This window comes from Phalaenopsis equestris, unplaced genomic scaffold, assembly GCF_001263595.1.
Source record: "Phalaenopsis equestris unplaced genomic scaffold, ASM126359v1 Scaffold000411, whole genome shotgun sequence".
Classification (NCBI taxonomy): Eukaryota; Viridiplantae; Streptophyta; class Magnoliopsida; order Asparagales; family Orchidaceae; genus Phalaenopsis; species Phalaenopsis equestris.
Window position 1 is genome coordinate 689,576 of NW_018164852.1, and position 68,325 is coordinate 757,900.

The window sequence follows — 68,325 nt, forward strand, 5'->3', positions numbered from 1 at the left end:
TGTAAATTCAAGACATACATCCGTAATAAATATGATTTGAGAACATTCACATCTTAAAACCCAAAATAAAGAAAATGAAAAAAACCACTCGGTAAGTATCCTCATTAATTAAACTCTCATCATAATGAAAAAATAATACATATAAAAATAATAGAAGAAAATAAATATAAATTTAAAAATATTTAATAATATTGTGATGATATTTGATGCATAATATCCTTAAATACCACTAAATATCACTACTCCATATTTGTGGATTGCACGCTTAATATTTGCACTTTTCTAACCCTTCCAAAGCCTACGGATCATGTCAAGCCGAAGGGGCAGTGGTGTAACGGTAAATTCGCAGCGATCGTGATAATATGGCGCAATATCTCTCGTGTCTCCAGTGGTCCGCTCGCCTCTTATCCCCTATTAATTACCTAAATACCCCTAAAAAGCGAAAAAGTGAATGCCCCTGGGATACTTTTTGCCAGCCCCCCGTGGCTCCCACCATTTCACTTCATCTCTCCCTTCCCTTCATCCACTGCCATCTCGCTATCTCACCCCATTTTCTTCTTCCCCGGAACCCTGCAGGATGAGTCGAACCTCCCTGAGTCTCTCTTATCTGTTTCCCATCTTCTGCTAACCTTTCTTCACTTCTTTCCCGTTACTGTAAGTTGTAATCAAAGTGGCTTGGTGGGGAGTGGTGGAGATGCGCCTCCCGGTGGTTCTTATCAATCGGTAACTGTTCTTTGATCTGTTGTTGGATGTTGATGTTTCTTCTGTGTTATTTATTTATTAATTGAAGTTATCCGACGATCAGTTTCCCTGTTTATTGGATTTTTCCAAGGGAATGTTACGAGAGGTGTTGAATCGGACGTGGTTATGCTGCGAAATTTGAGGGTTGTGTTTGGATGATGCAGGAGTGGTATTTTCCTTTTTGTGTTAAGAAGAATTCGCTAGTGTTTTCTTTTTCCCTTATTCTTCTATTTGGTTTTGTTGCCATTATGCATGTCTGGTGGTGAGTTGATTATTTTTTGAGTTTTTTCTTTCTTCTCTGAAAATTGTTGGAGATATGATGGACGTTTGTGAGAATTAACTTCTGGTGGTAGCTGTCGGAAGGTGAGAAAGTTTCGGTATTCTTTTGTCTGCGTTGGTTTGTTTCATCCTCCTTGTTCAAACTGGAAGTGTTTGCTAGGTTTTATCATCAAATTAGCTCATACAAGTTCAAGCTGGAGATCGAAATGATCAATGAAAACTGCACTTCTTCTACCTTCCTCATCATTAGAATCGATCAGGCAAGCGTATTCGCTTCGCTTCCCTTTTCCTTGCGACCGCTAGTTTGAGAAAAAATATGCAGAAAGTACGTTCTATATAGTCCTTGTGGTGCCCCACAATTTCTTCATTGGAAGCTTTTATATATTTGCATTAACTTTTATCAAGTAATTTCACTTTAAGAGTGTCTGTATGGATATAGAATAGTCCATCAAATTTAGTTTTGAACTGCAAAATGGCGATATACGTATTGTACCCTTTACTATCAAATATAACTCACAAAAAAAAAAGTTATAATTATCCTCTATGCTTGCTTCTTTTACGATCTGGCTAGCTGAGAAGCAATTATGATTTTGGTGGGCGGGTATACAGTGGTTGTTTGTAAAGATTTGATGCTTTGGATATTTCTGGGGGGAAAAATAGCCTCTGCTAAGTTTCCTCTTTATTTAGATAATTATTTTTTCAGTAAATACTGGCATATCTGTATTATTTTGAAGGTGTTATTCTCCATGCTGCAGATATTTTGCAAAGTTTTTTAAAGTTTTCATCAAGAACTGTTCTGCAAGTTAAGGGGATAGTGGATTTTGTCCTGATTTCTGTCTGATTTTCCTCAAGAACCATGGGCTCTTATTGTGACTTTTGTGGAGATCAAAGATCAATGGTGTACTGTAGATCAGATTCTGCATCCTTATGCTTGTCTTGTGATCGAAATGTTCATTCTGCTAATGCGCTTTCAAGGCGTCACTCTCGAACTCTTTTATGTGATAGATGTTATTTGCAGCCGGCAACAGTTAGATGTATTGAAGAGAGCATTTCACTTTGTCATAATTGTGATTGGAATGGACACAGTTCTTTCACTTCAGCTTCAGGACATAAAAAGCAGACAATTACTTGCTACTCGGGCTGTCCATCAGCTGCAGAGCTTGCCAATTTATGGTCCTTTGTTTCGGAATTTCCTCCAATGGCAGATTCTAGCTGTGAGCAGGGAATGGGTTTAATGAGCATCAATGAGAACAGCGCCAGTACTTATTGGGGACCCCTTCCAAACAGTTGTAATGCAGATATTGACAATATAAGCAAAATTAACAATCTTGAGAATCAGAATAAACAGAATTTTCATATTGGTTCTGCTACATCTTCTCCAACTCCTATGATATGCAGCGCTGATCAAGAAGCTGGTTCGGTCGATTCGACACCACCTGAGGTGCATGAAATCTCTGCACATTTAAAGTTCAATGCATTAACTTCTACCATTGAGCATCAGATGCCCCTGCGCTTTCATATTAAATCTTGTGGCGTTTTATTTAATCTCTGCAATTCATGGTCTATAAGAAAAAATTGTACAAGAAAATTCATACAGATTATTATCATTTTTTAACAGAAAAAAACTAGCTACCGAATCATGAGGTGATGTACATACCAGGCATTAGGCATAATTAGATTGAATAGTTTCTTTGGGTATGAAAACACTGCATGTTTGCAACTACCCTGTAATATTTGTGGCCCTGAGTTGATGATCTAGAATAATCTTAAGAATGGACATTTTTACAGTGCATTTTATCATAGAACTTAAACTGTTTCTAGAGTATATCAATAGTTTTTAATAGTAATATACCTGTGCTAAATAGAATTTTGTGTGCAAATATATATGTATATTTGTATATTTATGCATGTATGTATGTATGTATATATATACATGTCTTCGTCTGCTAAGGTTTAGGGTCACGGCGAACCTCTGCCACAGTAATTTCACGCTCGAAGAGTTTGCTCTTTGTTTCGGCTTCCGTCATCTTCGATCGTTTCGTTGATCTGTGCCTTTGTTTTCGCTGCTCTCCGAAGGACGGGCTGTAGGGCCGATCGCGGCTCGTCTTCTACGATTCTGTCTTGTCGTCTGTTTCGTCCTGACGTTTACTTCTCGACACTCTCAGCTGGAGGCGCCGACTGGTACGAGATTCAGCAGGAGATGCTGACAACTACGGGATTTGCTATGGCCTCGACGATGCGTTCCTATGCCAATGCACTTACCGACGACTTTCCTATTTCTACTCATGCTTCTCTTTCAGGTTCAGAGCCTGGTTTTTATATTGACAAGTCCTGCAATATTCCTTAATCTTTCCACGATGCTCTTGAAGGTGGTGGTGATCACACTTTCATTAAAAAGCTTGGCAAAAAAAAATGAGAAGTCTGCAAGTCTGCTTTTATTCTCATTGAGGTTGAAACCAGAACTCTCGCGTCCTCTTAGTGTTTTGCTCTAGTGGGGAAATTCCTTTATGGTCACCCAAAATTGGAGATCATTCGTAAATAATTTGATATTATTAAGCTATTGGGCAGTTGAAATATTGGCTTATTTGGCGGTCGACATATACTTATTCAGTTATCTCACGATGCCGATCATACTCCCATTTTTTTTTTCAAAAACTTATCAAGATCGACAACCGTTTATGAAAATTCTGAAGTGGACTGTCGATTTTGATCCAAAAGCGGAGTCCTCTATCATTTATGTCTGGATAAAATTTACGGGGTTAAAATTACATTTGTTTAATATAGAAATTGTTTACTCTTTAGCAACTGCTTACAGTACGCCTCTCAAGGTTGATAGTCTTACGCTTGCTGTCACCAGACTCACTGTGGTTTATGTATTAATTGAGAGAGATATCACTCAACTAGCTCTGGATGAAGTATGAATTGACACTACTATTAACGGGTTTTGGTGAAAAGTTGAAATAGAACCACACTCTCCTTATTACTCTCATTGTAATATTGTTGGTCATAGTTCTACTATTTGCTATCGCTTGGATCTTCATCTAAGGTCGAATATCGCTAAAGATCAGCCACTTACCATCCCTGCTGAGAAGGTGTAACCCGATTCTCTTTCCAGTACCGCAGTTCCAGATGAAGAACACCATACTACAGGTATAGATCCAAATGTGTTGATATCATTTACTGTTATTGAAGAAGACTCACTTATATGTCAAGACACACGAGAGTGCTCATTCGATCCGATAAAAGATCAGCTGGTACAAATTGTTGCTTCTAATGTTCAACAATCTACACATGTCCGACACACTTTAGACAATTCCATTGATCAGGTGAGTCTATCTTCGGATGAGGAATGACATGTCTATTTCAGGAGGAAGACGAAGAACAGAGGCAGACTCGAGCTCGTGAATTTATTGGATGATACATTAGTTTACTAGCAATGACACTCATCTTACCAATTTATTAGCTGACTCCTATAGAACTAGAGGCAGAGACAAGACAAAATTGGGTTGCTCTCTAGTTACTTGATACTCCATATTTTGACAATTTTTAGTTTTTTCTTTTGGTCTCTCATGTATTTTGCTGTATTTTCTTTTTTTTTTAAACCATTTGATGTGAAGGTTATCGTGTGGGCAGGGTACCATGTTTGGGCCCTCCCACACAATCTATATGTATCGTACTTTCTATTTAATATATTAGCCTCTGGGCTCTCTCTCTCTCTCTCTCTCTCTCTCTCTATATATATATATATATATATATATATCTTTGTGTGTGTGTGTGTGTGTGTGTGTGTGTGTGTGTAAAACTAAATTTATATCACTTAATTATATTTTTCAAGACAAACACTAGTTGAATAAGACAATTTATCTAGCTTTTGTTCATTTTTGACATTTTAAGGATGCTTAATGATGACTCCTTACACAAATGGTTATGGAGCTGAAGGCCGGGAGTTCACAGACATCATGCTTCTTCGTCTCTTCTAGTGTCAGCTCCATGGCTGCATGCCATTCATGTAGATTTACTAACTTGGATCCTAGGTTGTGAATTTTGAAAACACAGATTCTTAGAATTCACCAATATCATTTAATTGAGGAAAAGCTCTATCATTTCTTTTGGGTTTAGTGGAGATCTTACTATTTTTAATATATTTAATTTCTTGATATATTCAATTTTCTTTCCTTATAATTATTCGTGTACACAATTTATGCATTAATTTTTTTCTTGAACTCACAACATACTGAGAATTGTTGTTTTATTTTGAAGCATTTTTCTGGTAATTAATTTTTCTAATTTGAGCTATTATCAAACGGAGAGTGTAAAGATTACAAAGGAAAGTGTAAACAAAAGACAAGGTGACAATAGAAGCATGTGAAATGAAATTAAAAAGTAATGGAAATAGTTTGCATTTGCATTTGAGACAGCCTGATAGAGGAAAACATTGTGGTAGGCCTTATGGATTAATGCTATGGCTTGATGTGAAAATAAAATGAATACAAGTATAACTAAATGATAAATAAAAGATGGAAATGAATTACTGTATGGATTAAAGCAAAAAGAAAGAATGATTAAGAATAAAAAATTCTTTTCTTCTTATCTAGTAAGAATGTAAGGCATTGCACTTCTTGAATGCTAACTAGTGTATCCTATGAAAAGGGAATAAATAAATAAATTTTTAATTTTCTCCCATGCTTGATTTTTCCCTAAATGAATTCTAGCATGTTATTTACATAATGGGTTGGCTGTTGTTGATCCCTAGATGGTATTCTTGCTTGCGTGACTCACATATGGGTATGTGCTGATTGCGGGATATTCCTGGATACAAGTCCTGTAATAAATAAATCAAGCTTGACAGCTTGTAGATTTTTCCGGAAAGGATGGCGGCTGACTTTGGGCTATAGGATGGCTGATTCCTAGAAATTCTATCAATTATATTTAGGAGTTTCTCTAAGTAAAATCAGCTATAAATTTTAGATTTTCATTCTTCCAAGGATGTGTTAATTTCTTTAATTTTTTTCTTCTATTTAAACCATTACTTAAGGAACCAGGTTTCGGCCAACTGGAGCAAGGAAATTTTCCTTTTTTTGCTTATATCTGTTTTCCTCGTCCACTTTATTTTTAACCGCATGTGATCATAGACATCGCATTACTTCTAAAGAGAATTTTCTTCAAGAGCTAGTTCAGTATAACGAAAAGTAGACTTGTATATTGCTACTAAAATTTGGCTATCGTAAGAAACTTTTTTTATCAACAAATAATTAAGTTAACCTTCTAAGGATCTTGAAAATGGCAGCCTAATAAGTTGGCTTTGGAGTTTACTTACTAATTATATTACTTGCACATGTTCCATCGTTAGAACTACTTCTCAGCCTCATTTTTTTTTTTTTGGTTTGTTTCAGAGGCATTCATGCTTCATTAAAAGCAATGAGGGAAAATCATAAGAAAGTAGGATTATCACCAGTTATGGTTGTGTATGTTTTGCAATTTCCAACGTAATCTGCTTATAGTGATTATTTTATCGATGACTTGTAGCCTTCCAATGCTGGAATGAAGGATACTGAAAATGACAAAGATGGTTTCTACAATGGTTTTTCTGGAAATGTTGACTTGAGTTTTGAGAACTATGAAGAATATTTCGGCACATCTCATACACATGCAGAGAAGCTTTTTGATGATGTAGGGATTGACAGCTTTTTTGAAATGGAAAGTTCTGCTGCCAATTCCAACTGTCAGGGTGAATTTGCTGCTGAGGTAAATTCTAAAATTGCAGTGTCTCTAATGTAAATAGCTTCTCTTCATGCTATAGATTGGATGGCTGGTAGAAGTAATCTATATCCTATTTATCCATTTTTTAACTATTTAATTCTGTTGGATCCTCTACGAGTGCAAAGGGCTTTATTATAATCTTTACATTTGTCACTTCAGGTTGGAGTAGATGAAAAGCCAAATCATGCCAGCTCAGTGCTTGGGCATTTATACGCCATTTAACAAATGGATTCATGTTGAACATGGCTTGGGTTATATTATTAGATAAGGTATCGTAATTATACAAAACATATTCTTCGTAGTTATAAACCAAACACAGAGATTTCTTTCAAGTAGAACATAATCAGTGATCCGCACGTCGTCGCTACCGCTGAATGAAGCAAGCAGATGGAGAAGAACGCTGATGATGGAGGCGATTGCGCCCAGGATGGTGGTGCCATGAACGATTGAGCTGAAATTCTACGGCAGGGTGAGCGGAGCCGTAACCCAAACCCTGTCGGCGAGCCCAGACACGAGAGAGAGAGGACGTAGAAGGAAGACGACGCAGCTCGGTAGAAGACGAATCGAAGGCGGACAAGTAGTTCCTCTCTTCCCGCGAGAACTCTTTCAACGATTATTGGTGGTTAGGACAAAACTTGGCTCTGATATCATATCATGTCAAAGTTTTGAGAAAAATAGACTAAATTTTGAATAGACTCGATGTCTTTTCCCTTTGCTTTCATTTCATTAAATAATAATCTTACAATCTATTTTAGGTACTAAATAAAGTGCATAATCTATTTTAGGTAACATAATAATACATATTCCTAATCTAAATATTCAGCTAAAAGGGAAATAAATCAGAATAAAGATATTGAAAATAAGGAAGCTTCTAATTATAAAAAGCTTCTAATTTAGCTGTCTGATTTTCGTCTTTCCTGATTGATATTGACTAGACTTATTAGCTTGTGAGCCGGTTCATTTAAAAATTATTGATATAAAAACCTAGGAGGCATGGACACGGATATGGGTATACGAACACAACACGACACAATACCAAGACACGATATAATTGAAAAAAAATAAAATACGACACGTCTTGAACACGTTTTAATATTTTATTAATTATTAGCATACTATATATATTTTTTTATTTTTTCGTTATTAAAGACACGAGACATCACAAAACGAAATACATAAGAATAAAATTTAACTTGTATTATGAAATCTCATGCTTATAAAAATTAATTTTCAAAATTAGATATATAATATGTTTCAAGAAAATTCCTCTTAACTTATCTAATAAATTTTAAAATATCTTATGATTACATGTTTAATTAATTAAGCTAAAATATAGCCATTAGAATTAAACTAAATATAGATTTATAACTATTAACTTATTAAAGACTAAATAATATATATAAATTATCACTTACAATACTAGTGATTTCACTTGACTTTAACGAATAAAAGCTTCAGTAGAATCGTCGCAAATTTGTGGGTATTTGGATCGGCTTCAATGAACAGGTTGGACTCTTGCTTAGGTTGTGACAAAGAAGCTTACGGCTTTCATATTAGCTTGTGTAGGTTTTGCCTCGATGAACAAAAGCGAACTACAACGCTCGGCTTCGATGAATGCAGGATGGACATTTGAAGCTAGGCTTTGACAAACAAAAGAGGGAACTATTGCTGCTCGACTTTGACATATATTGGATGCACTTTCGATGCTCGATTATGACGAATGTTAGAGGGAGCTTTGGCATGACGACAAAGGAGGTGGCCTCGATTATGAGATGTAATTTGGGTTATATATATTTATAGTTTTCTGCTTCTTGTGCCCCATTTGTCCCTATATCATTTTGAGTTCATATCTAATACGATGTCGAGGCGTATCTCAAAACATGTTTAGGCCCGAAAAAAATTCAAATATATATATTTTGTAGTTTTGAACAAATGTCGGATAAGTGTCGGGACTTGTCGGCCCGATACGGATATGACACATTTTTAGAAATGACGGTGCTACGTAAATAAAATATTTAAAAGAACTTACAATTCAATTGTTTAAGTACAAAGTTGTTAAAAATATTTTAAAGTTTTATCTCACTTATATTAAGTGATTTATTATTTTTTCCAATCTAATTTCTCATTCTTTTTATTATTTTGTTACAATCATTTTTTCTCTTAATGAATAAGCAAGCTTATTGGCTAACTCAAATTCATAGAACTATGCTCAAGCTCAAGCTTTGAATCAATTGATCAGGCTCAAGTTAGGTGTGACTCGAGCTAGGCTCGGCTCGGTTACACCCCAGGTTATATTAGGGCTTCCTACCTCATTGGTTCAGCAACCTGCCCTAGCTACATATTATATTGATTAGCAGATAGACAAAGGAAGAACTTATGCAATTGGCTATTGATAAAAGCTTCTCTGCATTTAGAAAGATAATTTTTTCTAGTACAACTATGGGTCCGTTTGTAGTGATTGTAGTTAAAGGTTGGTTTAAAGCTGCTACGAGGAAATCAATTTTTTAGAAAACTTATGTGGATATTATAAATATTTACATTTTGAAAAAAAAAATCTAACAGTAGAATTATTAAAGCTACTACATTTTAGAAGATCTGGTTGTAAAGCTTCCTATCAGAAAAATTTATAGAAAACAGCAAAAGAAATAATAACTCAATAGAACTGTGTTGATGATCTGAAAAAAAAAAAAAAGCAGCTGTCCGAATCAAGATCTAAATGACGTATTTTGCTATGTGCAGTAACATGTGTCGTACTCTATTTACATAGAGCCAGCACCTATTTAAAGGATGTCAAAAACATCCAGAAAGTGAAAATTGAGACTTTCCCAATTGGTTTTTGCTCATAGAACTTTTATCCGAATAGAATATTTTTTAGTTGTAATATGCTAGTCGGGTCTTTCAACATATCTAAAAGTCTAAATAGCCTTCTGTTTGTCTTGCTTATTCTTTTTATTTATTGGCGAGTACATAGAAAGCTCATAATTCTTTGTATTTAAACGCATAGCACCTAAATCTTTATTTTTAGTTCGATAATGCTCTAATATCTAAATCACATCGCATCATATGCTTGACAAGGATTATTTCTCGTTGGATAAGTTACTTTAGTCGTATTAGTAATGTGATTTAGAATAGGGTGCTATATAGGTAAATGTAAATCTATGGATGTTAGATATGCCAATACATAAGAGTATTTTGGTATATATGCAAATTCTCCTTTCTTTTCCTATGCATTTGTGCCTGTGTTTTGTGTTTGTAGGGGGATGTTGCAAGTATCTTTGTTATTAATATACTGATTTTTTTTTCCTGTTTTAAATTTCAAATTTCTCTTGGATGGAAAGATCATGTACATTTAGCATTTACTAAGATCAATATGCCTACATTTTAGAATCCTTATGTATTGAAACTGCTTGCTGAATTATCTCGATTCATCTTATGTATTTCATAAAGTGGATCTTTCCACAGTCTAAACTATATATATATATGTATATATATATATATATATATATATATTATTCTGTGGGAATTGTTTATTATTCTTGTAGTTATATCCTTTACCATGTATCATCTGCTGCTCAGGCCAAATCCCTGCACACAACCTGCAGTAATGCTGTATCTGCTGATTCAGTGATGTCAACCCCGGTGGCGAAAGCAAACTCTAGCGTGTTGGTTCCGGCAAGACAAGCTCATTCCATTCCTGCTTATCCGTTTCTTTTTCTGGTTTGACCGGTGAGAGCAGTGTTGGAGATTATCAAGAATGTGGGGTGTCTCCAATGCTTCTTGTGGGTGAAACTCAATGGTATGCGCCTGGTCCTGAGAGCTCAATAAAGGCAGCAAACAGGGGTAATGCTGTCATGCGTTACAAAGAGAAGAAGAAAGCGCGGAAGTAAGTGCATGCCTTTTCATAATTTATTGGAATGTTCAGGGTAAATATATTTTTCTTTATACTGTTCTTATTTGTTTCATTTTCAATTTGTTTCCTTTGAAAATGTTTGCAAATCTTAATCTCTTATGATCCCCATGTCCTCTCAAGGGTATTGGTGTAGCGCTGCACTGAGATGCTGATACTGTATGATTGAAGATTAAATGACATTTATACATTTGTGCTTGGATATGGATTTAAGTCTATTGTAAATTGAAATTAACTCATTAAAAAATAGGATATATTGAAGAATTAACTTCATGTATGTCAGAAATGCCTCAGCATAAATCCTGAGGAAATTCAACCAACTATGAGACAAAAGTGCGGTCAAGGATGGCCCACGAAAGAAAGATCAAAAGTCACACTAGCAAAAAGTAAAAGACCTGATTAACCAACCACAACTTCCTTGGAGCAGGATCTGAAATTGTCGGAACGAAGGTCGTCCAAGTCAAAGATCAAGAACATTGAACCAAAAAAGGTATCAAGCAACTCTAATGTTGGCATTGCCATTCGCTTCACAAGAGCCCTTAGACTCTTCAAGAGTCCTAAGTTTCTCATCATAACACGCTCTACAAACACTCCAGGTGAAACTTCTGTCGAGGGGGAAGGCTACTTGTTAGATTATAATGATCCACTATTTGTCTGACAACCTAGTCTCATCCTGGTGACATGAGTTTCTCATCTAGGGTTCGACAGTAGATCACCAGGCCAAAGTAGCGAACCAGCTAACCTAATCAGCCAACTGAATGATTAGAGCAGCCGATTGAGCGAAGATCCGAACAACCGAAAGACAACTAAAGTCGACCAACTGCCCAAATTTAGTAGAGTTAACCGAAAGGGCCTTGCCATTTAAGGACTACCAAGCTTAGTCGGCTGAATAATAGGTTAGCCGATCTATAAGCTCATTTATTTTTAATACCTAAAATATCCTATAATGGCACTGTAAAAGCAGTGGAAAACATATAATCGCACACTTTATACCTTATTGCGTATAAATAGAGGGTCATCTCGATAGTAAGGGGTTAATCAGTCACCAGTAAAAGAACTAGTTTTACTGCCCACTCCTTTTACTCTCTCTCATTCTCTCTCATGTTCTACTCTCTATTCCTTGAGTGTGATTCGCAGGATAGATTCAGATATAACACTTCACAAACATTCTTGAATGAAAGATCATTAAAGTGAATTTAAGATGGCAAGAAGGGCTTGGACGTGTGGGGACCACCCAAGTCCTTACACTTTGTGACATTGTCGTTCTCTATAGGCCTTGTGGGGATCACCTAAGTCCTTTGAAGCTCCTAAATGGTTGAATAGTTCAAGTCTGTCTTGCTGAGTACCGATGCCTTCCTCAAAAAGAGCATTTGTCTCAATATGGCAGGCTAATCCATATTACATCATATTGCTTGATTTATGTGTCAGATAATCCTTTATAGAGGCTTTTCTCTTATCTGAGACCAGAAAAATACACAATTACAATAGGGTGAGGTTGTATGAAATATACAAGAGAACTCAATAGGTAAGAAAAGAGACTATGAATGAGAGTTGAACCATGCCAGTTTAAGACTGTGGGAGCATTGAAGATGAGCTCTAGTTTATTGGTGAATCTAGTACCATGTTATAGATTAAGAAAGATCATGCACGTTGAGTTTTATGAAGGCATAGTTATTCAATTGGGGTTAGAAGCTTAGTTTGATGTCAGTGTACTTTGGACTAATAGAAAAGTAGTTCAGATAATGATATCACAATGAAAGCATGCATAGTCCATAGTATTTAGCTAGGGATTATGGTTAGACTCTAAGGGTTCGTTCGGGGCAGCTTATTTGGTGCGGTGGCGTTTTGAAAACGCACCTGGCCTGTTTGAGTAAACTGCTTTTTGGTAGCTTATGCATTTTCAAAACGCTGAAAACAACGTTTTCACACCGCACCAGTCTAGGTGCGGTGAAAGCTTTTTGGCTGCGGTCTTGCTTTTCCAAAAAATTAAAAATTTGTAATAGCTAACGCACCTAGCTTATCAGCATATTATTTTTAATCAGCGTATCAGTAGATTATTCAATAAGCTATAGCTTCCCCAAACATACCCTTAATTAGTATGCATTTAACTTTCATATGATTCACTCTGTGTAATGAAAACGCCGCCGTACCGTTTGGTTCGTGCGTTTCGCCAGCTTATCTGAAACTGTATTTAAGTGTTTACACTAAACGCAGGTTGTGGGCCGAACTCCGCGGCCCTCCTGCAGGCCGCATTTCAGGATAAACAGCTTATCTTGAAACACACAAGTTGCCTCAAACACACCCATAGTTAATTATAAGAATCTAGAATCTGAACTCCAATAGGAATATTATGCACTAATACATGCATACATCAAGAATAGAAGCATACTTGTAAGATGTCAATTTTCAACTACATACATGATATACTCTTTTTCGAACAATTATATGTTACAAGTAGTACAAATTAACATATATGGATCAAAGCAGCAAAAGTAATAGGATACTTGAAACCTGTCAATATATATATATATATATATATATATATATATATACACACACACACATATATAAGCTATATATCACAATTTTGTCCAGTGGTTTGGAATTATCAAGACAACAACATATGGTTGGATGGTGAAAAATCAATTTTTAATTTCTAACAGTATCGCTAAATAATAAATATAATTATCCAAATAATCTCAAAAAAGCTATGAACAATTAAATAAATCTAAAACTAAACTAGTTATTATTGTAATTATCTTCATCTAATTTGGCTTCTTATTTTATCAATATCTTTCCTTTTGTCACTCATCTTCTCGCCAAAAATTTAAAATATGAAAGTGTTTGATACTGTTCTAGGGCTCCTAGAAGATGTTTAGGAAGGGGACTTAGTAGAGAAGTGGTTGTGGAATAGTGACAAAACAAAAATATGCAAGGTCAATGGCTTTTGGAAGGGGATAGGCATCATTTGGCAGCTGTCTCGACAGAATAACAAAGAGAACTCCAAATATGTGACATTTAGGCGGTGAGGAGGTTTTACTAACTGTTCCCGAGCAAGATACAAACACTACTTATAAAAAGAATAAGATACAACACTCCTAAAGCAAAAATCAGAGATGACAATCTTCATATACTAAAAAAAAGCAAAAGTTCTAAAATAATAGAAAATACAAAGATATAAATAGTTCCCTCATAGAAAATAACTTAATTAGAAATTAAGAGGAAGGAAATCAAAAAGGTGGAAAAATGCTAAACTAGCCTTGAATTGGCACCCTATTCCAATTCTATTGATTGTGGGCTTCTAATGATCCCCCAAAACTTGCAAACCATGGATACCTATGGAAATGTGATCGTGAGATCCCTGACTTAATGCTCCGCATCATTCTCCCCTGGCAGGAGAGGATTCTTCCTCTTCTCTGGAAGCTTTTGGAATTGAACTACCACAATCATAACAAAGTCATCACCTTGCTCTATGTCAGAGGCGGTTCCGCTGCAAAATTCATGCTCACATCCATTTTATGTAACTCTAAAATACATACGCATTCTAAAGTCAATCCTAATAGAATAAGTATTCATCCTTTTTTGGCACAACCAAAACTAGAACTGCACATGATGGATATTTCTCATGAACCAAGTCACGAGTGCTTAAACAATTTTTTTGGAAGAACCAACCCTAGAATGCAAAATTGTAACCTAATTGTCTCACTCATACTCAGTTGAGTGCATCTAATAAACAAATTCTAACCAACTCTAGAATGCAATCCATGTCATGTTGAACCAGTTTTAGTGGGAACCACGCAGAAGGTAAAATGTCAATCAAGTTATCCGGCAACTCCTTCAACAGGAGCTGCCCCTTTCTTTATATCGACACTTTGAACTCATTATCATCCAAGACAACCAAAAATAATCCTGTTGATGGAGTCTCTTATGGGCTGATTTTGAATCATTAACATTTCTCTCAACATATCTCCCATGTTAGCTGAAAGTTGATACTCTTTGATGGAGTCTCTCATGGCTCTCTGCATGCTCCAGGCAAGGGTGCAGCGCCTAGGTGCCAGTATCGCGGTGCCTAGGCGCCAAGTGGGTGGCTTTCTTGGAGCAGTTTTGACAGTTCGGGAAGCCTGTCGTGGGGAGTTGTGAGGAGTTGCTTAGGAGGTCGTGGGGTGATGTTTATGTTAATTAAGAGAGTCTATATATATATGCTATGTATCTGAGACTTAGAGGATTGATGAAGGGGGGATGTTGGTAGGTCTAGCATTGATAAAGTTGTGAGGATTGAGTGGATTGGCTTCCTATAGAGCCTATCCTTCTTCTAATGCAGAGGATAGGGAGAGCCTTTAGGAGCAACAATCAGGAGTCAGGAGCATTTGTGGAGCATCTTCAGTTCCTTGTAAAGGAGAGGAAGATAGGTTTATTTTGTTTTTATTATTGTATTTCAATTTTAAACATTTGGATAGTAGAATTCTTTTGTTTCAATGACTTGGTGTGTTGTTTCTCTCATGCTTTTTGCGTAGATTTCTTTACTTTACCTTGTGATGATTAAATAGGATGTGTATGAATGTTATGTGCTGTGAAATTACTTTTAATTGTTGAATGTGATGATTAACCTTCAGATCTTCATTTACATTTCATTCTAGCTAAGTGAAATGTTAAAATTTAAAATGTGTTGTGTGAACCATAATGACTTGGGAGAGCTATGCTAGAATCAATTAGGTTAGTCACATTGAACTATGGGGTATAGGTTGATATACCTTGTTGGGAGATGTATTCTTTGTCGGTTAAAACGAGATTCAAGGAATTAAAGTTGTTTTAAATAATTTTCTTTATGCATTCGAGAGGGTAAAGAAAAGAGTTACTCCTATTTATCATTAGCCATATTTACAATTTACACTTTACATGTCATGTACTCCACTTACATCATTACGATGGAGAATATCCTTAGAACCTAATATTCATCAATCCAGTACCTAGTTAAGTATGATTTCAACTTTACAATTGCTTGTAATACTATAGGATTAGTTTGAATGACTTTAACCCAATCTAAGTTCCAGGCTAAGAAAGAAATCAGTAGGCTAGAACTTTTCCTGGGCACCACTTGCAAAATGTGTGGGATACATCACTCCTAAAGCAGAAATTAGATATTACAATCTCCATATACTCAAAACAAAGCAAAAGTTCTAAAAAAAGTTGGAAATAACAATATATAAAGTCTCCACTCATAGAAAATAACTTAATTAGAAATAGAGAAATAAGAAAAAAATCAAAAAGTATATGCATGCTAAATTGGAGTTAGTGTCGTATTCAAATTCCCGCGATTGCGGGCTTTTCAAATTCCCACAAAACTTGTGGTTCGTGGAATCTTGCAGAAACGAGATTGCGTCATTCTTGGTGACGCTCACACGTCAGTATTAGTTTATCATATAATCATCAATAAATTCAGTAAATACTCATATTCCTAAAGTGATAGTAATATAAAAGAATTAAATATGTAATATAAACGTTAGTTACGGTTTAGCAAGTTAGTATCAAACCATTTAACTGCCCAAGTTTGACTGTATAAAAAATTCAAATCATTTTTATTGTTATATCATATATTGTGTTTATCTTTATATGTAACATATGCATGTGTACCGTTTAAAATTATATCAATTAAGTTGCATTAATATCAATATTTTTTTGACAATTTATGTGCAAGGGTGCTATAGTGCTCCTAAAGTTATGAATTATGGGAGAGGATAATTGAACATAGATTAACATGAGATATAAAGGTTTCTTATAATCAGTTTGGATTCATGTCGGACAAGACAACTTTAGAAGTTATACATATATTGAGAGATTTGATGTAGAAGTACAGAGAATAAAGAGAATTTACATATGATTTTTGTTTATTTAGAAAAAGCTTACGATAGAGTTTCAAGAGAAGTCCATTGGAGAGTGTAGTAGAAGACAGGTGTTGATGTGACTTGCATTCAATTCATTAAGGAAATGTATACTAGATTTTTTACTTGTGTTCGAACAAAAGGTTTGACCAAGTATTTTCCTATTGTAGTTGGATTACATCAGGGATCAGCTTTAAGCACATATCTTTTTGCTTTAGTTATGGATGATCTTACTGGACATCTACAGGAGGATGTACCTTGGTGTATGCTTTTGGTTGATGATATCCTTCTTGTGGATAAAATGAGAGAAAAAACCTAGGAAAAACTTGAAATATGGAGGTCTACATTGGAGTTTAAAGGCTTTCATTTAAGTAGAACTAAAACTGAATACATGGAATGTAATTTGAGTAATAATAGCTCTAGTGATAGAAGTGTGACTTTGGGTGATCAAATTATTAGAAGGTGTGATTTAGATATATTGGGTCTGTTGTTCAAAGCGATGGTGATATAGATGGGGATGTTAATAGTAGAATTCAAGTTGGTTGGTTGAAGTGGAGGAATGCTTCTGGCCTTTTGTGTGATAGAAAAGTACCGCTTCGACTTAAAGGAAAATTTTAGAAGACGGTGATGAGACCTGCAATGCTCTATGGCGCTGAATGTTGGCCTTTAAAAGAGAAGCATAATAATAAGTTAAGTATTGATGAGATGAGAATGATTAGGTGGATGAGTGGCTTTACACTTAAAGACAAAATGCGAAATGAATATATCCGTGATAGGGTTGGTGTAGCTCCTGTGATGGACAAAATTAGAGAAAGTCTTCTTAGATGGTTTGTCGCATTAAAAGTCGACCATCTGATGATCCAATTAGGAGAGTAGATGTTTTAGATTCGACTTGTGTTAAGAAAGGTAGAGGTAGACCTAGGAAGACTTGGGCTTATTGTATAAAAAATTATCTTAATTTACTAGAACTAAATGAAAATATGACACTAAATAGGACGCAATGGAGAAAAAGGATTCATGTAGCCGACCCCACGTAGTGGGATTAAGGCTTTGTTGTTGTTGGTGGTGGTGGTGGTGTTATAGTGTTCCTAGCTGTATCATAAGATTGTGAACTAAATTAGCCAATCATACACATATAAGCTATATGATTCATTTTATTCATATAGTACATATCATTTAATATTCTGTTGTCAAAATCGGTATATAAGATAGATAAATATAAATATTCTTTGAGATATATGACATTTTTGATATGATGTATAAATTTAATAGTTCGATCAAATCAAAACTGCATTTACAATAGTAGTGTATACAAGCAATCCCCAAATGCATTTGGCTTTCAAAAAAATCAACATTATTGCTATAATTTAGAAATAAGATTGCATTTGGATGATCTATTATTTTTTCTTTAAAAGGTTGACCACTTTAACAATGTATCTAATCATTGTGCATATCAACATAAGGTTTCTATATTTCAACTATTTATTAATCAAATCATTTAATATTTAAAATAATTAGTTTATTGATGTTAATATTTGATTATCATCATTGTAAATTTTTTATTACAATTTCAAAATTATAAATTTTTTATTTTAATTAGAACTTTAAGATTTATAAATAAAATTTAGAACATTTTTTAAATTTGATTTAAATTCATTATAATGACTTTTATATCATAATTAAAGTTATAACCATTTTATTACATTAAATGTATGCACATTTATTAATATTTCTCTTTATTATCTTCTAATGATTTTTATGTTCCTTAGACATATTAATACATCATCATAATTTGATTAATTATCTTGTTATTTTCATTGAATATACACGATAGATTTTCTAATAATATTAATAGTTTAAATGCCAGTTTAACTTTAAGATTTTAAATTTTACTTATTTCATATTAAAAGGTATGCATTAAATTATTAACTACTTTAAACTATAAAATCAAAATACTATTCAAAAGTTGCTTTTGAAAATTGTTCAACGCTTGTATGATAGTTGACCACTTTCTTCTTCCTTCCTCTTAGTTTATCCTTTTTCTCATTTCTTTCTCATTTATTTTCTTACAATATCTAAACCTAATAATTTATAATATAATCATAAATGATTTCTATTCTTTGCTATTTAAATACCTTAAAATAGAAACTTTACGTTTATATGTTATAATTTCAAATAAATAAATAAATAAATAAATATTATTCGACTCAAGCGAAGCGATTGAACCCATCAACAATTTGAATTCGATCCTTATTCATCGCACACCCAATCTGATAGCAGCTCAAAATTTGCGAGCATGATTGGAGCTTTCAAGTCTCTATCTTGACTACTATGCCATGCCCACACCCTATGCTTGTATACTTCTTTGTCCACTTTCGCTGGCATGCAGTTTCCACATGGTAATTTGCCTCTCTCGCTCTCCCTCAGTTTGAGCTCTTCACTTGCAACAAATCCCGATTGTCCTTCCTCTCTCGCTTGCTCCGCTTTTCCTCAACTGGCTCTCTCCGTTTTACTTAACTCACATGGTCCATCTCCTCATCTTTGTCTTTTTTGTGCTCATTTCATCTCCCTCTCCATCTCCTCCTTCGCCTCTTCTTATATGCAAATATCATTAGATAGCTAATATCAGAACCAATGTAAGTCGGTTCCAAAATAATATAATATTAGCAAAATAACTTTTATGCAAATCTTAAACTTTTGATTATGATCAAACAAGCATGTCATGTGATGTAAATCAAAATCTACTTTAGTAAGTAATGAATGGTGTAGATATAGTTGTTAGAATATGTGATAATATATAAATGAATATTCATACATAATCCAAACATATCACGAGAAATAAATAGCACAAGTTGGAGAACATTGTGGTTTGTTAATGTTCTTTCAAACAAAATTCCTAACATATCACAAATAATTTTTGAAACAATGATCATATTTAAGATCTTTTAATGTCAAATTGATTACTTGTATGTATTTCAAAGTGTGTTATAAACAAATGTTTAAAAAGGTAAAATCGGGAATCAGGGCATTATGTTTTGGCAAGGTGAGGCTTTAGCCTCAAAACAGGAAAAAAAAACTCATAAAATTAAAATATATTCCTAAATATGATATAAATCATTGATATGTTAGTCTACTTTATCGTCATAAAGGCATGAAACAAAATCTTAATCCTAAATATTGATATAAAATAGAAATTTGAAATGTGATTCACTATAAACATTCACTTAAAATTTAAATATTTCATGAAGTTCAAGATAAATGGTGAACTTATCATCGCTTTCATTATCTTCAAAAGAATATTCATATTTATTATTATCTAGTTATTTCTCATTTGCATTTTTAAAATATTCTTCAATCGATATAATTTTTTTTCTTGCAACCAATTAATCTGAAAATCATTATGATTTAAAACAAAGAAATAAACTATTCACATAATCATTTAATCACACTTAAATTATCTTTTGACATTTTTGAGGCATTGTATCAGATATCTCAAATATACTATAATATAATATAATATACATTAATGATACAATATGATAACTTTTTCTTAGGCATAACTTCCTTGAGGCGTTGCCTGAAATGAAAAAGGTGCAAGTCTCACGGGCGATAGCGAGGCTCAAGCCTCGAGGCTTTTGGGTGTTCCTTAGCGAGAGGCTTTGTGAACAACGGACTTATAAATAAGCAATGAATGGTGCATTCATCATTGTCCAAAGTTTCTCATAAAAAAAAATTACACATCATATGTCAAAAGAATATTATAATGTATCTATTGGCTAGCTGATGATAAATTTTTTTGGATGGCATTAATTTCATAGTAAAAAAAAAATGAAACAATAGAAAGTAATGCAATGTTCTTTCTACTTTTTTTGAACAGGTTTGAGAAAAAAATAAGGTATGCCTCACGCAAAGCTAGAGCAGACATTAGAAGGCGGGTGAAGGGAAGATTCGTCAAAGCTGGTGAAGCTTATGATTATGATCCGCTATGCCAGACCTGAAGCTGTTGAATCTCCAACTTATATGTTAAATCTTCCCTCTTCTTTTCACCATGTCCTTCCTGCACTGGTGGCAACCGGTAATACTGCTACTTCTAACAGCTCATCTGGAATTGCAATTTTTGCTTGGTTTCTTTGTTTTGAGGGGCCATTGTTGAGGGAAGGTGCAAATATCAGAAGTATTTTTCTGCAAATATTGGCAGAATCCTGAAACGACCAACTGGTGGTTGTTCTCATCATTCTCTCTTTAAACCAGTATCTATTGTGCTTAGCTCTTAGCTCTTAGCTCGCTTTTTTACTGTAGTTGTATTGTGTAATTTTTGTTCGTCTTCAGCATAAAATTTGTAAAGCGCATACTGCTTATTGTGAAAAATTGTGTATTCAGCATGTGAGAGAAACACATCTATTGTATTAGAAGGCTTGAATAAGAACTTGTATAGTTGGGTTAACTGTATTTTTTTTGGCTGTAGAAAATCATTGTAATTTACACTCTGTCCGGTGCTATTCTATCTTGAAATAAAGCATTGATGTTAAAATGAAATATTGATCGTTTGATATGGACTTTGCAAATTTGTCCCCTCAAGTAGTATATATATATTATTTTTATTTTTTATTTTTTTATGTTCTTACAGAGGAGAAAAATTTGCGCACCTAAGATATTTGCAGAACTGTGTACATCGGAGATTATTCAGAGGATATTGGGGGATTATAGGTATGTTACAAAGATGTTATAGGGGTATAACACAGATATAACCCTCAAATATCATCTGAATAATATCCGATGTACGCAGCTCTACAAACATCTTATGTATGCAAAATTTTCTCCTTACAGAGGGATACTGCAGTGCCTATAGTACGATGCGGCCCAAAAGAAGATTTAAAGACTTTTGCTTAATTTAGGGTTTGCAAAAAATATGTTTTTCTATTGCGAATAATTCATGTTACTAACAATCGGGTTAGGGTCAGAAAATGATTTGTTTTATTTTATTTTATTTTATTATTGTTGCGTAATTTTTAGGTTTAGAGTATGAAAATAAATAATCTGCAGTGGGACGGTAGAATGGATCTGGATTGTCCTCCTTGGCCTACTTTTCAGTTAGCTTTTCTTTATCAGCCATCAAATGAAGAACTTGAGGATAAGTTGGGAGTAGTCTTATGTTTTGTAGGGACAATTTAGAGTGATGGTCAACAAATTAATCAAGCTGAATGAAATTGAAATTTAAGAAATCAAATCGGCTTAGTCTTTGCAAAAACTGATTCAAACATAACTGAAATTTAACTCGGTTTGATTCGCTTGATTTGGATTGAGCTGAAATTTAACATTTAACCCAACAATTAAAATTTGAGATTTTATCTTAAAATTAAAAATATTATTTCTCTTTCTTATCTTCACATCTTGTCTTTAAAAATAAAAACATTGAATCAACCTACTTAAACTTGTCACATGAACAAATTATTTCTTTTCAAATAAATTTAAGAAATCATAATTTGCTCATTTTAAGCATTTATTTTGAACCGCTTATATATATGCATACATATACATACATATACATATACATACATGTGCAACCGCTTATGTATGTATATGTATGTATGTATATGTATATGTATGTATATGTATATGTATGTGCTTGTGTAGGTGTGTATAGAAATGTATATATGCATGTGTGTGTGTGATATTTAAGTTTAGGTGTTAGATATGTAAATACATAGGAATTCAGTGGCATGTATGTAAATCTTCCTTAAAAAAATTAACATATGTTGCCTTGGGATGCTGCTTGCAAGTTCCGTAAGCTCGGCGTCTCGCTCCCTTCGGTCGAAGGAGTCCCTCTCAAATCCTAAGCGCTCTCGCCATCTGACTTTAATTGTCTAACCTGAGTCTTAAGTCAAAGGAAGACCGCAATGTTTGAAGCATTAGAAAATGCCTAGAGGCTGAAAGAAGAGAGTTGAGAGATCTTTTGAGGGATCTCTTTTGGGTTGTCTTCCTCCTCGAGTGGAAACATTTAACCTTAGTTTTAAGTCAAAGGAAGACCACAATGTTTGAAGCATTAGAAAACGCCTAGAGGCTGAAAGAAGAGAGTTGAGAGATCTTTTGAGGGATCTCTTTTGGGTTGTCTTCCACCTTGAGTGGAAACATTTAAGAGAGAGTTTTCTTTGCTTTGTGAGTTGTGAGATAGTTTGTATAAGAAGGAAAGGTGCTAACTTTGTAGAGGAAATAATTTATTGTAAGTTCTTTCATATCTATGTTGCTTGCAATGGGTTTTAATATGGTGCTTTTCGCTATAGTTTTTTCCGTAATGAGTGGTTGAGCTTTTATTCGTATCTCTGTGTTGTAAGGAGCTGTGGATTTATCGAGGATTTTCTGTAATGTTTTTCCGTTAATCATTTTCTTGTGCTTTATTAGCCCATATTATTAGTTCACCTCCACACTTAATTTACTCTTAGTCTGGTTGACTAGGAAGTTAAACTGCTTAGTGAAACTATAATCTCTAAACACTGCATAATGAAAACAAAGGGTTAACCATATAATTCCGAGAGGATAGACATATTCCGGTGGAATTCTGGAATCATCCTAGGGGATTGGAAAAGTCATGCGAAATGCCATGGGAATTGAGGAATCCTCAACTTCATGGATTCTATGCTTCTTTTGGCCTAAACATAGACAAAAGTAGTATTATGCTCTCAATTGACGATAATCACGTAGGAGAACATTTAGGAATTTTCACGATCGTCACAATCCCCAATTCACAGAGGCATAAGTTTCATCTATTTTGAAGAAACTCATGAATTACCCTCATGTTTTCCGCTTTTCTTTTAATTGTTAAGTACTGTGTTTTGCTTGGACCTTAGGACTTAAAAACCTCCTTTTCATAAACACCAAGCTAAGTTAACTAAATTAGTAAACTAGAAATTTTTCTTTGAAAACAAGTATTGCACTTTCCCTGTGAGATCAATATTTGGTAATCTTGAATCACATTAATACTTGACACGTGCATTTACGTTATACGACCGATTTACATTCCTGTAAGTTTTAGCGTGTCAAGTTTTTGAGATTGTTCCCAGAAAAAGACATTAATAATTATTTTTTCTATTTAGGAAATTTTTAGTTTAAAAACTCAAGATATAAGTTTGGGCTTTTGTTTCTTATTTTTATTTTGTGTTTTTATTTTTCTTTTTGTATCTGTATTTCTGTTGTGTTTCTTCGCAGATACTGAAAAGTAAAAAAAAAAAATCAAAATGCCAAAAATATTTTGCTGATAAATTATTTTGTATTTCTTTTGTTTTCCTTAGCATATTGTGTGTCGCACTTGCATGTTAGTGTTTTTATTGACTTGTGTGAGTCGGTGTGCTTGTTTCAGCTGTTTGTTGCATAGTTGTCAACTGTCATTTTTATGTTTAAGGGAGTTGAGGCTGACCTCGCCCATTTTGTTCTTGGGATAAATCACACATTCAGACGTTTTAGGAGATCATACTTAACTTCTAAAATACCATCAAAAGCTGATCAAATGCTCCAACTCAGCATATTCAGATGAACGAGCCGCGGACCTTCCGTCACACATCAAAACTCGGCTTATTTGATCAAATGGATTGAATAAATACAAAGTTATTTTTCATGTCATCAACCAAAATATTGAGGTGCACTATATCGATAATGCGGGAAGGTTGAACAAAAATTTTTTTTTTTTGGCTGGTTTGACTCTGCTATTAGTATCAACTTGATTATGCTTGTAATTTTTAATTCTTTTCAAATTTTAGTTATTGGTTTGATTTTTTGCTTTTGTGAAACATATCAAATTAAAAATATATAATATTAATTTTTCAATTGTTAAAATCATAAAGCTATATCAGCAAAGAAATGACAAAATAAATAAATGTGGATATTATTTATTCCACTACCAAACCACAAATTTTAACCTATATATATATATATATATATATATATATATATATATATATATTATATATATATATATTGAAACATATTATTTAAGTTAAAGATAACTAGATTGATTGTTAAATTTAATTATATTTTTGTTTAGCCATATTTAACTAAAATAATCATATTGAAATTTTGTTTTGTTTAGTTTGATAAAAAAAAAAAGACTTAGGTCGGTTAAATTGTTTGATCCGAAAGGATTCAGTAATATTAAGATTTAATAAATTCTGATTTATTAATTTAGCGCGATCAGTTGGTCGGGCATCTGCCCTTTGATCTGGGGTTCAATTCCCTCTGAGTGTAGGGTATGATACTCGAATTTTTAGGTGCATGAGGGATGATTGAGCCTCCTATAAGAGCCTCCAACCATTCCTTTTTTTTTTCAAAAAAAAAAAAATTAAATTTATTTCTTTGCAGGATTTATTAAATATGCATTTAACATGAATAGAAGGCAAAATTCTAAGATTAGATTTAAAATTTCATAAATTCATAAAATTTATGTTTTCTCATGTTTAAGCTGGATTTTTTCAATCTCTTACCCTTGGATCAAGTTTGGGTGATCACAAGTCACCCAATTAACGGGACAAAAAGTTTTGATCTTGGTCGTGCCTAATCAAGCCCATTGTCAAAGCTTTCGATCTGTTCTAGGAAAAATCAGAACTTTTATACTGTCAATGCAAATTTTCGTGATTTGATATATTTGATCTTTTCGTATGAAATAAGCTAATTTGAAATATTTGATCTCTTCCGGCATGGATGAGGCTCACGAAATCCTGCTGAGCTCTCTGAAGAGTTCTGGCGTATCTCTTCCCGTCGGTGTTTCCTCGATCAAGGATATATCCTCTATTGGTCTCGTCTCCCTCTGCGCTCAATCCCTCCGCTTGATTCTCGATTCTGAACCCTCCTCCTTTCCCACTTCGCTTCCAGCTGCAACATCTGAACGCTTCCGGATTTGCGCTGAACTCGCCACGGCGATCAAATCCCTCGGCTACAGAGAGGAGCTCGGCTTCCACCAGGTACGGCGATCACTATCATTGTTCATACTTGATCTTGATATTAGGGTTTTGGGTTAATCTAACATTTTTTTTTTCTGTACATGAAAGCATTATCCTTTGGTTTCCGTTTATGATAATATGAGTTTTGGTACCTGCATTGTCCTGTTGGATTTGGCGTAGGACGCCACAATATGATTATGGATCCTACTGTTTTTCTTATGGAGTTCGGAAGGATGAAGAGCAAAATGATTATGTTTGGGAATTTGAGAGGAACGCCTTTTGAAGATAATGTTTTGGAAATATGTTTTAGGTATTTTGGGCGTGCATCGTAGAAATTAGAAGATTAACCAATGGAGCATGAGGATAGAATTTCTATGAAAGATGACTTTGCTATAAATTATGCTGCAAGATTTGTATACACTATAATTAACACATTTAATACCATGGTTTAAAAAACGGGACCAAATCGGCCGGTTCTACCGATCCAACCTGTTCAATAGTGAACTTGTCATTCAGTCGGTTCGGTGAAAGTTTAGAATTATTTTTGCATAGAACCGGTACTGAACCTGTCAGAAATGAGGTTGAACCGATGAACTAATCCGATTTCTAAAGAATCAGTTGATTTAAATATTGTCCAATTTTGACATTTTGACTTTAATCGAATGACAAAAAATAACATATTTAAATTAAAAATAGAGAAAATGTCATGTTTTAAATTATTTCTTTAAAGTGTTGTTCATAATATTCAAAAGTACTGTCTTAAATTATAATATTATTTGTTGAATCAATAAAAATGATATTAATATATCATTATTCTATTATTTAAATTATATAAAAATTATTTAAATATTAGTCTCGCCATCCAATTAAACCTCCGGTTCAAACCCAATTGAACTATTTAGACTTTTTTCTTTTTGTTTGATGTCTGGTCTGGTTTTCACAACTTTATTTAACACTAGTGGATGAGGCTTTATTAAGCTGGCATTGAATAGTTGGCATGAAGCAACAGTGGCCAGGAGTTAGAATAAAAAGTTGTGCAGCTAAAACTTCTTAAATTAAATAGTTATAGTTAGTGCCAAGAACTTAGGAACTCTCGTTTTAAAATATGGGTTATGTTTTTCTTATCCTGGGTGCAAAACTTTTGATGTAGTTAGTGATTCCTTTCAAAACTATCAAGGTTTAATTTGGTGCAACTTTTCTAATGCTTAATTCTTTGATAGGAATTTTTTTTATTGAGTGAAAAATGATGTTAGAAAATTCTCATTTTATGCAAATGCACCTTTTTAATGGCTTCATGAGCTTGTGAACTGAATTTTGGAGTAGCTCTTAATTTCATGTAAAGTGCATAGATTTTATTTTCTATAACATAACAAAATTGTTGAAAAACAAGCCAAAAAACCACTAAACCACAAGAACACATAACATAATTAATGAAACAAATAACAAAATAAACAACGCCAAATTTCAATGTGAAAAATCCCTATAATAGAGTCAAAATCATGGGACTCGTAGGCCACTTAAACGCCTCCACTAATCAACTTAATGAGCACATAAAGTTTTTCTTTAGAACACTCATATCAATAACCAACCATCACCATATAGGTGGTATACATCAACTTCATCAAACACAAGAGTTTAGTAATCTCACCGAATTCAAGAGAAATGATTTTTTCTTACTCTAGACCCCTTTCACGCTACTGCCCTCTGATCCTTCGATTGAACGCCATATCCTCTACTATATGTATCTTCAGAGTGTTCTCATAAAAACAAAGAAGCGAGACAGTCAAGTGAGAGAGTGTAACTTTTTTTTTTCTTTTTTTTTTACGGTTTCTTCAACGGTGTCTACCTATGAGGGACCCACAAAAATCTCCCTCTCACGATCACATAGAGAAAAGGCTCTCTCGTACCCGCGATCCCTCAACATACTATAAGCTTATCTTTCATTAATATTTTTGTCTTCATATCAGAACCATTCTCATCAGTATGAATCTTATCAAGCACCAACATCTTTGAGTCTAACACATTACGAATCCAATGATACTCCACGTCAATATGCTTCGAACGTGAGTGGAATGTGACATTCTTATTGAGATGAATTACCTTCTGACTATTACGATATAAGACAAACTTATATTGCTTATGACCCAACTCATGTAGGAAATTATTCATCCATAAGACTTCTTTGCAAGCTTCCGTGACTGCAACATACCCAGCCTTAGTAGTTGACAAAGTCACACAGTTCTGTAGTTTAGATTGCCATGAAACTGCTCCCATTGTAAAAGTAACCAAATATCTTGAAGTGGACTTTCTTGAGCCCACATCACAAGCCATATCTGCATCTGTGTAACCATCCAAAATAGGATTATCATTTCCAAAACTTAAACACATTTTAGAAGTACCTCTGAGATACCTGAAAATCTACTTAATTGTTGCTCTATGCTCTTTTTCAGGGTTGGAAAGAAACCAACTAACAATGCCAATTGCATGAGCAATGTCTGGCCTCGTAGATACCATAACACACATCAAGTTACCCACAACAGATGCATAAGATACATTTTTCATTTCTTGCCTCTCATTCTCACTTGTAGGGCATTGCTTAGTATTAAGTTTAATCTGACCTGCAAGTGGAGATACAACTGGCTTCAGGATGCTAATATTGAATCCTTCAAAACCTTTCTCTATGTATCTCTTCTTAGATAACCATAGCTTGTTATTCTTCTTGTCACGAATAATCTTCATTCCAAATATTTGTTTTGTCGAACCCGAATCTTTCATGGCAAAAGATTTGTTGAGTCCTCTCTTGAGCTTCTCAATCTTAGTCCCATCATGATCAACAATCAACATATCGACATATATTAAAAGAATCACGTGATGACTATCAGATAACTTCTTTACAAAAACACAATAGTCAAAAGTAGTTTTATTGTACCCATTTGTTTTCATAAAAACATCAAAATTTTGGTACTGTTGTCTTGGTGCGTATTTAAGCCCGTATCAACTTTCTCAACTTGCAAAGAAGATCTTATTTTCTATCTTTGAATCCCTCGAGCTGCGCCATGCAAATTTCCTCTTCTAAATCATTGTGAAGAAAGACCGTCTTTACATCCAGTTGTTTCACCTCAAAATTCAAACATACAGCTAATCATGGTACAACTCAAATTGAACTCATCTTCACAACTGGTGAGAAAATTTCATCGAAAGCAACACCCTTTCTTTGACTGAATCTCTTCACAACCAATCTTGCTTTGCGTTGGTTGTGAGCAAGTATCTTCTAACTTTAGTTTCAATACTTATTTATTCCTTAAAGCTTTTATGCATTTTGGTAATTTCACCAGATCACAAGTGTGGTTCTTATGCAAGGATCTTATCTCACCTTTCATGACACTCAACCACCTGTTGATCTCATTTTGAGGTCATTACTCTTTTCCTTAGGATCCTAGGATCTAGCTCTACGAGTTCCTATTGACTATCTTCGAAAACTAGTATTGGAATTCATCCCCTTAGAAATTTCAACCACTTCCTATTTCTCTTGTGATGTCTCGTATTGATAATCTCAAAACTATTGCCGTTTGGTCGAGTGGTTAAGGACTATCATATGGAGACTCAATGAGAAGTTCCTAATATGATCTCAAGCCCTATGAAAACCTCTTCAGGACTTTATCATCACACACACATAAAATGAACAAAATTCACTAAGTTGCGCAAAGTCGGACTGAAAATAAACTTAAACAGCGTGAAAATGTGAACTTACCCGAACGACCTCTGACGGTGAAACGGACTACTCCGACGCGTCTGAGACATCGTTTTTAGCTAGGGAGGACACCCATATTGTTATAATTCTTCATACGAGCAAATCACACGCAAATCGATGAATTCATCAAAACAACCTCCGATGATGAAACGAGCTGCACCAACGCGTCCGGAACGTCAGAATTACCTAAAAAGGACATCCATTTTGTTATGCTGTGACGCACGAATAAAAATGTACGAATCAAATATTATTTTGGAAATGTTAAATATTTATATATTTATATTATTAATTATAATAACATTTATAATTCTAAACTCTATTTATCCCTTTACCCGCATACTGTTTGGCCCAACCCGCAGCTTGAGCAGCCGCTCAGCTCATTCCTGTGTGCCCTAGATCTCGTGGCTCATCCACGCGGCGATCTCCCCCCTCTCTCGACTCTTCTCTTTCCTCGCGTGACAGCTCGACCGCTAGGCTCTCCAATCGTGGGAGCTCGGCTGGCCAACCCTTTTTCTTCTCGAGGTTTTACCTTCTCCTCCTTTATGGTGATGATTCATTCCCCGTTGTTTTATTCGACCACGAAATCGTGGTAGGTGGCTGTCTCCCTCTCATCTCTGCCTATAAAAAGGCTTCTTAAGGTATTTTTCTGAGTTGTTGAAAATTTTCTGAGAAAAAAGGAGGCTGGGGTGTTCGTTGGTCGCTGATTTCTCAAAGGTTTTGGGAGGAAAATTTCTATAGGAAGCATTTTCTTAAATTTGTTCTAGATTTTTGTTTTAAGTTTGCATTAAGAGGTATTTTTCTTCTTCCCTCTAATATGCATCATTCGGATTTGAACCTGAAAGTATTTCTTTTTTCTTCTAAAGCATGTGGAAGTAAGGTTTAGGCTTGTTTTGATATCTAATCATGGATAGTTTCTAGAAACAATAAAAATGGAACATAATATGGATACTTTTTTTTTTTTGCTCAAAATGCATGATAGATAGAATTTTGAAAAATTCCAGTTGTTGCCATGTGATGATAGTTGTTTATCTAGAATATATGCTAAAATGTAATGCTGAAATTCTTTGTTGATGTTGCTCCTCTTTAAGTAAATGCTGGAATTAGTTTTAATACTGGATAATATGTTGACATTAGAGATCCGTTTATGTTTATTCGTTCCCTGTTACCTGTTACTATTTGAAACATATATTGGGCGTAATATTTTGAGACATAAAACTTCATGAGATTTGACTTTGATGGCTGGAAGTGTTGCCTTTCTGTTTTCCCCATTTGGTAAGCTCGATTTTTGGCTTCTTTTGGGTTGGATGTTAGCTGCAAATTCTGCTCTGATTTCCCCATTTGCTGGGCTCGGTTTGTCTGTCATGGTTCTATCTGTTGCCCCTTTGCTCGGCTCGATTTACCTGTCACTGCTCTTTCTGTTGCCCCTTTGATGGGCTCTGTTTTGTCCTTCTTGTTGGACTCGATTTGCCCAAACTGTCATTTTTTTTGTTTGTCCCTCTCGTTGGGCTCGGTTTGATAGGAGGTTCTCCGGATAATGTTCCTCCTGGGATTGTTGTTAATAATCAAGTTTGTCATCCAAAAAAAAAAAAAATTATGACCTTCATATGTACTTCCATGCAGGAATAATTGATATAAGTAGAACAACTCACTATTATGCCTTGCTTGATGAAAATGGTTTCAGTTCGGATGATTTATAAAAGCTTGTATATTCACTCTTATATATATCAAAAGAGCACAATAGCAATATCTGTGGTGGCCTTCTCATTGGCCACCCCTATTCGAATACATGTTATGATCTATTAGCTTGGGGAGTGGTTTTGACTCCTTGTATTTGATGATTGACTACCTGTGAGCTTACATTGGGGCTTAGTTGTGCTTTTTCTTGCCCCTACCCTTGAGCTTTTGTCCTTTTTCCTGTCCCAAACCGTGAGATTGTATTAAGGCTTGTTTGTGCTTTTTCTGGCCTATACCCGTGGGCTTATTCTGTGGTTTGGTTGTGCCCTTTCTTGGCCCTACCCGTGAGCTTAAATATGTGGTAGTTTTCTTCTTGTTGCCCCTACCAGTGAGCCTTACCTCATGATTTCTCTATGAGAAAAGTTAGTGGTGGTCTTCTTTTTGCTGCCTTGGCCGTGAGTCTTATCTTGTGATTTCTCTATGCGATAAGTTGGGCTGGTGGCTGTCCCTCTCTGTTGCTCTTGGCCATGAGCATTTATATGGTTTTATCTGAATGATTTCATGCTTATTTGACATGAGAAGTTTTTGATTAAGGTTGGAATTGAATGGTTTTAATATTGACATGATCTTTGAAAATTTAGAAGGTTGTCGTCCCTGGATTATTTTCCTTTATTTGATTTGTGAAATATGAAAGACTCTTACAACTTCATTTCGGGAAAGCATAAAGTTGATATAAATTGGATTCATGAAAGAACTTGAAAACTCATAAAATTGTCATTTGAGAAGAGTTTGGAGGTTCGATATCAAAATTTGGATAACATAAATGCCACATTTGAGTTTAGGCTTTGGTTTGTGAATATATAGGTGGCGGTGGAGTCGCTTATACAATTGTCACATTGATTCGAGCCCGTTTCAACTTGTTTGAAACAAGATTTGGAAGGGATACCCTTCTTGGGTTGATCCATTTATGAAATTTGAGAAAATGATTTTTTTTTTTTTTGGGTTGATTCAAAGATCTTGGACTCTCTTTTTCAGGTCTTTTCGTCACAGTTCTGAGGACTGATTCACCGTTCGCCTTTTCGATCTTTTGGGTGGATCAGTTCCTTCTCTCTCTTATCTCCATTTTTATTTTTTTTCTTTGCTTCTTGGTTCGATTTTCAATGCTTATGTCTGACACATAAGTACCCACATATGGCATTTTGTTATATATGAAACCATCAAGCAAGGTTGCAATTATGTCGGTTTTGTTCTGGGGCTTAGGGCCGTGATGACAAAAGCACACCGGTGGTAGAGCGAAATGATATTCCATCCTACGACATCAAGACCCAATCCTGGGACCTGATGAACTGTAGGAACTGTAGGATGATAGTAGGATGATAGTATCATTCACCGACACAAGATTAGCGGGGGACCCGTACCTTCTTAAGTTGTTGGAGGTCTTACACCCGACGGCGTAATCGACTCGTGAACAATCGTAGTTTTTCAAAAACTGATAAGAACATAAAATGATAAGAGCAGATACAATATTTATAAAAAATATTTTACTACTAAATTGATATAACTTCATTTTGTATGTTTGATATTCATGTGCATGCTAAAATATAAATTTTAAATATATCGTAACTTAGTTGTCCACTTATCGATTACTAGTTAGGGCTAAGGAGTACCCTCCTAAGTTAGGTTTAGTAGGACACCCTTATAGTTGAGTGGCGAACTCTATACATCTCGGTGACCGATAGTAGCCTTCGACGTCCCTCGAGTACAAATATATAGTATTTAAGCCTAGTCCCGACCCGAGTGCTTGCGGTTTTCTTTCTTTGGATCTTTTGTGAGATTTTATTGGAACTTTTGGTAAAACACTCGTGGTATTTTTTCAGGATCTTCCCGTGTTTTCAGTGACTTTTCTTGAGTTACCATTTGTTGTTTTTGCTTCAAGATTTTCGTCGTAAGTCATTTGCCGATTTTCTCGAGTTCTCTTTCTTCATGGGTCATTTGCCGCTCTTTCTTGTGTTTTTAAGGTGATATTTTTTTTTTGTTAATGCAATTCATGCTAATTCATTTCTTAAATTATGTTACTAAATTTACACCTACTACTGTTTCTTTTACACACTATACCTTAGAATTGGAGGTCAGTAGTTGGTTTCATAGGAGGTACCCGATAGCAGATCGTTGACTAAACAATTGCATGTACCCTTAAAATTAACATCGAATTCGAGGGTGTTACGACAGGGAGCTTTGAGCGAACACCATGGACAACACGACGAGGACACATAGAAGAGCAACTTCGAGATCTGCAATATCAAAATAAGTTCACGTCAACTAAACATTTTCTCTATTTTAAATAATAACCTATAGGATTTTGAGGTAGTTTGCTCAGTGCAACGTAAATCCTCACCTTATTTTTAGGCTTTTGCACAACCCTGCTGTGCTTATTTTTAGGCTTTTTAGGCTTTTGCACAACCCTGCTGTGCAATTATAAGTCCTAACACTTTTAGGATTCTGAGGTTACCGTACGGTACGGTGTAAATCCTCTTATCTTTTTAGGATATTTGCACGATCAGATATCGTTCAAATGTAAGTCCTAAATTCTGAAATAAATTGCAGGATTAAACATTGAATAATATTATTTTAAATACATAAAGCCAAACAATAGGATAGTTGGGAGGTCACCGAGATTCTCCCTAGATTTGTGATATCTCCTACTCTTCATTCCTTTGGATTCCTTAAAAATAATTGTTCCTATTTGAGTCATTCCCATTTGATTTTCCCATGTCTAATCTTGGAAGTCTAAACTTTGAAACATGGAAGATACAACCATTGATCTTAATCGAGAGTCATCTTAAGTGACCCCGGTCATTAAGATGTAATTAACTATAGGGGCTTGACTCCATAAGAAACTTGGAACCCAGATAAAATAAACCCTATTTAATCCTTACATTAGGTAGGGGAACTTACCGACCATACATAAAAGGTTTTGCAGACCAAACGGATGTCACACTCTTTAGTTTAGATGATTGAGCCTACTGTTAAGTGGTATGCTTATCCTTCGGGATAGTGTATTACTTGTAGTATCGCGCTCAGCCATCAAAACTATTCAATAAGTGAGACTCGTTTGGTCTTATCTATTTTTAAATTAAAATGTTACTTTCAAAAATCATATTCACATCAAAACTATTTTTATATTTACAAAAATCATTTCTTTCAAAAAATAGCGGCCGACACCACCTTTCTTTCTTCTCATGTGACAAAACTTCTAGATAAGCCTCTGGTTTTCCCCCTTAATAAGCATCACAAATTCATTGGTAGAATTTCTCTCTCTGTTTTATCTTCTTAATAAATGTTCAACTAATGACTCTTCTAGGTTCTCATCATTAGGATCATCGTCAGTTGGAAGTGACTCATCTACTTGTATACCTCTGTCATCGAACAGATAAGTTTGCTTATAAAGTTGTCATGAGAGAGGCGAGAATTTATCGGGACAGTTAAACTGCTGCGTCGAGGGTTGTACTGTTAGGGTTGAGCCAGCGACGTCGATCGAAAGAAGCCAAAAGATTTGCGTCGGTGTTGAGCAGAAGAGGAGGCGACACCGTTGTCATGCAGAGGAGGTGAGTATGAGAATTCCTACATACTCGAAGAAGGAGAAAGGGGAAGAGCACCTTGTCGAAAAGAAGAAGGGAGAAGAAGAATGGGTGACAACCGAGCGGTCGAAGGAGAAGAAAGGGAGGAAGAAGACGGCGTCGACATTTATGCCTTCGTGCAGGAGGTCAAGCCAAACATCAAACGTCGAGGAGAAGCTCACCTGTGAGCAGAGAAGGCGGAATAATGGTTTGCGCATGTTTAGGCCTTGACAGTGATATATAATTATGGTTTATTAAATTAACTTAATAATGCAATTATATATATATTATTAATAGAAAAATGGATAAGATTATATAAACTATAATGATGAAATTTTTTCATTAAAATAATTTAAATTATTTTTGCAATAACATAATGAATAAAATTAAATTTTAACATGAATACCATGTTCATTTTAAGCTTTCAATTTTAGAAGAATCGACATCAAGACCAATAATAAATTAATCGATATTGAGGTAAGTGCTCATATTCTTTTACTATAAGGGTGTTTTCTTTTGGATTAAATGCATTGATTAGTATATTTATTAGTTATTTGGTAAATGACTGCAAACTCATGATTTTGAATTTTAGTGAACTTTTGTTCATATTGAAGGAATGGTATGTGTGCACATCATTTTTAAATCATTTAATTGCTATGCAAATAAGAAATGAATATTTTTTAATTAGAAAGTGATATTTTTATTGGATATTTGTATATTCATGATTAACTATAATGAAATCATCCCTTGATGGTATTAGTGAGGGAACACTAATGTACCCGTGCAGATATATGAAAAAAGATATATAATATGCCTTGATTGGCACAATTTTAGACAGTACTTCTGTGACGATTTTATGGATATAAAATAATATTGATATGTTAATAATATAGTAAAGACACCTTAAATATCATCAAATATTTATATTGATTTATTAAACAGTTTAACTAGCATGCATGTTGTTTTATTTTCTCTTGTATTACTGTGGTTTATGAGTATGATGATTCACTGATGCGTTTAGCTCGCAGTTGTTTTAAACTAACTTTTTGAGTAAATTTTAAGTGATTTAAAAGATGGACAATAGAAGAGAACTTTTATAGATGATGCAAACAACCAGTAACAAGGTAATTTTAATTGTACCGCTTTAATTTAATTTGATTAGTGATTTTTTTATCTATTAAATTATAGATTAATATAAAAAATTTAATTTAATTTTAATGCTTTAAATTTTAAGTAGTGGTGATTCATCTAAAAATAATGTTTTAGTGTATATTTTATAAGATTTTTATTTACATTTGTAATGATATTGCACTTTAAAGAAAGAATTTTTTGCATGTTTTTGATTTTAGGTACATGAAATGAATATTTAGAGAAAATGAGAGAAAAATAGAATAAAATTGAAGATATTTGTGTGACGTTATAACGCCACTCCTTGGCATCATAACTTATGAGAATGCCAAAATATATAAAAAAAACAAAATTTAAGCATGATCAAAATATTCTGAAAAAAAATTTCGAGCCTGGGCAAGAAATATTGCTTTATAATTCAAGATTGAAATTATTTACAAGAAAACCTAAATCCAAGTGGTCAGGAACATTTATTGTGGTAAGAGCATATCCATATGAAGCTGTTGATATTGAAGATCCAAAAACTTGGAGAGTGATTAGGGTAAATGGACACAGATTAAAAGCTTACATAAGTGGAGAGGGTCCTGCATTTGAAGAGATCCTAATGATGGGTCAGATTTAAGTAAAACAATGATTATGTCAGGCTGACGACGTTAAAACAAACGCTTTGTGGGAGACAACATATAGTTATCGATGTGATTTGGATTTAACTTGTTGTTGTGAAGAGTTCTATATGGTGATTACGAGTCTTATACGATTTTGTTGGCACAAAACATTATTATATTAGAGGACTTGAAGAGTGGAAGAAAGAAATTTGAGATTTGAGTATGTTGGTTTGGCGTTATAGCGTCAAATCTGACGGTATAGCGCCACAGTTTGAATAACTCCTTAAAACCGCCAAAAATTTGGTTTCCTTTCTTCTTCCTCTATATAAAATTGCCTAGGACGGGATTTGAAGTATCCATACGATATTCCTAAGTATTCTAAAGAGGTTGGAGAGTGGAAATTGCATTTGAGGGACCATGAAGAGCAATGACAATGGGAGATTTGAAGAAAAGAAGTTGGTGCATAAGGATGCTCAGACCTACTTCAATGTATATCTTGCATTAAGTCTGGAGCGCCTCATGGACAAACTTGAAAAGATTGAATGTGAGATTTCTCTTCTGGATATAAATGTGAAAAGTTGTCCCACCAATACAAGCATATGGATTGACAATTGAAACTGCAATTCAATAGTTTGGTCTGTTTCTAAAATAGTCAAGTGACTATGTATAACACCCACAAGTGGATCGACGATAAATTTTCTAAGGAATTTCCTCGTGCTTCTTTCTACCATTGCCACGATCGAAATTGTTTGGTGAGTGGAATGGAGAATATCACTACTGATCAAGAGTGGTCCTAAGGGATATTCTTATATAGATATTTTTGTTTTAATGTTATGTGATTCCATATGGTGTGCCTATCATATTTGTATTAAGACTCAATGTGGTTGTCTTTGTTGTATGAACATCTAATGGTGTCTTTGTGGTTGTGTTGTATGTATTGAAAACCAGTTCTGTTGTGATGTGAAAAATTGGTCTTATTTATTTGCAAATTTGAAATTTTGGAATGACGACGAACTTAATAACTATAATAGTGGCCATTAAAACTTGAAAAATAGCCTTTCTACATCCTAGATTTTCTATTTCCTTTTCAAATATAAAAAAGTTTTTAAAATATGGATTGGTATGAACGATTCTATAACGTCATTTTTAGGCGCTATAGCGCTATTCATCAGACCATGCAGGGCGCTATAACGCCGAACTAACCCGTGAGTCATTTTAAGTGTCTGGATCCACAATTTTTGTCATTTCGTCTCCTTCAATTTTTTTGCATTTTGCTTCCCTAGGGTTACATTTTGTGCTTAACTAGCTTGGAGTTAGGCTTCCAAACTTTGGATTTCTTCATCTCTAGGTAAGATCTTCACCTTGGCTTTGAAAAATTTTGATTTGACAATGAATTTCATCCACATTGTGGATTAGGCTGAAAATTTGAAAATTTGATGAAAAAAGTGTGAAATCCATGGTTGAATGATTTTTTATGTTTAGATTGTGTTTTTAGAAACCTTTTGAAGTTGAGTTTGTGACTCTTGAAATTTATCTTGAAAATTTTTAGATTAATCATGACTCCTAAAATAGAGGCAAGGAAAAAATAATTTTTGATTCCGATAAGTTTGTTAGTGCAAGGGCACGGGACAGGTATGTTGATTTGCAATCGAAGAAGTTGATTGCAGAATACAGTTTTCTACGTCCTGGCGGAACTATTGAGTACTTGATTGCGGAGTGACAATGGGAAAACTTTTGTTATTTCTATGCCTTATCTGTAATTTTAGTTGTTCGAGAGTTCTATGCAAACCGCCAGACGAATCAGATGATTTGATTTATGTACGAGGCAATATACATCAGTTCTGTTCTTATTAACCACATATACCAACTTCATAGTATTCCTACATGCTTCTTTTCTGAGTTCTATCTTATTGATGATGAATTACATGAGATTATGAGATTTTTAACTTATGAAAATCGAGTCTGAAAATTTTAAAAAATGGGCAACGGGTAAACTTTTCTTTATTAAAAATTAATGTTCATTCTCGAGCTTGGCACTTTTTCATATCTGGTAGATTACTGCCTACCATCCATTTCAGTGAGGTAACCCGTGAGAGAGTCATTTTGAACTACTATATTCAAATGAAGAAACCTATTAACATTGGCTCCCTTATTTATACAAACATTCTTGTTTCCTCGAGTGGAGGAATTACAGGAGGTTTGGGCTACCCTGCTCTTATTACTACTTTGTGTACTGGATCTGGTGTGAAGTATGAGACTTGGGAAGAAACTTTGCCATCACATAAACCTATTGAAAAAACTAATTTGGAAAAATAGGAGAGACATTTTGGGACTAGACCTAGGACTAGAGTTAACATACCTTTTACTCCTGCTCCTGCTCCTGCTCCTGCTCCTGCTCCTAAACCATCTGCTTCTGATTCTATTTCTCTGCATTCTCATATGGAATAAATGATGATTCAACAAGGAGATCTTATAACTTTACAGAATCAAGTAAAAGGCCTTGAATCTCACTTATACCATAGTGATAATATTATGTTGAGGAAGGTTGAGTATGATTTTGCTTATAATGAGGCTATAATGAGATATATTGGGGGTGATCATTCTGTGGAATTTCCTACTCGCCCCACTTTCACACCTTATCAACCTTCTGAGATGGACGAGGATATAGATTTGAGAGATGTTGATGATGATGATGATGGTGATGATGGTGCTGGTGATGATGAAAATGTTCATGTGTAGTGTGTATTATTTTTCTTTCTTTCCTTTGATGTGTTAGGATATTGGAGCTTTATTTTGTTTGTAATTAGTTGTATTTCTGTTAGAGTGTGCTTGTATTTAGTTTTAGTTTTTGTTAAACTGTTAGTTCTACTCTTTATCTTTTGCTCCAATTTAAATGCTAGAGTAATATTTAGTTTATGTTTTTTTTTATTGTTATGCATGTTAATGTTATGTTTATCACTACTTGGTACTTGTCTTTTTTACTTGTATCTGCATTAATTTCTTTGTTTTAAATTTTAAAAAATTTTACCTTTCTTCATGAAGTTTCCTGTTTTAAATTAGTTCAAAAATTTAAGTTTGGGAGAGGGGAGAAAATTCTTTTCAAATTAAACCTTATTTGATCTCAAGGAATTGTATTTTTCAAAATTATTTTTAACATAACCTGTGGTACGAAGAGTTAACTTTAGAAAACTATATTTTTGATTTTATGAAAGTTGTAGAAAACCTAAGTAAAAAATTTTAATAACGAGGGTTAATTCTAGAATTAAGATGTTTAGTATGAAGGGTTTAGAGTTATGTTTTTGCTATTTAATGTAAAGAAAACTGTAAATTTGGAAATATTAAGGATCTTAGATTTATACTTGAAAAGAAAAAATTGAAATTTTATAAAAAATCTTCAAAGCTAATACATATTTGTTAAAGTAAAGAAATGTGAAATGTTTTTAACTTTAAGAGAAGGACAGTGGAGTTCAAAATCATTAAAAACTATTCAGATATAATAATCCTTACATGATATGAAAAAAGAAAAAAAAAAGAAAAAAATAAAGTATTGAAAATGATTCTAAAAAAATAAAAAAAAAACAAAAAGAGAAAATATGTGAGGAGAAACTTGAGGAAATATCTAATAAAAAATTAGCTCTATTTGAATCATCTTAATGAAAGAAACTTATTTACATTTTTAACTTAAACTTAGATGTTTTAGCACCTTTACTAATAAAGTTCTCATGAATTTTTTTTTTTGGTAATTCTTTTAAGTATCTTAAGTATGATAAATTACTATTATTTTTGAAATAAATAGAAAATCAAAAATTTTAAACTTAGACTGCTAAATATTCTTATCTTTTAGTTTTTAAAATTTTTCTGAATGTTTCACTATAGCATTTATAAAGCAGAAATTATAGAAGTCTTTAAATTAAATTTACTTCTAGTTGTTATAAATTTTATATGGTATGAGGAGTTACTTGATGACAGGTAACGTTTAAGTTTGGGGGAATTGATTCACTTAAAAAAATCTATTTTTAGTGCATATTTAATAATTTTTTTATGTACATTTTTAATGATATTACATTTTAAAGGAAAATATTTTGCATGTTTTTGGTTTCAGGTACATTGAACAGACATTTAGAGAAAATGAGGGAAAAATAAAGCAAAATTAGTGCCACAAACGAGCGAGAATGGTGCTATAACACCTCAGATTAGCGCTATAGCGCCAGTAACTACTTTTCTAGAAGATTCATCAAATTTGGCCGAATTTTGGAGGGGTGTTTGAAGCAAACTTTTGTTATTTTTTGTTTTCTATTTAATGAGAAAAATTTGACCGAAATTAGAGACCTTTTGGAGCCTCGAAACTTCAATTGGGCGGCAATAGTTAGTTAGGTTTTTCATATTTTGAGTTTAAGTGTAAATGTGAGTGTGTTTTAGTGTGAAAAAATTTGGAGATTACTTAAAGGAAACTCCAGAAGTTTGCTTGGAGAGAAGACACAAGATATTTTATATTTGTGTTTAAGTTTTTGTCGTAAGATTTGAATTTCAATGCAATTATTTTGTTTTTGTTTAATCTCCATGAATTCTGAGTAATTTTAAGTTTTTGTTGTAAGATTTGAATTTCAATGCAAATATTTTGTTTTTGTTTAATCTCCATGAATTCTGAGTAATTTTTTTTGTTTCTTCTTGCATATGAGACTTAATCTTATGTGATTTGAATGATTTAAATATTTCTTTTTACTCTAAAAAATTGTGATGGTATTTTAACTGAATCTTCATTTACTTTGCAAACTGACCACTTGTGATGTTAAAATTCATAGAGAAACAAAATGACCTGGGAGGGCTATGATTTCACCCAACTAGTAGATATCACACTTCATTCTAAGCAGAACCATTGTGATTACCTAAGTGGAAGTGCAAATAAATAGGAAGATAAGTTTTAATGGGCGAAGAATTAGTTAAATCTAGAGTGACAGACTAGATTCTTATCAATTTGGTTTAAGGTTTAGTACCCTAGCGCTGAGATTTGTTCATCACGGTGACATAGGCTAGGGGCATCTAGAGGGGAGAGGCTACATAGCACTGATGTGGAGTCTAGATGTTAAGGAATCCAACTTAAGGTAGCTAATGTTTTTTGCTAATACCGGGAGGGGTAAAGAATAAGGTGTGCTTTTATTTGTCACAATACATCAATTTTATCTTAAATTATTTGAATCCCACATAGATTAAAATCTCTTTGCAAGGGAAAAAGTTTTCCATAACATCCAAATTCGTTTTATTTTGTTAAGATGTTACATTTAATTGTTACTTTCTTTTTAGCTCTTTAGTAGTAATTTTAGTAAGTATATCATTTTAAAATCTTTTATCTTTTTAATTTGCAATTTAAATAGAATTTTTGTAAGTTGATTTTAAGAGTTACCGCATATATCATGAGATTGATACTGAGATTTTTGAGAAAAATTTATATTACTTGAAATGATACGTTTACATGTGTAGTACCCATAGTGTGAAAACCTATTATAAATCATTACAATTGTTCATACTAGCCGCTAGATATAATTTGATGTATATTTTCTGGCAAGATTAAGGGGACTAAAAATACAAGTAATTGTGGGTCGGGTCAAATGATTTTTTCATTATATTAATTATTAGTTATAGAATTTGTACATCGAAATTTTTTATTCATAACTACGATTGTCTGTACCCGCCTTTGTTAATTTCAAGCTTCGGGTCGGGTTGTCATATAAGTTGTATTAGAGCCTAAGGTTTAAGATTAATTAATTAAATATTGATTAAAGAACCAATAGAATAATTATAAGAAAATTTTAATAAAAATAAAAAAAATTTAAAAAAATAAAGTTAACTTAAATTAATAATTATATCAATTCGGGCATAGCGATACGGCCGAAATCATAGAAGAAGAAAATCCGATAGAAAATAAAATAGTACAATCTACTAGAAATATGAATGTGAATGTTCTCACCGAAATGAGGACGACAATGACTCGACTAATTCAGAAATTTAGATTGCAGCCTATTGGACGAAATACAATCGTGGTGGATAAGTACTTGAAGATATTTCAAGATCCGTGTCCATCTTTGTTCAAGGGAGCTGAAGGCCCAATTGAAGCAGAAAACTGATTAATGAGGATAGAGGAGATACTAGATAGCTTGGCTTGTTCGGATGAAAGAAGAATACCGTTGCCGAAGTTTGTGCTAGATGAAAAAGCCAAAAAGTGGTGGCAACGTCATGACAGGTTAAGGGACATACCCATAATGATGGTTAGTTGGGAGGAATTCATGAACTATTCAAACAATGATTTGTACCCCTATCCGCTCAACGAAAGATTCAGAATATGTTCTTTAGGTTGAGGCAAGGAGAGAAGACAGTCATGCAGTACGAAGTAGAATTTACTGCACTATCAAGGTATGCTGAGGTATGCGCCATAATTGATTGCGCTATTGCAGAAGAAAAGTGCTACAAATTCTTTTCAGGATTAAAAGATTCTATCAGACAACCGTTAGTATCTTTAGGGATCAAAATACTCAGTATTAGTGGCGAGCTAGAAGAGTGAAGATCGACTATCAGCTTACTCGGAAGCGTAAAGTGATGCAGAAGAGGAAGACTGCAGGAGAACATGTAGATCACTTAGAAGAATCCAATGACAAGAAGTAAAAGAATAAGTCGAGTGGAATTAGCAGAGGAGCGACTTAGGGTACTAGAGTCACTTGTGCCAAATGCGAAAGACAATATAAAAGTGAATGTTTGATGGGCTATAATACTTATTATTGGTGTTGTCAGTCTGATCATATAACAAGATATTGTTCATCTCTTGACGAGAAGAACATTAAAGATAAAAAATTAGATTGAGCTCCTTCACAGAAGAATGCAGGTGGATAAAAAAGATCGAGTCTCCAACTTCAGCTCCTACCCAAGTTAACCACGAATACCTGTTCGACCTCGACTATATTCCCTTACTCACAGCGAGCCTGAAGAACCTAATGCACTTGATGGTGATGAGATCTGATTAGTTTTATGTTTTCTAGCATGCTTTTGTGCTTCAATAATTATGTGTTGTGAAGTATAGTTAAGTTTTCTTGTATCAAGTCTATCTTTATATTGATAAATTTTCCCTCTAAGTTATGAATAGTAAATATCGCTCTATTTATGAGAAATAGCTTAAGGTATGTTTATAAATTTTGAAGATGATTTTTCTAAGCGGGGAAGATTGTAACGTTCTTGTTTCGATTACCCAGGGATACAAAACAAAGAACCATATAAGTGGAAACTAGGAGTCGAGCAAAATGAAGACGAATCGAGAAGGTTGGGAATTTCGAAGACAATTTTTTTGTAAGTGGGGAAAGATTGTAACGTTCCTGTTTCGGTTACCCAAGGATACGAAACAAAGAACCATAGAAGTGGAAACTAGGATACGAAAAAATCCGAAGAGGAGGAGAAGAAGCGATAAAGTCGGAAAATCAAACAAATAAGTTTGTCTATAAATTTGTCATGAGAGAGGCGAGAACTTACCAGGATAGTCGAACAACGATGTTAAGGGTTGCACTATTAAGTTGAGCCGCGATGTCAACAGAAAGAAGAAATTGAAAGTTTTGCATCAGTGTTGAGCGGAGGTGGCACCATTGTCGTGCAGAAGAGGAGGTGAGTGTGGGAGTTCCTACGCACTCGAAGGAGAAAGGGGAAGAGCTGCTTTGTCGAGAGGAAGAAGGGAGGAGAAGAACGGACCTCTAGAGTGGCCGAAGGAGAAGAAAGGGAGAAAGAAGCTGGTGGCTACATTCGTGCATTCATGCGTTCGCGAGGGAGGTCAAGCCGAGCATCACGCATCGAGAAGAAGCTCACCCGTTCATATAGGAGGTAGAACTAGGGTGTGCGTGTGTTTAGGGCTTGATAGAGGTATATATGTAATGTTTATGAAATAAATTTAATTAGTTTTCCTTTCATTTTGTTAATTATTAGTTATAGAATTTGGACATCGAAATTTTTTATTCTTACAGTCTGACCGTATGTACCCACCTTGGTTAATTCCAAGCTTTGGGCCGAGTCGTGACAACTTCTTTCCGTAAACTAAGCCTCCATTGAATAAAGAGAATTATGCTTCTTTCCTCTAACAACCACCAAAGACCCCTTAGTGAGCTTCTATTTATCTTCACCAAAGTAGTTGTGGTATCTTTCATCATCAATTATACCAGTGGAGACCAAATTCAAGTGGATCTTACTAATATGCTGATACTTTTTAGACACAATCGACATCCAACATCAATATTTATGTAGACATCGCTCATGCCCACAATTTTTCATCTTGCATCGTTCCCTATCTTCACATAACCAAACTTACCCATGTTGTAGATAGAAAACACATCACGACGAGAAGTGATATGATAAGAAGCACTAGAATCAATTACTCAATGTGAACCTTGACATGTGAGATTAATAATGTTGCTACCACAAGTACTAGTAACAGTTCAATGTGCGGCAACTATTATATTAGCATAATTTCTCTTTATTTACTCTTTTTTTTTATACTTATGTTCTCTTTTTAACAGTCTACATTGAGCTCGCTTATGCCTCTGTTTATCTCAGTGAAAACATCTGAATTCATTCCTTGTCTGAGATTTCCTTGTGATCTGTCATAGCTTTCACGATCTTTATGATTTCTGCTCTTGCCTCTGCTTCGTTTCTCAGAAACTAGCATCTGACTCTGTGTCATTGTCCCTCGCTCATTTCTTCTATTTTTTTTTTCATTCAAAATATTCTTTTTCACCATCTTCAAGGTAAAAATGTCATTTGGAGTGGAATTGCTCTGAGAAACAGCAAAGTCTCCCAAACTTTCCGGCAAGAAAATGATCAAAACAATGCAAGGACCGCATCTTCTAACTTCATATCCAATGCTGCTAATTGATTCAATATCTCTTGAACAACATTCATGTGATGAGAAACTGCAGTCTGATCATTGTATTGTTGTTATTAGCGGACTCCTCTATTTGGTTAGCACAAAATAATCTCTAGTTGAACCTATCTCTGATATCACTTGTTGGAAAAACAAGCCAAAATCAACTACACCACAGACACACACACACACAACAAAATTGATGAAACAAATAACAAAAATAAACAACACCAAATTTTAGCGTGGAAAACCCCTAAAATAGAGTAAAAATCATGGGACCTGCAGACCTCTTAAACACCTCCACTTGTCAACTTAATGGGTAGACAAAGTTCTTCTCTATAATACTCCTAGAGAAAATCAATAATCAACCATCACCATATAGGTGGTATACGTCAACTTCATCAAACACAAGGGTTTGGTAATCTCATCGCATTAAAGAGAAATGAAATCTTCTTACTCCGGATCCCTTTCACGCTATTGCCCTCTGATCCTTTGCCATCTATATGCTTTGCTGGCTATAGAGAAGGAAGAGCATTCTCACGGGAAAAAAAAAAAAGAAGCGGGAGAGTCGAGCAAGAAAGCACAACTGTTTTTTATTTTATTTAATTTTAATTTAACTGTTTCTTGAACCGCCTCTATGTGAGAGGGAACCACAGCAAAACATAACAAAAGTTTGTCATCGTCATTGCTATATCAAATGAAGCCTACGTCATTAAAATTCCTATTTACTAGGGTGAATATTTGTCAGGTTCTTTGAAAATAAATTTTTGTTATTGAATTGCTTGGAATTTTATTTCTTAGTTGCAGTTCATTGATTCCATGTTCTTAAAATGTAATAAAAATGCCGCACTATTTTTTAAGCACGTTTAGTGTGTTTCATGTGCATAACATTTTGAAAAGAATTTTTTTGTTGGTAAAGGAAATCTTTCTAGCAAAATCAATTTTTTTGCATTTTTGTTTTCTCTATGATTCATGAATAAATGGTCTCTTTTATGGAGCAACTTGTAGTTATATGTGAAACTCTGATGATTTTTGTTCATACCACAGAACAAAAGTACACCATCCTCCCAATCATACCAAATAAAACCTAAAGGTACATCTGTATGAAACAATTATAGATAAATCTGCAAGTAGATAACATTGCAGGGGCTACTTTTTTTCAAATGTTATTGGGATATGAATTTTATTTATGCAACATATATTATTCAGTCAGCATTATAATCAACTAAATTCCTTTCACTTGGTTAAACCTACCTTTTGCTTAAAGAATGCAACACAATTGTTTTGTTTTTCGGTTTGTCTTTTTTATTATTTGCTTCTCGTTATAATTTTCTGACCTCGTATGTATGCTATTTCCAAGAGAGATGGAAAAAATGTAAATCAAAATTCTTCTGAATTTATACATTTCCATGCTTCTAAAGCTGGTTGTGATTTTCTATTAAAGCTATGTGATTTTTCATTAAGTTCTTGTAATTGAAATGGTCTGGCAGTTTCTGTACCCTTCCGATGAAGAGTCATATAAGTTGGTGAGATTTCTGGTGGAGAGGCTATCTAAAGTGCCTTCTGAAGACAAAATAGTTTGCATGACCGGGCAAGGAAAGTTATATCCTGAAAACAGTAAAACTTTTACTAGTTGCTGCAGAGATATATAACAAATCTACTGGATATAGTTGTTTAGTTATGGCCAAATGTGTTCTAAAATAGATTCTGGCGTGTTTTCAGGACAGACGATCGGAAATATTTCAGAATCTGAGACTCCAAGCTCCAATGATAAAAAGAACGTATGCCAAGAGGGAACTTCCCAAGGTCCATCTGAAGTTTTATTCATGAACCCGAAAGAAATTGTTCTTTCCGACGAGAGCATGCTTCCCAGGTGAACCGCGATGTGGAATTTTCATTGCTATCACTTATGTTCATTTTCATTCAGATTAGCATCTGCGATTGCCATGATCTGGCCTAAGGGCTTAGAACTTTAAAGTCAGGAACGGACGATCGGAGGGTGAAATTAAAATTTTAATTTCTAATACTATCATTAACTAATCAATAGAATAATCCAAAATGAAAGAGCCTCTAACAATTTAATAAATCTATCAGTAAAATAATTATGATCATATTACATTCTTCTAGCTTGGTTGGGCCTTCTACAAATATCTTTTCTTTGGTCACTTATCTTTTAATCAAAAGTTTAAACTTAAAAATGTTAGTTTATCAAAGAAAGTTATAAATAAGCTCATGAGATACTCATATTTCTTAAAATACATTAATATAAATGGGCAAAAGATGCAGTGTGCATACTAGTTAAAATTCACAAAGTCAGTATCAAACTATTTAACCATTCAAGTATGATTGTATGAATTATTCAAATAATTCAAATAGTTATATTATATATTATTTATGTTTTTTATATAATATTCATCACGGAGCACCATCTAAATTGTACGAAGTAAAGTTCTTTAATATCGATAACATTTTCTAAAATACATGCATGAACATCTTAGCTCCTTTAGCTAGGATCACAAGGGGTGACTATTAGCTAGCCAACCATCCACCTGCAAGCTTATCATAGTATTTATTTTATTCACATTATATATATATCAGCCAATATCTTTCTATTATAGTCAGTTTGTACAATTAATATGTAAGACATACATTTTTTTTATGATCAATAAATTTACTATCTCGATTAAATCAAAATTACATAGAAAATATTAGTCTAATCATCAAATGTCTTTGATATTACCATAATCTAGAAATTAAAGTACTCACTTGATTCAGTTGGCTTGCTTTTAACCTTCTTACATCTTTAAACTTCAGCTCCTATAATTTGATGCCTATAATATCATAAAAAAATAATTTTTAAACATATATTTAATTATGCTTAACTAATCTTTTAATTAATTATGTTATTTTAATTATTGATTGAAATCCTTCATTTTAAGTATTCATGTCAGTTTAATTTCACTATTAATATCACTATTATCAATATATATAACTTACATTAAATTTTATCCAAGATCTAATTAATTTATACTTTAATTTAAATAATTACTTGCAAAGTTTAATTTCAAATTTAAAATAAATATTTCATTTCATAATCTCAACTTTATTCCTAATAAAATACAACTTTTTCCACTGTCCGCAACACAGGCACTAGTGAATAGGAGCCTTTAAAGACTTTAAATAAAATGTTTGCACATATTTCAATAATAATACATCCGTGCAAATAATAAAAAAATCCTATAAAATTTATTAAGTTTGGACTAAAATAAAGTCTGAACGTTTATGTTTTAGAAGTTTGAACATAAAGTTTTAGAAGTGAACGGATGTAGATCCCAAAACAATCCCCTCAATTATTAAGAAATGCTCAATTTAGTCATAAAGATTCAGAATGCTCCAATTTAGTCCCAGACTGTTCATAGTTGCTCCAAATTGATCCCAAATCATATCTCTTTAAATTTAACGGCGGCCTGCATGAATTGAAGAGTATTTTCATTTTTATGTAATTATTCAAAATTTATGTGGTTTGTATATAAAACTTTTTTTTATTGTTGAAGAATTATAATTTTTAATTTGCATTAATAAATATCTTCAAAACAACCATCACTATTTTTTCAAATGAAAAATGTTAAGATAATTAATAATTATACAATAAGAGCTCACTCAATTTAAAATTATAAGAATCACTCGATTTCAATTGAATTCTTTATTTTAATATTATTTATTAGAGAATGTGTTTTGAAATAGTTAAAGTTAACTTGAAAAACTAATATGAATTTATTTTATGTTTAAAACATTATTTATGTGATTGATTGCAAGCCACTTATATTATCACACACACACACACATAGATATGTGTGTGTGTGTGTGTGTGTGTGTGTGTGTGATAATTATGATGATCCAACAAAAAAATTCATTTGAAAGAAGTAATGACTGCTGAGAGATTTATTAATGTAAATTATTAATTATACAAAATATTATTTTGAGCACGACAATGAATTGAGATGACCACATGTGATCAAATTAGATCGATAACTCTTAAGGCCTACAATGATCACAATTAGCATGGGACTATCCTATGAGACACATGGATTAACCCTAGGATGGTCCTTGAGACCAAATAGGTCCTTAGTTACATTAGTTAATAAAATTGGAATGATCTATAGACAGATTAATACAAAAAATTATCAAACAATGCTTACAAATTATTGGATTGATGTATAAAATTTAAATTATAAAATTAAAAGTTATTTTTACAGTATATAAAATTTTTTTTATCCTTTTACATATAAAATTTATTATTAGTAATGGCTAATAAGGATAAAATCTAAGGGAATCTTTTACGTATAAAATTTGTTTACCCTTATTATATTATGGTCATTAATGTAACTCATATGCTCTCTAACTCTATTATGCATCTTTGAGTTGTGAATGATAGAATATACCTTATAAGGACACTAAGCATTCTATAAGCTAAGATCGACTTAATTTAGTTCCATTAGACAAATATCTATCCCAAGTTTATATAAGATTCCTTTGAACGAAACAAGTAAGGATATTTCTGTCAGGTTGGGTCAACCACCTTCTCTTACTAAGTAGGCCAAGAATCATGACAACTCAGAATGAAGAAAATATGAGATCTTGATCGAGTTCGTAACCATTCCCCTCACCTTCCGCTCTAAGTCAACGATAATAATTTCGTAATTTTAAAGTCCTAAATTTGTTGCTACTATATACTAAGTTCAAGTAATTAGTGCCTAATGATTAGCCTTAGGGTATGTTTGGGGCAGCTGCAGCTTATTCAGCTTCTGCTGATAAGCAGTTTATCCTGATAATTTGCTGATAGACAGCTGATCCGGATGATCTGTCTGACTGTTTGGTTATTATTTTTTTTAGAACAACTGATTCTGGAGAAATGAATAATCTGCTCCTGTTCTGGATAAGCTGTTGAGTTGTTTGTTCGTGCGTTTTGTGAAACATATATTCTCAATCCTACCCAAATAATCGTCAAATTCCTATGTTTTTATGTTAAATCATTTGCAAAGACAACTTTCTCACCTCACAAAATCATAAAAGAATCTAATATAAATCACAACAAAGTAGCATACACTTGTTCATTTTCTCCCCAAATGATTCAAATCAACCTTTCATTGCATTCTTCCCATGCACATGCAACACCATAACGCAGGGAGATAGGGGAGAGGGAGAGAAAGACAAAAAAAGATACAAAGAAATTGAGGGAGAGAATAAAGCCACAGGTTTGCAACTATAAAGATGCATATGTGAAACGACATAGCCCATAAGCAATTTGAAGCACCACGTTCTTCCTCTCCAAACTGTTTAGGGCAATGAAAAATCACGAATATAGAAATAACTCTTACCCGTAGACAGGAGGAGATGCAGGACGCAATTGAATAGGCGGACAGAGATCCGTCGCTAGATGCCACCAGCACGATTTCAGGATTAGGGTTTTCGGAGGGAGCAAAAGCAGTCCTGAAGACAATGCAAGAGCTAAGCTCCCTCTCGACAAGAATGCTACGACGATAGCCTTCTTCGTCCCACCGTCTCGCGTCTCCTTCACTTCCTCCGCCGGTGATCCTTTCGACCTCCATGATCGAAGTACTAGACCTCCATCGAGTTTCGGAGAACGAGGATGCGTATGAGAGCAGCAGGGCCACGGGATGCCAAGCAGGGTCACGGGAGTATTTATTAGACCGAAAACGCGGACTGCAGGAGTTGACCCGCGGTTCGCGTCTTTTACAAATTATAAAACAAAGTTTAGGATAATCTGTTAATAAGTGTGAAACAAACAGCAAGGCGGCGTTTTCAAAACGCCGCCCGCACTTATATGCTGCCCCAAACGGGCCCTAAATTGAACGTGCTCTCCCATTATTGAGAGATTTAATTAACTATAGGGGCTTGTGCCTATGAAAAATCTTGATTTTCAGATCTTAAAGTTCTTATAATATTAGAGTGAAATCTCTGGGTAGTGTCATATCTACAATTTCATCTGTCTTCTGAAGATTTGAGCCAGAACTTCATAGTAAATTCTTTAGTCTCATTCATCTTTCAAGGGAAGTTGGGGGCATTGAATTTTTGGAGCCCACATATATGTGCCATATTTGAACTTTGATTGCTATAGTAAGAATGCGTAGATTATGAAAATGAGTTTAATTGTTTATTGAATTTGTAAAAAAAATATTAGGGGCATTTACATAAGTACCACCCAATTCTTATGTATTTACATATCTAACACCTAAACTTTACCTTATTTATACCACTCAAATCATTCACCTCACATAAAAAATACCACTATTTTAACTTTCAAAAAGTTTAATACATCTTGTTATGCACATATAGGCTGGCAGAAGTTTAGGTGTTAGATATGTAAGTACATTGGAATTGAGTCGTATTTATGTAAATCTTCCAAAATATTATCGTTGATCATTATATGAATTTTTTCCATTCTGTTGTTTTGGTTATTGTCATACTGTTCTTATGTCACTTTTCCAGCTACAGCGTTTTAATTCATTAATGAATGGCAGAGAGAGTTGAACTCAAGTTTCTATGTTGCAGAAATATTCCTGAACACTTACTAGAAGAAGAAAGAATGAAGCTTGAGCAGACATTTAACTCTGAGCAACCGGAAGAAAAAGAAAAGCTTATCCAGTTGAAAGAAATTGAGCAAGAAATAGAAGCCACATTGGCTGAAATTTCGAAGCGGTGAAGCTCATTCATAACATTTCCTTATAATCTTTTTTAGTATTAGATTTTATCAAGGAGAAAGAAAAAAATTGAAAAACATAACGTAGCTTATTCACTCTAATGGTTATGCTTCTTAAGCACTTACAGAAAAAGATGCTCAATATTTTGCAGGTTGTGATACTTGATAAACTGAAGTTTATTGGATTTCAGCTATGAACAAGATTCTGAACGGAAAAGTCATTTATGTTCTTTTTTACTTAACAATGTCTGGATTATTATCATAATTTAGCTATTCTGCTTTATCTTTCCTTTAAGAAGTGGACTTGTGTCTTTAAGTTAATTTTTTATATCTGTCCTTCTCATCTTATAATTTGTAGTTCTTTTTTTTTTTTTTTTTTTTTTTTTTGACAATTGAACTCCTATTTAAAATTGTTTCTTTTTTTAGGTTAGGAGCAAATATTGATGTGAGGACTAGATGGCAAAGTGGTTAGGCCAACTTTTTCATAGGTGAAAACTGTTAAAATAATACTAAAATGAATCAAAAGCAATGCATTTTTGGATATAATCAAAAGAGAAAAAATATTCATATAGATGAAAAAAATATAGCAGCACACAATAAATGTTACACCACACAGATTTTGAATATCCTTATTTGAGTGATCTTATATGGCATTAAAAATAGTATACTATCTCAAGATTTGTTAATGATTCTGCATGATTTTGTGCTGATTTGTTTGTGCATTTGATATCAATTTGTATCTTTTTTTTCTCTTTTTTAATTGGTGATTATATGTATAGATGTTAAACCCAGCATCATAACAGTTTTTTTTAAATTCTCCTTTTTTATTTATATATTATTATTTACTTGTCTATGTTAGAGAGGCAGAACATCTGGATCTTCTTATAGAGCTTGAGCAGCAGCCCAAACTTCCTTTCAGAAAATCATACGTCGATCGCATAACTGAGATTACAAAGAACAGCCGGAAACTCGATGCTGATGTCATACAAATCTTGAAGGAGACACGGGAGCTTCAACTAGAGAGTAACTCAATACAAGAACGACTTAATAGGACATATGCAGTAGTTGAAGAAATTGTCTTCAGGTATGGAGTTTGTCCTTTTGGTGGTATAGTTTCCTCGTAGTACTAGTTGATCTTTAATGAATCTTCTTTTGACAAGTGAAATAATAATGGGGTGTTTCCATACATACCACCCAATTCCTTTATATTCACATATATGACACCTAAATTTTGATTTTTACATTGATACCACCTAAAATCTTTCATATTACATGAAAAATACCATTATTTTAACTTTTAAAAAATGAAATATCTCTTTTTGTGCATGGTTAAGGTGGCAAACATTTGTAAAAGTTTTAGGTGTTAGATATGCAAATCCATAGAAATTAAGTGGTATGTATGTAGGTCTTCCAATAAAAATCTATTTTTGAATTGAAGATTGTTTTCTTTAGTAGGTTGTTGTGTCACGACCCGCCTCAGAGCTTGGAATTAACCATGACTAGAACAGACGGTCGGACGATGTGAATTAAATTTTTTATATTTAGTTATTATTTAACAGATGAAAAAGCCCCTAATCAAAATAAATAAAAATAATATATTTAAAATTATTTTATTACTAGTTGCCCGCATATTCTATAAACGTTTCATTTTCTATCTTTCATCTTTTAATCAATTAAATTACCTGAAAATTCGATTTAAAAAAAATAGTGAGTTAAACAAGTCGGTGAATACTCGTACTCATAAACTATTATAATACAAGGGAGTAAGAAGTAATATGCATGTCAGTTAAACTTTTTAATAAATCAATATTAATATCTGTTCAAAGAGTCTTGTTATATCAGTAACATATCAATATAATTTCTTATTTATATAATGGTCACATGTGTACCGTTCAAAAATTATGTCAATCACGACATATCAATATTAATATCATTTTTCATATACGTGCACGAGTACCTTAGTGTTCCTCTCACTAGTATAATCAAGACATGACTCAATTATAGATATGCGTGCTCAAACATCATTATAGTTAATCATGCACATAACAGTTCAATCATTCAATGATGATGTGCACATATATCATTCATGCAATATGAACAAAAATTACTAGAATTTAAAATCCAGAATTTGCAATAATTTCAATGTAACTGATAATAATATCGATGAATGCATTTGGTCCTGAAAAAAATAAAATTACCAATATAATAAGAATATGAGTACTCATCTTATTGATAGACAATCCGCTTGCTCTTGATGTCAACCCTTCAAAGTTAGAAACCTAATCATAAACATGATATTTAATTTATTATTTCAATAAATAATTATCTTTATATTAATTAAGTATTAAATTTACTTTATCTAATCTCTTTATATATATATTATTGCTACATTTTAATATTAAATCGATTTAATAAATTTAATTTGGTTGAATCAGGCGTAGAACTCATTTGCGAGCTAGATTGCTCCAGAGTTTCTCTTCCTTCTTCCTCCCGAGCTTCCTCGCCTGCTCAACAGTGCACGAGCTATGCTCTTCTTCCTCCTCTACGATGCTTTTTCATTTCCGTCTCTTCTTTGCTGGTTGGGTAGGCATGACTCTCCTTCTGCACCGAATGTTGTGAGTGAGCCGCTCTTTCCTCTCTTCCACTTGACACCGATGCCGAGAGCTCCCGTAAAGATTGTGTCTCAACCTAGTAGCATAAACAACTATTGTTCGACTCTCCATTGCCCCTCTCCGCTTTGCCAGTTCCCCTCCTCCCCCCCCCCCCCCCCCCAACCCTTACGCGTGGTATTTATACACAAAAGTAAATCTTTGGCTTCCCGAGCCTCTTGCTTCACCTCCCTCTCTGGTGTCCCGACTGCTTGAGTCCTTTTTTATTCTCCTTGGATTCCTCTTCCTCTTCCTCGTTTCATTTCATATATCCTCTCCCTCCTTGGATTCCATGAAATTTATAAACAAACTTCAAGTCATTTCTCCTTAGCAGGTCAACATGATCTATCCAAAAATTTTCTAGCAGGTTCCCTTCTCCTTTAATTTTTGATATATCTCTATGCCTGAATGAATATAATTATTAATTTGAGTTAATTTTAATTTTTTTAATTTAATTAATATATTTAGTTATTTTTAATTTTTTTTATAATTGCCCTATTGACGGTTTCAGTTAGATTTCATTAACTAATCTTGAACCTTATGCTCTGATATCACTTTTGTCATGACTTGGCTCGAGGCGTGGAAAGATAAAAATATACGATTGGACGATGTGAATTAAATTTTTTATATTCATTTACTATTTAACAGATGAAAAAACTACTAATGGAAATAAATTAAAACAATATATTCAAAATTACGTCATTACTCGCTGCCCGCATATTTTATAAACATTTCTTCTTCTATCACACATCTTTTAATATATTAAATTAAAAGTTGGTTTAAAAATAATGAGTTAAATAAGCCGTCGAATATTCATACTCATAAATTATAATAATAAAAGGGAGAAAAAAACTATTATGCATGCCAGTTAACATTTTAATAAATCAATAAAAATAAATTTCGTATTTAGGCAACCATCATATGAGTACTGTCTAAAAATTATGTTCATTATAATACATTAATATTAATATCATTTTTTATATAGATGCACGAGTACCGTAGTGTTCTCTCACTAGTATCATCAATGGGTGACTCTATCATAGTCAATCATGCACATACAACCATCCAATAAAAGATATCACTTTTTAATTAAAAAAATATTAATTTCTCATTTGTATAACAATCAAATCATTTAATAATGATGTGCACACATATCATTCAACAAAATGAACAAAAATTTTCTAGAATTCAAAATCCTAAGTTTGCAGTATTTTCAATATAACTAATGATAATATCGGTGAATGCATTTGATCTAGAAGAAACAAAATATTACTAAAGAATGAGAATATGAGGATTCAACCTAATTGATAGATAATCTGCTTGTTTTTGACGTCGACTCTTCTAAATTAGAAACTTAATCATAAACATGCTATTTAATTTATTATTTTAATAAAATATTATATTTTTATTAATTAATTAATTATTAAACTTTCCCTCTTATTTTTTATTATGTATATATATATATATCTTATTATTATTAAGTTTTAATATTAAATTGATTTAATAACATTACCTCGGTCGAACTGAGAGCTTCTCTTTGGCTCCCTTGCACGAGCCTTCTTCTTTTCGAGCTTCCTCACCTGCTCAACAGCGCACGAGCTCAACTCTTCTTCCTCCTCTATGAAGCTTCCTTCTCTCCTTCTCCTCTTTGCTGGTTGGCTAGGCACGGCTCTCCTCATTCTGTACCGAAGGTTGTGAGCCGCTCTTTCCTCTCTTCAGCTCGACAGTGACGCTGAGATCTCCCATCAAAATTGTCTCTCAACCAATTAGCGCAATTGTTGTTCGACTCATGGATTTATACAGGAAAATAACTCTTCAGCTTTCTGACTCTCTTGCTTCATCTCCCTCTCCAGCGTTCTGGCTGTTCGAGGTCTCGTTTTCTTTTTTTTCGATTCCTCTCCCTCCTTTCATTTCCTATATCCCCCTGTAACAAACTGAACTGTTACATGTTGTACGTAAGGGCAGGTTTTAATGGGTTTTTATTGAAACATTTGTAGTAGAGTGAAATGTGAGAAATGGAATATTAATCAGATAAAAAAGAACAACTTTTGTTGATATTCAATTTATTTTTTCCAACATCCCGACAGACTATCAGTTTTTTGCTTGATAATGCTTCACGGAATTCAAATCCTTACTGAAGTGGCAATGCTGTAAAAAGACATTGTCAGTTTTTCAAACTGTGGGGTGTTGATTCCTTGATGGGCTCATTAAATTTTATAATATTGAATTAAAAGCACAATTTTATTAAAGATTGATCTTAATTATCAACCATCAAGTCTATATTCCTCACATCCTTGACAGTGGATTAAGCCTCATTCCCTCATGATTGTTTTCTTAGAGAACAATTTCAATACCTCATCCACCAAACTTAGTTGAATTATTGAGAAAGTTTTTTTTTTTTCAATTCTCTCCTCTTTATATTTAGTGGGATAAAGGCTTGTTGTTGTTGTTATTCTTTCCTCTTTATATTATTCATCAATTCTCAGTGGTATTTGAAAATCTAATAAGTTGGGTCACAAATTACAAATCCTTGCTAGATTACCATATTCAAATTTTTGGTTCTTTAGCGCCTGAAATTTTCAAATCATCAAAATTTTCAGTTGTTTTATTGGCATCATAAACCTCATGATGATGATATCAGTTTTGTTAATGTGTAAGCGAGTATTATGTTTCCTTTAAAAATAAAAATAAAAATAAAAATAAAATAAATAAACGAGTTTAGGTTTTATCCTATATTGGATTGCAGAAAAATATTTTGACATAGAAGTACTGGCATCGATAGATTTAATTTTTTTTTTAATTTATTTTTAGTTTTTTACTTGAAAATGAGTGACATCTAGTCTATTAGTCCCAACTTTGATCTCATATGATACGTCGTCTTTTGTTTCTTCATTATTTCAATTTCAGCAGCTGAACTTTTACTCTGTTTGTTAGTAGCACATCCCACGCCTAGGAAGCCATGAAGTTATAGTATGGATCATGAAATTCTAGAGTCATGGCTAACCTACCTGAAAGTCTGCGGTGATAGTGTAATGGATTAATGCCCTAGCATTATATGATGATGCAACTCACACACAAATAATAGAAATGTTGAAAGATGAGGTTCTGGAGATTTTACACAAAAACTTGGAAAAGGTAACAACTATGGGGCTTGATCCAATCAAAATTATCCATTATCTATTTGAATTTGCAAAGATCCACTCTATGATGCATGAATACGAACACAGGGGTACAAACACGACTCAACACAGACACATGATAATTGTATTTTTATAAAATATAGGATATAAACATGTGTCAGACACACTATTATACTATAAAGGTTCATTTACAAATTAGCCACCCAATTCTTATGTATTTACATAACTAACATCCAAACTTTATTTTTTACAAATATTCCATCAAACTCTTTCATATCACATCAAAAATACCATCATTTTAAATTTTAAAAAGTGAAATACACCTTTTTCATACATAAGCAATGCCTCATATATGTAAAAGTTGAATTTTATGTATTATATATGTAAATACTTAAGAATTGTGTGGTATGAACGTAAATCTTTCTAATATATATTATAAAAAAATAGATAAAAGTTAAATAAAGAGAACTTTATGGGTAATAAACAAAAGATAGTAAGAAATTTAATAACATTAACTTTCAAAAGCTTAGAGATTTATAGATATTCTTTAGTTTATGATAGAAAAAAATAAACTTTAACTATTTTATATCACACCAAAATAATTTTAATGTTTTAATAAAAATTAAAGGGAAAATTACATTCATAGCACCCAATTCTTATGGATTTACCTATCTCACATCTAAACTTTCATTTTCATAAACACAACATTCTATCTATGGATGAAAAAATGGATTTGACTATTAAAAGATGATAATGAGTGTCAGTTTTCATATGGGATTTTTAATTATGAAACTTTTGGCGTGAGATCGGTAAATGTGAAAGTTTTAGGTGTTGTGTATGTTAAAGCCCTAAAAATAAAATACTTTTTTTTAATCATCAAATATTTGTAGACATTTTTAATTCATTAATTTAGGGTACATGCCCTCTCTTTAAATTAATATTTAAATTAGACAATTCTATGTTGTGTCTGACACATGTTGGAGTTGTGTTGGAGGTATGTCCATGTTCGACACTACACTAACATTGTATTGTTTCTTAATTAGAAATGTCCGTGCATCATAAGATCTATTTTTCTGAATGAAAAATACGGGGTTACGGAGTTTTGATGGAGTTACAAAAATCAAGCAACAATGGTTGGGCTACAATAAACTTATGACCATAGGTGGGCTGCAACATTTATTAGTTGTTGTTAGTAAAGATCGCTGATGGTCATTGATTTTGAGCGTTCATCATAACTTTGAGCTCAATTTTCAATTTCCTTTTTTTTTAATGAAGAATGAGGGTCTATTTATAATTTTTAAAAAGATGTTTTTGTAAATTTAGCTTAAATCACAAAACACTTCATCAAACTATTTGTGTTGAATCATTCGATCATAGGTTGCTCTTTCTGTATTTATGTGTCTTAATGACTTCAAACGTAAATGATTTTAGGTTCGTTGGATTTCTCTTATTTAGCTGCTTGATTTAATTGTAATCATGCTAAATTTAGAAATCTTTTTTAATTTCAATTAATGCTTAAAAACTTACAATCATAATTCAAGTACTTGATGCGAACTCATTTGAGTTGGAATCAAATTGGTTTTTGTGTCATCAGATTTTTTATTGTTAAGATGTTTAATTTGGCTATAAAGTTGGTAAAATCGGAGCATGAATGATTATGAATTTACGCTAGAAAATTTTTATCTAACATGCTTTGAGATTTGTGTTTGATCCTATATATTTTTTTAACATATTAGCTGCCCATTTATTTTTGGACTTTAAGGCTTGTGCCATTATATATATAGTTAAATAGTTGTTTGTAAAATAAATATTTTTATAGCTTTTTTACGAGTATTATAACGCGTATATGAACAATTGCATAGGAACAAAGATAGTATCAAATATTTTGAGTTGGAACAATGCACATTATTATCAAATTTTGATTTAATTTTAAATTTATTTTAAGATTAATTTAATATATGAACTATTAATCAACTTGTAATTTAAGTGAAATTTATTATTTATTTAGCACTTTAATTTTAAAATTATATAAAAAAATAACTAATACTAATGTGTGTGTGTGTGTGTGTGTTTGTTTATTATAAAATAATATATAAATAAAATGAGTATTTAAATATTGAATATGTAACCCTATAAAATTATATGAATATATAACTAGTTAACAAAAAAAATAAATATTCTGCATTTCATTTATAGATAACCAAACAGCTAAGGAGTATTCAAAATACACTCCCTTTATTTTATTCTATATGCACCTAACCAAATAGAAAAAAAATTATTTTGTTTTACAAACAACCAAATAACTTATGAATATACATAATACACTGAAATCAAGATACTATGCATTTTCATTTTCAACAAACCAAACAATCTCTCATAGTGGAAATTCTGATAGGGCGAGGCCCGTAAGTTTTTTTTCTTTTTAGGTTTTCTACGTAAAATCTTTATTATTTTCTCTCCTTCAATCTTTTTTTTAATCTGTATGTGCTAAAACATTAACCTATCACTCTATGACCGCGAACTCTTAATCATGCTGCTCTTTTAACAATGAAGTCCGCAACCATTCCCTCCTTTGTCCCATTTGATTGCATGAAAACAAAGCGCTAAACCATGTCCCGAAAATTTCTTTTGTTTCAACTTTACTTGTTCTTGTTGAGATATATTTCAGCATCCCATCTGATCATATAACTCTCCAGGGAAGCAAAGAAAGATGCAGTGGGTCGGCAAGCCTATCGGCTCCTCACCAGCATTCATGACAACTTCCTACAGATAGCAGACACAATTCTCGCCACTGATAGGGCTCAAAGAGAAGCAGCATGTCTGGAGCAAAAGATCGCAGCTTTCTCCTCCCGTTACCTTGACATTGCCAAACTCCAAGCTGATTTGGACTCCATTAGAAAGGAAAATAAATTGTTAGAGCAGAAATGCCATAAATATTTACCTATATCATAGATTTTTTTAATCTACTACTGCTGGGACTAAATGTTGTCTATTCATGGTTTGATCTGATATCGTGAAGATATACAGTTCAGTACCGTTATTCATAATAGATTTCAAATAGGTTGCTCTATATTTAGCTGGACTTAAAGATAGATTCAATTCAATTATTGGTCATCTTTCAGCACATTTTTTTGCTTGAAACAGATTTTGTCTTTCATTTATTTTGCTTGAATAAAGTTTAAGTTGAGCTAAATTGGCATGAATTTAACGACTTACTAATTCTGCTTCCGTTGCAGCTTGTTCATCAATCACCTTAACGAGAGCAGACTCTGAACCAGTTGGCTCCTTTGCGTCAGGGTGAAAAGAGCAGCCCTTGAAAGATCCAAGTGACCTGTATAAAGCACAGAAGAAAATTATGGCGTAAGTTTGACAATAATATAACTCTAACGATCTCTGAATCATCTAGACAAAAATAGAATTTAGGATTTAAATACACCATCTTATAAAAAATAATTAATTATTTAAAAAGTGTCAACTTATATGATAACTTGTACATGAACTCCAAAAATGTTTTGACATTGGAAACGAGGAATGAAAACAAAATATTCAAAATGAGATACAATAAATGTCATACATGTATCATTTTGTACATATTTTCATGACATAATTCAACCAATTAAGAAAAAGAAGTTAATTTTGTTAATGAGAGTGTCACTTGCTTACATGGGAGAGCAATCATGTGATAAACGAATTCAGACCACGCTAACTAGACTGGAAGTGGCCAACTCACATCAAAATTGATTGGAAAGAATCTATGTAAGTTTGCCAATCTATGTAATTTTGCCTGGCTCAAATCAAACAGGTCGGTTTCGTGAGATATTCCGTCCAGTTAAGTATACAAAGTTTCGCTTAATTTCTGGTTTATTGTCAAATAGCTTGAAAAAGAATTGTTTGAGACTATAAAATTTGAGAAATTACCAAAGTTGGACATAGAAATCCAACAAGGTGGATCAGATGTTTGTTGCCTGTGAGGATCAAAATTCATAACCTTGACACTACCTACATGGTCATTTTCATAGTTATCCTTACTATTTTTTCTGATTTGTAGTAAGAATTATTCTAAATCCGCAGAAGATCGGTAGACAAGAAAACTTTGATTTACCCGAATTGGAGCAACCATGTAATTCCTTTGACAGAATGGCGAATCTAGACAGGGAAGGATTCCCGGTTGTAATTATTGAGATAAAAAAACCACCACAGCTGCATCTCTACTTTATACCTAATGACAGTCTCTTCAGAAATAGTTTCTATAGAATTTTGCTTCATTACTTGGCATTGATTGAAACATAGATAAAAGATTCATTTGAGAAAGTGAGCTTGGATGCTCAAAGTCGGATGAAAGCATAGTTTTTTTTGTCTGGCGATATTCTGTAGATCCGAAATGATTCTTCCTAGGCTCTGACGGAGAAAAAAATATAGACAACTATGAATATGATAATGTAGTGAACGTCGAGGTTCTGAAGTTTGATCGTCACAAATAACGAACATCTTATCCACTTTTCTGGACTATTCGCACTCAATATTGCTGACAAATCAGGACTAATGCAAAACTGTCTATTTGACTGGATGCAATACGTTTTGTAGTTTTGATCGATGCTATTCGCACAAAGTTGGTGCATTTGATTTGAGCTAGACGAACTTTTATATATTCTTTCAATCCAATATTGATGTGAGTTAGTCACTTTCAATCTACTTAAATTTCTTAGAACTTTAATTTACCACATGATTGCGAGCGCATTTTCTGTCCGGACTCCTGACGTAGCTCTATGTGCGGCGTAGGTTATTAGGTTATTTTTGGGTTATTTTTAATAATCCTGAAATAAACCAGAAATTAATAATCCTGAAATAAACCAGAACTAACCTGCGGTCTTTATTTTTGGGTTATTTCTGAGTTATTTCAGTATTATTGAAAATAACTTAGAAATAATCTGAAAATAAATCAGAAATAACTTCAGCCGCACATAGAGCTACGTCAGGAGTCCGCACAGAAAAATTTTTGTTTGATTTCTCATCTAACAAAGTAAGTGACGCACTCATTAGCATAATTATTTTCTTAATTAGTTTAAATATGTCTCAAAAAAGTGTGTAAAAGAAGTTATCGGTAATATGTTTCTTGTTTTTTTTTTTTTTTTTTTTTTTTTTTTTTTTTTTTGAAAATTTTGTTTCCATTCTTCATTTCCCATGTCTTAAAATCCTTAGAGTTAATGTACAAGTTATCAAATGAGATGATACTCTTTAAATCCTAAATTCTGTTTTCTAAGATAATATATTAAATCCTAAATTTTGCCTTTGCCTTGAGGGATGAGAGCTCGTTAGAATTTAATTATTGCCAAACTTATACTGTAATTTTCTTCTGTGTTGTATATAGATTAACACTTCATTATCAGGTCCAAAGCCTCGGATGCTAAGAGTTGAGGGTTATGTTAGGTAACCGATGGCCTGCGTAATTTTTTTGTTGGAAAAATTATGACATGAATCCTTATAAATTATTGTGTAAATGTTAGGGTGTCCCCAGAAAGTGGCACATTATATTATCTAAAGACAATAAAATGTATGCAAAGGCCGTTACACCGACACCCTAAAACAGTGCTAGTAAACAAGAGTTTTCACATTATGGACTGATGTGGGCAAATAAATTAGTCCATGAAACTAATATTATAATATGATCTTGAAATATATGTACTCTCACCGGTGTAAATTAATGAAATTAATAAATATTATAATTCTTAATAAGATAAATATCTTATGCATTCAAGAAACTAAATGGGTTGAAGAAAAGATTAAAAAGATTGATAATTCAGGTTTTAAACTTTAGTTTTTAGGTAGGAGTCACATTAGAAATGATGTAGGTGTAATTTTAGATAAGATTTTAAAAGCTAATTTTGTGCAAATTAATAGAATTAGAGATAAAATCATGAATGATGTTGATACTATAATTTTTAAAGTTATGAGTACTTATGCTCCTCAAGTAAGTTTAGATATAGTTCAAAAAACAAATTTTTGAATGACCTAGAATAATTAATATAATTGATACCTCTTAAAAAAAAAATTTATTTGAGAAGATTTAAATGAACATGTTGGTAGAGTTGTAGAAGATTTTTATAACAATTTATGGTGGCTATGACTTTGGAGTGATTATGAAGATGGTAGAACCATGTTATAGTCTGCTTTAGCTTATGATTTTGTTATTGGTAATACTTTATTTAGAAAAAAAAAATATGAGCATATTATTACTTATAAGAATAGATCTCATTGTTTTCTCGATTCTTTTTCAGATTTGAAGTCATCGACTTGTTTATTTATATGTCGTCATATAATTCTCTTACTTGAATAAATCTCCATTCTGTGTCATATCAATGATTCGAAAAGGAGTGATTTATTTGAATAAGAGAATTATACGATAACATAAAAATAAATAAGCTGACGGCTTCGAGTCTTAAAAAAACTAAGAAAATAAGTCTGGCGACTCCGCTGGGGATAAGTATCTCTCTCAATATTAGGAGTTCTCTTTTGTTCTAGGGTTATAGTCTCTCTCTCTCTCTCTCTTCGTATTTGGAGTTTAGCTCATATTATCGAGACTTAATTTTTTTTTCTTTTAGTCACTTGTTGAGCTTTTTATGAGAAATTGGTTTTTAGTCAGTGTGTCAGTTGTTATGGTTAGCAGCTTAACATATTCTGTCTCGCTTTCTCACTCTCTGCATTTCAATCACTGCATAGCAGCATGCATCAGTTTTGTTGTATTGTCCTTTTGTGATTGGTTTTTTATCGACATATTCATTTTTGTTGATATTTGTCTCTTTTTGCTTGGTAGACATAGAGAGCTAGAGAGTTGTTACGATCGTTACTATTGGGGGGAGCTCTATCTCCTTCTCCCTGTGTCTTCTATGCTCTCGAAGGTACACTAACATTCGGTTCCTTTGAGCACCCTGTCAGGATTACCTTGGGTAATCCTAAGCCTTCTGAGGCTTATGCTCTGTGCCCTCTCCCTAAAAAAGAGAGGCGTGCCCACAAAGTCACTCTTGCTATAGTGTCTCACATCGAGCCAGTTGCTTCTCCGAAGAAAAGGTTAATGTTGATGGCAATAGCACAGTGCCCGTCAGTCTTTTCTAGTTTGTTGGGCCATCTTTCTGTGTTTTCACAGATTTCCTTGCCTCTTGCAAGTTAGCCTTCTGATACCACTGCTGATGTTGTTGTTTCCCCTACTGTGGTCCCAATCCCTGTGGTCCCATTTTCCTTTGAGGTTGATCCTACTTCTAAATAGGGTAAGAGAGCCCAGAGAACACTGTTGTTTCAATTTCAATTCAGTTAGAGTCCCAGATCCCCCTTTATGAGAACCCTTTCATTGTACTCTCTAGTTGTGAGGACTATATCCCCGCAAAAATTACCAGGAGGGCTCCCCTCCTCGTGCTGGTGCAGGCCTCCCCAGGCCTGCTGTTCAGATTGACAAGGCTACCACATGCTTTCTTTCTAAGAAGTATGGGGGTCGTCTCCTCTCTGAGAGGAAAAGAGCATATTTCTAATAAGAAGCTCCTCTCTTGGATCTTTGAGACATCCAAGCGAGTCATGAGAGAGCTTTTGTACTTCCCCCACCCTCGAGGCTGCTTTAGCAAGAGATGGGCTTCAGCCCGTCGATCCACTGCTCAGTTGAGGTATTTACCCTGCGTTGTGCATGATGTTGAGCCTGTTGGAAAGTTTCTAGAAACCCTCAGTGTGGCACTCAATGCCAATGCATTGAAGTTCATCCCTGTTGTTGTTCAGTCTGTTGTTGTAGCGGCGCAACTCGCATCCGTATGTTTCTTCTACATTCTCTTCTTTGAGTAGAGGCAGAGTCATCACTTGTATTGTTGATGGGGGAGTTATGGGATATGTCCCGAAAAACATTTCCATTAATTGTATCAAAAGAACTATTTGAGGGAGAAATATCGTCTTGATTGACATAGAAGGCAATTGGTCTGGAAGGTCCCCGCCTCCTCTCTTGTTGAGGCTCCTACTTTGATTATGGATGTTGTTGAGTCCATCCCGGAACGGGTCATCCCTTCAGTAGATTGTATCTCTGAGCCATTACATAATGACCCCAGGCGAAGCCCAGGATCAATCTTAAGGATGACCTATCCGAGGGCTATTCTAATATTCACGACGATGACTTTTTTGGATGCATCTTGGACATTTTGAAGGATTTGCTCAAGGAGGATGACCTTCTTGGTGAAGAACTCCACGATTTTGAGATGGCTACTGGTCAGGTCATGATTGAAACCACAAGAGGGCAGAGCTCGAATATTGAGGGTGAGGCATGTCCTTAATCCCATCGAGGATGATCATCATGAGATTATTGAAGTCCATGGTGGTCCCACAGTTGCTTAAGGGGATCAGAGCAAAGATAATATCATTGCTCATCTTTAGGCTTAGATCGTCCTCCTTGTCGCTCAGATAGCAGAATTGCAAGGCGAGAGGGTAGGGTCTGACGTCGTTTCTCCCCATACTCAGGGTGAGGCATGTCCTACCGCTCCTATTGTGCCTCTAGCACCTTTCTGAGATATTCATGCCACTTCATATAATGTTGCTTAGCATGAGCACATACCTTTTGACTCACTCCTGCATTCCCTGGTTGATGCTACGGTAAGGCTGCATTGGCAGCCTAGCGGGGTGAGACCTTTATGCGACGGGGTTGAGCATATCCCGAGGTGTACGAATATATTACATACCAACCAGGATTTTTGCCCCTAATTTCAAAAGGTTTAAGGTTTTTGACAATCCTCACCAACACATAGCCCAATTTAGAGCACTTTTTTTGTAATATCGGCAACAATGATGCATTTCAACTCAACCACTTTATTACCAATTTAGCAGAGTTTACTTTCGATTGGTATGCCAATCTATTCGACGGCTCGTTCAAGACCTTCGCTGAATTGGAGGATGTGTTTGTGAAATGCTTTGTGGGAGCGCACGACCATGTCACTATGAGTGACTCATTGTTAGCCTGACATGGTCCTACTAAGCCCTTGTTGGAGTTCATTATTCAATTGCGCAATTTGATTTGTAGTGCGAGCAATAGTTGTTGGAGCAACATGTGGTTGCATTCATGATGAGCAAGACAAAAGGCTCTAACTTCAGTCCTATTGAGGACGAGTTCAATTAAGACTTTTGAAACTTTGATTGAGAAGGTGGCTTTCAATCTTAAAAACTAATAGTTAGAGTGTGCTTTCAATCTTAGTCTCATAGTTGAAGAGAAGTCTCTATTAACTCCTCCATAGGCCTTATGGTGCTCAAACTTTCGTTGTTGCTACTGCTGGTGAACGACGACGAATAAGTAAGCTTTCTTTGACCAGTGTAATATAAGCCTTCTGTTGCCTCCCTAATTTTTAAGTTGGACAATGAATGTTATTTGAGAGCTCATATGATTTTCTTTAGCGGATTAGATCAAAAGTAAGATTTTGAAAATCAAATAAAATTATCCAATTCAAGTCAATTACATAAACATTTATACACCGAATCAATCAATATTGATTGCTAAATTGGGAAATCAATATGATGAGTTACCTTAGTTATTTTTTTAGCTTAATTGGATGGCTAAAAACAAAAATAACAATAATTTAAATGCTGCGTTTCGATTTTTTAATTTAAAATTAATTTAAAAATAATTAAGAGAGAAATCTCCTAATCTAAAATAATTAAATACTGAATTGATATAAATGGTATTATAGCACTATTATATTATTTGAATTCTATTAAACAATCGCAATGTTTATTCATAGTTTAAATTAGTCTTAATTAAACCCTAATAAAACTTTTAAATCTCTTCTTTCAATTGAATATGCAATCCAATTCAGAAAATCTTGTACAAAATGATTTATTCCTGAGATGAAAATTCCAAAAGAAAAAAAATAGAATTTATAGAGCCATTCGAGGCTAAAAAAACACATTTTTAACGAATGAAGATATCTATCAGAATCAGCACTGTTTACAAGCTAAAACATTAACCATCAAGTTCAAACTTACCCCGCGTTCAAAATCCTCAAAAATATAATAACTCTGTTTTCAAATTCAGACAAACTCGGGACACCAGATGCATATTCGCATCTGGAGTCGAGTGAGCATGTGGCAAGTAGGTCCCTCTACAATACACTGGTTTGATAGATTTTTAAGAGAGGTGGGCCCAGTTGCCATGTGGCACATGCCCACCAGACTCGAGAGTGATGGACTAATTTTTCGAGAATGACATCATTACCAAAAAAATACTTTTTCTATCTGCAAATTAAACCAATGATAAGAAGGATTTAAAACATTTCAACATTAAGTGAGGAGCACAAGTCCAATCTAACAAGTCCTACCAAACAACATATTCATCATCACAACATTTCAACAATTGGCTTCACCCCTCCCATCCACACATAAATCAGAAACTTGCACTCCCCTGCTGCGAAAACCTCTAAAAGAAATCAAATTCAAGATAGCAATCTGAACTATTCTGATCAGTCCCACCACCACCACCAACCTTCTCGCTCGTCGAAGCAACTCTCCCTGCCGCCAATTCAATCTCCACTGGCTTAGGGATCTCGGGAGGAGTCGCGCATCTTATCAATGCCCAGCTCACGCCCTCAAAGAACGGATGCTGCTTTATCTCCGTCGCTCCTCGCTTGTACGCCAGCCGGTGCGTCCGGCCC

The 68,325-nt window shown here is 33.6% G+C and overlaps 3 protein-coding genes across 3 annotated transcripts in view; 2 read left to right on the plus strand and 1 right to left on the minus strand.

The window, feature by feature from the left end:
* Positions 1-496: 496 nt before the first annotated feature.
* LOC110027028 (zinc finger protein CONSTANS-LIKE 9) lies at positions 497-21,057 on the plus strand. The gene is given in 6 exon segments (XM_020728288.1): positions 497-723; positions 1,776-2,461; positions 6,547-6,765; positions 10,357-10,485; positions 10,488-10,663; positions 20,444-21,057. Coding segments are annotated over 5 exon segments (1,230 nt in total). The 5' UTR covers positions 497-723; positions 1,776-1,876; the 3' UTR covers positions 20,565-21,057.
* A 4,003-nt stretch (positions 21,058-25,060) lies between these two features.
* Positions 25,061-60,619, plus strand: LOC110027023 (coiled-coil domain-containing protein 22). The gene is made up of 6 exons (XM_020728283.1): positions 25,061-25,514; positions 46,646-46,751; positions 46,878-47,028; positions 51,729-51,875; positions 52,736-52,960; positions 60,361-60,619. Exons 1-6 carry the CDS (start codon positions 25,251-25,253, stop codon positions 60,614-60,616), a joined length of 1,149 nt encoding a protein of 382 aa, XP_020583942.1. The 5' UTR covers positions 25,061-25,250; the 3' UTR covers positions 60,617-60,619.
* A 7,046-nt stretch (positions 60,620-67,665) lies between these two features.
* LOC110027005 (serine/threonine-protein kinase D6PK-like) overlaps positions 67,666-68,325 on the minus strand; it is a 3,621-nt gene continuing 2,961 nt past the window's right edge. Inside the window, exon 3 of the mRNA XM_020728256.1 lies at positions 67,666-68,306. Coding sequence (XP_020583915.1) covers positions 68,091-68,306 — 216 coding nt within the window. The 3' untranslated portion in view covers positions 67,666-68,090. The remainder of the gene's footprint in view (positions 68,307-68,325) is intronic.

Bases quoted from the DNA above. Each gene is read 5' to 3' on its own strand.
- LOC110027023 (XM_020728283.1), top strand. From the start codon at position 25,251: ATGGATGAGGCTCACGAAATCCTGCTGAGCTCTCTGAAGAGTTCTGGC. The intron at 46,752-46,877 runs GAAAGTTATATC...GCGTGTTTTCAG, and splicing joins AGTTTGCATGACCGGGCAAG to GACAGACGATCGGAAATATT. The intron at 52,961-60,360 runs GTATGGAGTTTG...ATAACTCTCCAG, and splicing joins GTTGAAGAAATTGTCTTCAG to GGAAGCAAAGAAAGATGCAG.